The sequence below is a fragment of the Sus scrofa genome, chromosome 6, assembly GCF_000003025.6.
Source record: "Sus scrofa isolate TJ Tabasco breed Duroc chromosome 6, Sscrofa11.1, whole genome shotgun sequence".
Taxonomy (NCBI): domain Eukaryota; kingdom Metazoa; phylum Chordata; class Mammalia; order Artiodactyla; family Suidae; genus Sus; species Sus scrofa.
Genome location: NC_010448.4, coordinates 140,442,051 through 140,514,139, shown reverse-complemented (window position 1 = coordinate 140,514,139; position 72,089 = coordinate 140,442,051).

The window sequence follows — 72,089 nt, the reverse complement described above, 5'->3', positions numbered from 1 at the left end:
TCAGTTCATCAAAGTTCAGGATAGGATTCTAATCCCCAAATTCATGTCATGTTTCTCCCTCTGTGCCATTTCCTGTGTATGATCAGTGGGACTATGATTGACCCATTCTGGGTCAGATATCCAGACCTATTTCTGAGATGAGGGGCACTGTGATTGATAGTCTCAGCAGGACCATATGGAGGCACAGAGAAATTCTCCAAAGAAACAGACTGCTTCCACAAGACTAACGGGAAGGGAAGTGCCTGTGGAGTAGAATGGGGAGGCTTTAGCAGATAACAAAGAACTTCCTATCTACTTATAAATATACTAGCTTATTAAATATTCCAAATTAGTAAATCGTAAACATGATATTTTATTTTTTCTCTAGTCATTTAAACCATATTTTGTAAAACATTTTGTTATCCCTAAAAAAAAGTGTCAATTTCACTTCCTGTCACTTTTAATTAGTGAAATCTTTGTGGTTTTAGTCTTGAAACCTCATCTTCAATTCAACACTTTCCCCTTCCTCTGCCATGTGAATATGTTCTCTGCCCTCCAAATTCAGAGGTGAAAGAGAGGCTGTCTTTGATACACTTCCCTTCCCTATCTCCTCTAAATTCTGTGCCCTGCCATGTATCAGGAGGTACTGAAGAGAGAGGTAAAGTTAGAAGTGCTTTTTTATTAACATGTTCTGTTGTAGATTTCTTTCTTGGTTGGTTATGATAGCTCTTCTGGCCACCAGAGGTATTCTCTGTGTGGTAAGTGTGCCGATGATCTGGAGCACATGTATACATTCTTCTGGAGGTGCTGTGGATCCTCCCAAGGCACAGTTCCCTGATTTGTGAGATCTGGCTCAGGCATTCTGTCAGGATAAATTACTGCACCTGTTACTGTGGGATTTACATAGTGGGGCAATTTCCCATGAAGGTACCACAAAGTGGCTCAAATACAACTACTAATTTCCCTTGACTGATAGAAAATTCAGACATTCATATGGAATGAATGTAGTCAGTGTTACTGCTTCCTCTTCCCGCTATCCAAGTGGAGAAGACTTGGCCATACAATTCATTATCATGGTAAGAAGTTTGATGGTCAATCTTATGTCAGCTTGGCTGCCCAGATATATGGCCAAACACCCTATTGCATGTTTCTATGAGAGTAGTTTGGATGAGATTTAACATTTAAAGCCATAGATTGAGGAAGGCAAATTGCTCTCTATAATGTGGGTAGGCCTCCTCCAGTCAGTTAAGGGCCTGAAAGAATAAAAGATAAGCCTCTCATAGGAAGAAGGAATTCTGTAGCAGATGGCCTTTGGACTTGAACTACAGCATCAGCTCTGGCCTGGGTCTCCAGCTAGGTTGCCTGTCCTGCAGATTTTGGACGTACTGGCCTCCAAAAATCATATAATCTAACTCCTTAAAAAAAATCTCTCTTTCTCTCTCTGTATATATGCTATATATATTTGTTATACAGACTCTTCTATTGCCCTGGGGATCCTTGACTAGTACACAAATATTGATAAACTCAGATTACTCTTCTGCAACACTATAATAGTGGTCTTGGAGTGCCTCTTTTGCCCTTGTGGTCTACAATAGCAAATGTGTAAATCCTCTTGTTTCCTGGAGTTTGGCATAGCAATTTTTCTTTTCCCCTGCTCAGAGCAGATCAGCATATTTGGGGCTTGTTTAATATAAGAATTAAGTGTTAGTCATTGCGTTTGTTAGACAACCTTAATCTCTACAAGCTAGCATTTTGGACACTCTTCATTGGCTGAGACGTAGGTGAGCATGAACGCAGTCATCCCAAGGATCACATGCACACTCCTCCTGACCATGTCCAGGCTAGAAATCAGAACCCTGAGGAGGTTCCTGGTGTTCATGGCTGGTTATGCCCCCATTTTTGTAAGTTCTAAAGGAACAGCTGGCACTTTTCTTTCGAAAATGAGGGCATCTTCTATCTCTTTGATCTGGGTTTTGGGGATTTAGGCAACAGAGTGTTCCATTCACCTCCTTTTACCCACAACTGTTTTTGTCTTGTAGTCTTGTAGAGAGTAATTTCATTTTACTAGACCATCTTACTATTATGATGAAATTTTTATTGCCTATTCTTCTCCATTTGGATACCATACCTCTCATAATGGCTACCTGAATTCCTGCCAGTGGAAACATGCATGCATTTCCCTTATTGTGAAAGCAGAGCAGTAAAATGTGGGTAGCTTCTTGGCTAGAGCACTGGCTTGGCCTTTGATACAAGAGCAAATGTTAGCAGGATTATTGGCTTCACTGTGTCTCTGGGGGAAACTCAACCTGTGTAATTTCTTCCTTTGCTATGGGGGTAGCCACTAGGAAACAGAAGGTTGGCACAATGACTGATGTGGGCATAAGGGTGGGTACAGACCAAGAGTAGATGCTTTAGAAATACAAAATCCTCCATGGATTTTTTTTTTTAGCATATTTCTGCATTTGAATAACATACATATACAACAACCCTTAATAAACAACTATCAGAGAGATTGAGCAATCTATTCAGTGTTGTATTTCTTCTTTCATTTACTTTTTCTTTTTTTTTTTTTTCTGTTTAGGGCCTCTCCTGTGGCACATGGAAGTTCCCAACTAGGGGTCAAATTGGAGCTAAAGCTGCTGGCCTACACCATAGCCACAGCAATGCGGGATCCGAGCCACATCTGCAACCTACACCACAGCTCCAGATCCCCGATCCACTGAGCAAGGCAAGGGTCAAACCCTCATCCTCATGGATACTAGTCCGATTAGTTTCCACTGTGCCACAACCAGAACTCCCAGTGCTGTATTTCTTAATGTTTTTAACAAGTAAAAAGTGTTGATAAAATAATGAAAAAATTTTGAGGTAGCAAATTTGATCGTATGCTTCATTGTTTGGCAAATACGTTGTGGGGCATTCATAAGATAACCTCAAAATCATATCCTGCAAAAAGTTATATAAGGGCATGAAAGTTTTGGACTATGCAAAATTCTATAAAATAGGTATAATGATGGAAAATTAATTAAGATTATCCATAGTACTTTAAAAATCAGAAATGTATATATGTCCTCATTTAAAACCAAGAATGCATTTGGAACCATTATACTTACATGCCAAATGACCTAAGACGAGATATATCAATGCCAAAGAGTTTAGCAGTAGCGAAAATAACCTGTAGCAACTAACGATACTCTTCCTGTTAATGCTGTGTGTGTTGTGAAAAATGAAGTACAGCTCTCAAAACTTATTTCAAAACATGTATTATTTTTAGAAAAAAAAACACTAAGAAACATAAACATCAGAATCATATATTTTGAGGATATTTATTTAATGCTCCAGCTCTCTGTTAACTTCTATATTACATTGAATAAGACCTGTTTCAGAACATTTTAACTATAGGCATAATCAGATTAGGTGGCTGGATAAGGCGTCCTATAGAAAAGTAGGATAGTTAAAACATATAGCAATTACCAAGGGGGAAAAATATCTTGTGGATGTCCCAATTCTGTGAACTTTTAAGTGATACATGAATTGATGCTGGGTTGTAATAGGAAACAGATATTCAAATATAGATGTTGATATCATTTTATATTGCATTGCTATTTGAAAACAAATATTTTTAGATTAAATTAAATGATTTTTGTATGCTAGTAAACACAAGACAAATTTGAGTATAGTGAGGATCTAAAAAAATTAACAAAAATGACATAAATTATTAAGTGAGAAAATCTACAAAAACATTCAGCAATGCTATGCCTATTTAATAAGTTAGCAGTATGATACATGAGTGTGGACAATTTTTATTACAATTCTTAGAACTCTGTGTTCCCCAAAATTGAATAGAAAAATATTTGTTGGTAACTTACTATAATTAATATTTTGCATTATACATTGAAAGGGCCAGAATACTGTTGCAAATATCTTTAAAAAAAAAAAAAAAAAAAGGTCTGATGGAAAGTATACAACTTTAAGAATCAGAATCCTGATTTTGTTCTTTGCCTCTTGTCACCTTAAGCAGATGCCATATAATTTCTTGGAGACAAAATACAGGATTAGTTTCAACAAAGAATTTTAGGTTCTTTTCTGGAGTCCATGCCAAGCCAGGGAAATTTAATAAATATGGGGGGGGTATGCAAATATTAGGATATAACTTGGTTAGAAAGATAAAAGTGCCATATTTTTTAACAAAAAATTAGAGTGTAGATTTTATAGTCTCATAAAAGCACATGAGTTTAAATCCAGGAATATCATGGATTTAATATAAATGTTATATTCTATTTTTTAAAAAAATATACATTTATAGAGGAAAATTCATTCAATTAGGAGACATAAGGGAATCAACATATTATATTCTACACTAATGATAGTTTTCTATAGGTAAACATGTAGCATCAGAGAAAAGAACACTGAATATTTATCTGATAATTCAATGAATTCATTAACCTCCATCATCTAATATAATTAACTTATGTTATAATATGAGAACTCAGGACAGTGATCTTGGGCTATCTTCAGCTGTAACAAGATGGAGAAATGTGTTTAGCAGAATTTCAGGATTGGGCTGCTCTTCGTGAGAAGAGCTGTGACAGAGAGATAAGGACTGTATTTCAGAGGGCTGTGTTTGGCAGGGACAGTCATTTTCCAGAACCTGGGTTTTGGCATAAATGCCAGGAAAAGAGTGCTTGAACAGAAGTGCCAAGAGTTCAGGTGTACACAGGAGAGGAGCATTATAGTGAGTGACTGAAAGGAAAAAGAAAAATGAAGATTTTAGCAGATGCCATGACAGCCTGTTCTACTGAGAGTGACATCTCAAGAGAAATTTTAGGCAGGTTTACTAGAATATCCACTGCAAAATACCCGTCATATCTATATGAAATCTACTATGAAGATTTATACTATAGGTCTTAAAGGATTTTGGATTTAGATTTAGGGAAATGTATTTGTTTTAAAGCAGTAGAGATATCATACTGGCCCCAAAGTGATTGATATTATACGTAAAATCAAAAAAGAAAAAAGGTTGTATATTTTATAGCACCCTACTTAATTACAGGATAATATACATCTCTTCTGTAGTTAACACAGCTGAAAGGAGTTCTGTTAACTGTCCATTCCTACAGGACACTAAATATTGGGTTTAACACCCAAATTCATATATATATATATATGTACATGTATAAAATTTCCTTGTTGAATCATGTCTTCTTCTAAGTTATATCATATTTGAATATTTGTTGCATAGAAAATATATTTTATTAAAGTTTTCAATTTTTCATTTCAATTTATCTAGCAGTTATAAAATTTCAATAACTCAATTTTTGAAATTTTTATAATTTTATTAAGTTTATTTTTCTATAGGAATGATGTTTCATGTATTTGGATATATTTATATAAACTTAACTAGGATCATGATTAAAACTCCAACATGAATACAGGTAGTTTTGTTTTGAGCACATCTTTTGATCAACTAATCCATATTTTTTAAAACACTATGTCTATTTTTGGTATATTTAAAAATAAATTTCAACAATATTTAAATAATCAGTGGTATCTTATACAAGAAGATTAAGGTAAAAAAGCTTCTGTAGTAAACCTTAACAAAAGATCTATGAATTAATTTTTAATCTATATTATAATTACAAAATCATTTTTAAAGTTATATTTTTTGGTTTAATGGACTTTGGGGTTTTTTTACGCTTTTTAGGCCTGCATCTGTGGCATATGGAAGTTCCCAGGTTAGGGGTCGAATCAGAACTGTAATTGCCAGGGAGGTCCCGTCATGGCACAGTGGTTAACGAATCTGACTAAGAACCATGAGGTTGCAGGTTAGATCCCTGGCCTTGCTCAGTGGGTTAAGGATCCGGCATTGCCGTGAGCTGTGGTGTAGGTTGCAGATGCGGCTCAGTTCCTGCGTTGCTGTGGCTCTGGCGTAGGTTGGTGGCTACAGCTCCGATTTGACCCCTAGCCTGGGAACCTACATATGCCATGGATGCGGCCCAAAAAAAGGCAAAAAGACGAAAAAAAAAAAAAAAAAAAAAAAAAAACCCATAATTGCTGGCCTATGCCACAGCTGCGCAGCAATGCAGGATCTGGTCTACACCACAGTTCACAGCAAAGCCAGATCCTTAACCCACTGAGCGAGGCCAGGGATCGAACCCAAAACCTCATGGATCATAGTTAGGTTTGTTATCCCTGAGCCACAATGGGAACTCCCTAATGAACTTTATTTATCCCCACACATGCATTGCCTTCCCAGTTATCACTATTCCTCCACCAGAATGGTACATTTGTTACAATTGACGTACCTACATTGAAATATCATTATCACTCAAAGTTCATATTTTACAGTTCAATTTTGGTTGTGTACATTTTAAAGGTTTGAACAAATATATGACATGTCTCACACAGAGTAGAATCTGTCTCTTTCTGCCTCCCTCTCCTCAACCACTAGCAACCACTGATCTTTTCACTGTCTCCATAGTTTGCCTTTTCTAGAATGTCATGTAGTAGGAACAATGAATTATGTAGCCCTTTTGTATTGGCTTCCTTCATTTAGTAATATACATTTAAGTTTCCTCCATTTCCTTTCATGACTTTATAATTTTGGTTTCTTTTAAAAGCTGAATGATAATTCCGTTGTCAGGATATACTATAATTAATTTATCCATTGACATAATAAAGGAAATATTGGTTGACTTCAAGTTTTGGCAAATATGAATAAAGCTGTTGTCAAAATTTGATACTGTAATGTTCTGGATTTTAACCATCCTAATAAGCAAGTCGTGGGATCTCATTGCTATTATATCTTGAATTTCCCTGATGATATGCATGTTTGCAGCATCCTTTCTTTTGCTTATTTGCATTTGTATATCTGCTTTGGTGAGGGGTCAGTTAGGGCCTTTTCCCATTTTAAAATCATATTATTTTTTATTGTTAAGAGTACTTTGTATATTTTGGATAACCATTCTTTTTCGGATGTCTTTTGCAAATATTATCTCCAAGTCTCTGAGTTTTCTTTTCATTTTCTTGACAATGTCTTACAAAAGGCAGAAAGTTTTAATTTTAATAAGCTTCAGACTATCAATTCTTTCATACATTGTGCTTTTGGTGTATAATTCTTTTTATACATTGTAGGTTTTTTGTCTTTTTTTTTTTGCTGCCCTGCAGCATATGGAGATCCCAGGTCACGGATGACCCACAGCCTGAACCAAGCTGCAGCTGTGGCAACATTGGATCAACCCACTGTGCAAGGCTGGGCATTGAACTGATTCCCAGTGCTCCCAAGATGCTGCTGATCCTGTTGTGCCATGGTGGGAACTCCCACTGTTGAATTTTATTTGCTAATTTTTTTTGAGAGATATGTTTTGAGCCTGTGTTCACAAGAGATAATTGGTCTTCAATTTTCTTTTAATGTCATTGTCTAGCTTTGGTATTAGGATAAAGCTGGCTTCATAGAAAGAATTAGGGTAGGCCTCTGCTCCTATTTTCTGAAATAATTTTTTTAGTAAAATTTTACTTAGATGTTTGGTAGAATTCACCAGAGGACCTGTATGGGCCTGGAGCTTTCTATCTTGGAAGGTTATTAATTGTTGATTAAGTTTCTTTAATAGGCCCATTCAGATTGTGTACTTTTGTGTGACTTTTTGCAGATTGTGTCTTTCAAGGAATCAGTCTATTTCATCGAGGTTATCAAATCTGTGGGTATAGCATTCTTCATAGTATTCCTCTATTATCCTTTAGTAAATAGGATACTGTAAATGGAAATTGTGGTGCCCTCAATTTCATTCTGATATTAGTAGTTTTTCTCTTGTTTCCTTAGCCTGGCTAGAGGGTTATCAATTTTATTGATCTTTTTTAACTCAGATTTTGGCTTAATTGATTTTTTTAATATTGATTTTCTATTTTCAGTTTCATTAATTTCTGCTCTAATTCTTTTTTTTTCTCCCTTTTGTTTACTTTGCATTTAATTTTCTTGTCTTTTTCTGGCTTCTTAATATGGAAGTTTAGATAATTAATTTTAGATTTTTTCTTTTCTAATATGTTCAACAGTGCTATAAATTCTCTATAAATACCATTTTTGCTGCAGCTCATAATTTTTGATGTTGTTTTATTTTCATTTAATTTAATATTTTAAAGTTTTTCTTGAGAATGTTTTTGGGCCCATGGAATTCAGAAATTTCAGAAATTTCTTGTTTGCTTTCCAGGTATTTTGGAATTTTCCAGCTATCTCTCTATTGACTTCCGGTTTAATTCCATTGTAATCTGTGGCAGGTGTGTTTTTGACATGTTTTATGGCCCAGAATGTAGTCTGTCTTGGTGAAGTTGCATGTGAGCTTGAGAAGAATACATAGTCTGTTGTTCTTGGATAAAGTAGTCTATAAATATTTGTTGTATCTGGTTAATTAATGGTGGTTTTGAGGTCAACTCTGTCTTTACTGATTTTCTGTCCATTTCTGATAAAGATTGTATTGAGGTGTCCAGCAATATAAGATTCATCTGTTTCTCCTTTGTAGTTGTATCAGTTTTTACCTCACATATTTTAACAATCTGTTTTTAGGCACCTACACATTAAGGATTATTATGTCTTCTTGGAGAACTGATCTCCTTTTTTATGTTATCTATTGCCCTTCTTTGTCCTTGATAACTTTCCTTGCTGTGAAGCCCACTCTGTCCGAAATTAATATAGCTATTCCCACTAACTTTTGGTAAATATTAGCATGGGTATATAGGTATGTAGGCCTTTGCATAGAAGTATTAATTTTGTTGAAAAAAAGTAAACCATATGAAGAGGCAAAAGTTAAATTTCACTAAGGTATAAGTATGAGGAAATTTTACAATTCCCATGAGCACTGAGTATATTTTTTAATTAATAGAAATTAGCCCTTATAATAGATCCTATTTTCTTTTGTTAGAAGCTTAGCACCATAATCTGCTCCTCATATCTTGGATCGTAGAGCATCTTATGGCCTTTTCAAAAGATGAATCTATTAGCTTTCCTATTGTTTTTATATTTTTTCTGGTTTAATTATCCCTTTGTCCTGATAGCCTTTATTTTTAATTATGATATTCTTGGAACATCTCTGTAAACCACCTCAAAATATCTTTATATCAAAGAGTAGTGTAAGTAAATAAATAAACAATAAACTGTGTGAAAATAGTTATCTTTGTCTAGAAAATTAATTCCAAAATTAGTGCATAAGAAAGTAATTTGAAATATGAGAAAATATATTTAAACTTTTTACTTTAATTTTTAAATGTAAGCAAAAATTTAGAGTTTTTTTGTTTATTTGTTTTTTCTTTTTTATTTCTTGGCCTACTTGAGGCATATGGAAGTTCCCAGGCCATGATCAAATAGTAGCCACAGCTGTGACCTATGCCACAGTTGTGGATGCTGGATCCTTAACCCAATGTGTAGGGCCAGGGATCAAACCCATACCTCAGTGGCAATCCGAGCCACCACAGAGATAACACCAGATCCTTAACCCACTGTGCTGTAACAGGAACTCCTAGAAATATTTAATACACAAATTAAAGAAGTACATGTGTGCAATTTGAAAATACACATACACTCTGTGTGTGTTTCTCCCTCTTTCAGCACCAAAGGGCCTATACTATCACATGCTCAGACCATGACCACCTGACAGCAGAAGGCTCTCAGACTATAGTTGGAATTTCTCTTAGCTGAAGAACGTTACCTTGTTCATGCCTACTTCTTAACAGTAGCCTACATCCAATAATCAGTTGATATTTGGGGATTTAAAAACCTGGTCCCCTTGTTCCAACTCTGTACAACTCTGCAGTATCATCTCTGCTCTAGAGTTCCTTATGGAGTAAGTTGGTACTTTTCTGTGACTGCCTCAAAATCCACTTCTTTTCAGTCCTGTTTCTTCATATCTCTTATAGATGTGTATCCAGAGAACACGTCCTAGTAAACTTTTGCAAACTAATATCCATCTCAGAATCTACTTCTCAGGGAGGTCAAACTGTATAAATGGATAGATACACAGATGATAGATGAATCATAAATTAGATAGATAGATACAAAGATAGTAAATAGATCAATGACATAAATAGAATCAGATCAATTAATTGATACTAGATGAATAGTAGATACATAGACAGAAAGTAGGTACATATACACATGTATACATAGAATGGTAGAGTAGCCCACCGTCTGCCTGCAGTACAAGGTAAATAACTACAATTGAACAGTAGGCAAATCTCCATAACACTTGGAAATAACCTAAAAATCCCTAGTTCTAAGCTATTACTTCTTATTTCACAGGAACACATTTAATCTGTTCACGTTGCTTTATGGTTAAGGGCTAAATTTCATGTAGCTGATAAAAGAGCTGATCTTGCTAACTGGGAGGTGACATTTATGGCTCCCTAGAGCCAGCTTCTTGTGTTTGAATCTCAGTTACTCTACTTACTAAATGTGTGACCATGGGGCAGTTAACTATATACTTTCTAGGCCTCAGTTTCCTTATTTGTAACATGATCATAGTAAGAATAACTATGTTAGAGGGTTGTCAAGATATTACACTGACAAAGTTTAAAGTGCTTAGAAAAGTGTCTAGCAAATATACGTTAGCTATAATCATAATAAAAAAAGTTGAAATCTGAATCACTTAATTCTGTACATTAAGCTCTTTGAGGGGTATTATCTTAACTAGCTGTTCCATATGGCCTATATAGAGAACAATCTAGTGAAAAGTAACTTAGAACATGATATAATTAATGTCAGTGAAAAGATAGACATGTGAATTGCCTCTTTGACATTTAAGCATTATATAAAAATGATACTAAAATCTAAGGTACTTGAAATTATCAAAGACTATGTTTAGGCTATTAAGTTACAGTCATATTTCAAAGGATGTTCTGGGTAATTTGGCCCCCAAAGTAGATGGGGCTAGTCTGGTAGTTTTGTTTTTATTTTATTTATTTTATTTTATTTATTTTATTTTATTTTATTTTATTTTATTTTATTTTATTTTTTGTCTTTTTGCCTTTTCGAGGGCTGCTCCTGCAGCATATGGAGGTTCCCAGGCTAGGGGGCTAAACAGAGCTACAGCTGCTGGCCTACACCAGAGGCACAGCAACGTGGGATCCGAGCCGTGTCTGCAACCTACATCACAGCTCACGGCAATGCCGATCCTTAACCCACTGAGCACGGCCAGGGATTGAACCTACAACCTCATAGTTCCTAGTCGGATTCGTTAACCACTGCGCCACAACAGGAACTCCAAGTCTAGTAGTTTTAAAACAAGTCTGTAAATTCCTTTTTTCCAGCTTATTGAGATATAATTGACATATAACACCCCGTAAATTTAGGGTACATAATGTAATGATTTGATATATGTATACATTGTGAAATGATTACCAAAATAAGGTTGGTTAACTTCTCCATCATCTCATATGGTTACAATTTTGTGTATGTTTGTGTTGAGAACTTTTAAAGTCCACTCTCAGCAATTTTCAAATATGTAATACAATATTGCTAACAGTATTCACTATACTATACATCTCCAGAATTTACTAATAACTGTACTGTTTAACCACTTCACTCATTTTTCCCACCCCCCACTTCCTGTCCCTGGAAACCACCTACGTATTCTATGAAGTTAATTTTTTAAAGATTCCACATATAAGTGGTATCATACAGTGTCTTTTTCTGTCTGATTTATTTCACTTATAATAATACCTTTCTGATCCATACATGTTGTTGCAAGTGGCAGGATCACCTTTTTAAAGACTATTATTCCGTTGTGTGTTTGTGTGTGTGTGTGTGTGTGTGTGTGTGTGTGTGTGTGTGTTACAGCTTTTTTAAAATCTATCCATTCATCAATTCATCAATGGATATAGGTTGTTTCCAAGTTTTGGCTATTGTAAATAATGTTGCAGTGGACATGCAGTGCAGATACCTCTCTGAGACAGTGATTTTATTTATTCAGATATATACTCAAAAGTGGAATTGCTAGGTAACATGGTAGTCCTGTTATTAATTTTTTTGAGGAACAGTATGGTTGTACTGTTTTCCACAGAGACTGTACCACTTTATATTCTGATCAAAAGTGCACAAGTGTTCCCTTTCCTCCACTTCCTCACTAACAGTTATCTTTTGCCTTTTATAATAACTATTAACATTATAACAACTGTTTTTGCAGAAGATGTTCTGACTATTCTTGCTTATAATTGAACAATTGAAATAGGAATGGCATCAAATTACAACATTTTTTGGTCATGTGGGGTCATGAGCAACTCACCACCTACTCTCTAATAGAGTAGTAAATATGCATACTCTGTCAAGACAGAAAGAGGTATGAGAGTTTTCTAGTACAACCTGGACTTTCATGTTCTTCATTGCTGTAACTTGTGAAAATTATCTTTTTGGAATGAAACAGTCTTGTGATTCCATCGAAGCAGGAACACTGCTGACAATTTATGAAGGCTGTTCCTTCGCTGAGGGAAGAGGGGCAGACATATCGCTCATAGCCAAAAGGCTTAGTCTGCAAGCTAAGAATTTCCCAAGGGGTCCCTAGCTCAATCAATGTTTCTTTTTACTAATGGAAATGTGTATAGATTTTTAGATGCTAGGATAAGCATTTGAAATTATACATTGTATTGATACTTCCTATAGACATTTATAAAGCAGTTGGACCTATTTTCTCCTAGATAGGAAAGACTAAACTATTGGTGTATTTTTTTCCAAATTTTTTTTTTAACATTTATATTATCAAAGCATTTTAGAAAGAGGCTGTTTTAATGGATGTAGCATGCTTGATTGGTTGTTCTTTCAAACAATGGGGGGTGGAAAGTGAAGGAATTATTAATAGAATAGTATCTTAATTTTGGACTATAAAACTTATTTGCATTGCAGGTGAGCACATCTCTGTACATAAATTGAAGATTACAATTCTCTAAGGCATTTGGAAGCAGATACTAATGCTCTGAAGTCTCTGCTGAGACTTTGTCACCTGTGGAAAGCTAATTCTGAATAAGTGGTACTGAGATTAGGCAATCTGGTGTCTACTGAATTGTACTTGTTCAAGCTTCATTAGAACCTTCCCTGTCTTCTGGCACCTGAGTGTTGTACATCTCACCTGTGACCACAAACTGAAACTGAACCAATGGAATTGAGTTGCCCAGAGTGGAAACACTAACGTTGGCAGTTGAGGGGAAAAACTCTCAGAGGAGGCCCAAGTTACTATGACAGCTCCACTGAAGCGAATAACCACTAAAGGGAAGATTTTAGCATATCCAAGCTGTTTTTCATCATTATGAGGAATTTCTAGAAGGGAAAAATATCAAGAGATTCTTTATAACATAGAAAACTTTTTTTTTTTCTCAGCATTCCTTCTTGCAAGTTAGCTAAAACCAAACAAAACACATAACAAAACAAAAAAACATGTGAGTGTTCTGAAATGCCACTGGTTTTATGTGCACTCAGAAATCCTAGTGGACAGGGACGCTTGTCTTAAAAGCAGTAATAGCATTCTATCCAAAATTGTGACAAATATTAATATGTCTTCTGACCTAGATTCAAGGTAACAGCTACACACCCACACCCGCGTAGACAAATACAGAAGCTGTAGCTCTTTATCTATTTATTTATTTGTATAATGATTTTTATTTTTTTCCATTATACCTGGTTTATAGCATTCTGTATTTCTACTGTACAGCATGGTCATAGCTCTTTTCATATCAATATCTAGCTCAATTCTTTCCTCTCTAGGAACAGATTTTCTTGAAAAAACAAAATGGAATTTTCCATATCTTGCTCTCCTATTTTGAATTTTCCCTATTCATTTTCTAAGGCCTTGGACTAGGTAAATCAATTGTCAATTTAATTAATTCCTGATCTAAAATTAAATGAAAGTGTTATCTATTTGGGGGTGAAAAAGGTCTAAGTTTTCTTTGAAATGCAGCACCCATATTTATTGAGGTAAAAGATCCGTAAAAATATTTGTGTGCAAAAGAAAGTTAAATATCATTAGTCTTCATTCATCATCTCTCTGATTTCTGAATATATATATATATATATATATTTTATTTTTCTTCATAGGTAAGTGTGGCTCCAAGGTAGATGTTAAGACTAGTTTGTTTCCTCCACATGTAAATATGTGAAAACACATTGAACGCCTGGGAAGGACAGTATCATGCTTCAGTACTCACTTGCAGCAATAAAATACACCAAAAAGAAAGAGATGAACATACATAACATTTATACAAAAGTTTCAGAAATAGAACCAGATTCTTGAACTATTAACTTCTATTCCATTAGGTGACTTGATTTTCTAAAGCTGAGAAGACGACTCATAAAGAACTGTGTACACGTTTCTACCTAGATTCTTTTGTCTTTATGGTGACTGTAAAACTTCTCTAAAAGCATTCTGGAACACGTTTCTTATATTTCCCAGAGAATCTTCAGCTGCTCTAAAAAATATTGATTAACTCATTCTTCAGGCATTAACTAACACTATCAAAAAGTTATAAAAAATATAGTTAAACTCACAAAATTTTTGACTTTTCTGAATAGTGCATAATACTTGACAGTGCACCTATACTTTTACACCTCAGTGATTTTAATATAATGAATAATAGACATCTCATCATATTTATTTCTGCATATTAACCTTCTGAGTTAGACAGTAAAAACAAAGTGTTGCTTCTAATAAGAAAACTCAAAGTTTTGTCAAAGGTCTAGGTCACCCAGGTGGGATAGTATTAGAATTCGTCATTTTTCTTTGGGGCTTCATGTAGCATATGTTAAAATAAGACCCCCATGAAAATAGACTGATTAAATTATGGTACATTTTAATCATACTACATCAATAATATTTCTAATTTTTGTTATTATCATAAATTATATATTAAAATCTGTAAGATGAAAGATCTCTTATTAGAACTCTCATGATCTACATGGTATGATTTATTGAGAAAAAATTATCCTCCTATACAAATTAAAGTTCATCTATTGTATAGGTGAGGTATTATTGCAATATTTACAATAAAATACAGATATTTCAAGAATATTTTTGCCTTTAGGTTTCATTCTCAGACTAAAGCTCTGGTCAAGTTATCACTATTGTTCACACACGAGGCATTTTCGAATGCCTGCTTTATGGCATGTGCTTTTTTAGGCATTAGAAAAATAAATATATGCCATAAGTCTTACACTCCCAGAGATTCTTTTATTTAGAAATAAAATTTAGAAAAGGCTAAGCCACTATAACATGACCTAAAGTATAGCAATAACCTCAGCTTTTTCCCTGGATACTCTTTTCCTTGCTATAGTCAATAGGCAGTGAACCTACTCAAAATAAATGGTAATATGGCAGTTCTATGCCCCAAACTCTCTAGTGGCTTCTCATTACATTTCAAGTATAAAACCCTAAGTATTTTCTGTGAGGGACAAAGCCATTTATTATCTAATACCTACATTATCTGACCCTGTGTGTCCTGCTGATTTACTGTGCTCTTTCTTTTTATTGTTCCTTCAATATGATAAGTACATGCCCAATGTAGATCCTTTGAACCAGCTGGTCATTTGGTCTGGAACACTTTAGGGCAATTTTGCCCTAAAGATTTGCATGGCTCATTATTTCATTTCATTCTGATCTCTTTTCAATGTTACCTTCTTACCTCCTCCTCTGACTGATGATTCTATGTAAAATAGTCCCACACCCCCAATCTAGACACTTCTAAATCTCCTCATTTTTCCATATTTCTTGTCAAATTGTGATCACATTATATACCTAATATTATAATATATATTAAATATAAATTTTATGTTACCTTCTTAACATTTTATATTATAAAAATATACTAATAGATATTAATTATATTTTGTTTATAATGTCTTTTCCTATAGCACTCACACTGCATGAAGGTAGAGAGTTTTGTTATTTTGTTCACTACTAGATCCTTGACACTAAGTCCTAAAAGTTAGAAATATACAACAAACTATGCATTAATAATAATCAGGTCATTATAATGGAAAAATTTTTATCAACAAAGAAATTTTCTTTAATGATTTAAGACAAAGCACAACTATGTCTTCAAACTACTACCAAGTATCATATACAAGAGAAATATATAGATTTGAAGAAGGAAATAGACATTCAAAGATAGCAAGACAGTTCTACTATCCATTGTAAGATGCATACTGCTCTAGTAAATAAACATACTGAACATATGGGAGGTTTTGAAAATATGATAAATTTGGCAGAACTATTAGACTTTAAAAGAACAAAGTAGACAGTCTCATCTCACCCACTGAAATTTTTATACATTCATTACCTGGTAGGAAAAATAAAACTTTATGAGAAACAACAAATGTTCACGATTTTTTCATGTTATGTAAATAGATTTAAGCGACAAATTTTGTTAAACTATGTCCCAAAAGATGAGAACTTTCTATTTTTTACATAAAATCTGTGGTGGATATGTATACTACATTTGTGATTTCTCCCACAAAGTAGGGCTTCTTTTTTGTCATTAAATCTCCACAACATATAGTAAAATATTTTTAGCTAATAGATTCTTAATATATAAATGAAAACATAGGATGGATCTATACTTTTATTTCCAAATAACTTAGAGCTATTTTTCTCTTTATTACTTGAGTTCAGCTACTGGCTCTCCTTTTGCAGTGGCAAGGCATTTTTCACTTTAATTTAGTGTAAATCCTTACTTTCTGGTGCTGTCAGACTGTAGGTAATGTTTTCATTAATCATCAATCATTTTCCTCTTTCTAGTTACATAGGTCTAATATGTAACCTGCAAGATTCTGTACAAGAAAAATGCCCATTATAAGTAAGGTACCAATCTTCTGGATCTATTGCATTAGTGAATGATAGTCTTTGTAAAAAGGTAGGCAATTAGAAAATCTCCAAAATATATTTGGAAGCGAAAGCCATCTTCACTAAGTTCCTAAAATTAAACCTAAAATCTTGAAAACAAATAATGAGGCAATAGTTTCCAATATTCATTGTTCATGAATTGATGTGAGGAAATTTGGCTGATTTTTAAGCAACAAAGTGCTGTTTTTAATGTTTCTCTCTTGAGTGTAGATATAGATGAGAAGTAAATTTATACTATTTTTGGAAAGCCTACCTAATTGGGAAATATTAAGATCCAGCATCATTATGATTTATAATCAATAACAAAAAAATACAGGTTACTCCTGGCATATCTCAAAGGGAGCATAAGTGCACATATATTTGAAGAGGAATCAGGGAGTTGTAAATACTTTGAAGGAGAGGGAGGAGATATTGGCTCAATTAAATAGACTTGTTTCCTTTGTAGAGGGAGTTGAATAGATAGTATTTGCTTCTTTTCTGCTCTTAGTCACTTTAAGAAATATTATTTAAGGATTCAAAAGTTAAAGTGGTAAAAATGAAATACATATTAAAAAGTACAAAGTAATGATATAAGTACTGTTGATAGCATATTAGTCCAAAACTTTAATAGGTAATAGTAGTAGTTGTGTGGTAAACTTTATTTCCTGTAGGTGGATTTCAAATTCACATTTGTTGACATAACTTTAGCATTCCTACCATTGTGGAAATTTAGGTGTGGACTCTCTTTTTGATTTAAATTTCCTATTATGTAGTACATAAAATTATTTTTCTTCTCCCACCTCCATGGAGTTAACACATAATAAACCAAAGAAATGTAATTTGCAGCAGCAAAGAAATTTGAAAAGTCATAATAATTGTCTCTCAAAGAGACAAAGACATTATAATAGTTTTATCATCTACATGATATATAATTTTCTGTAAGAATTGTCAGATCATCTTTATGGTTTGTGGTATGTGAACATAATGACTTTGAAAGTGTTTGCTATGAACAATAATAATAGTCTCCATTATTGAATGCATAGAATGTATTTGCCATTGTACTAGGCTTTTTAGATATGTTATTTCATTATTCCTTAATATATTACTATGAGAGAATTAATAGCATTCCTGTTTTGCCAGTGCTGTTTTGTGTGTGTGTGTGTGTGTGTGTGTGTGTGTGTGTGTGTGTGTGTGTATTTTTAGTGCTGCACCTGCAGCATAGGGAAGTTGCCAGGCTAGGGGTTGAATCGGACCTGCGGCTGCTGGCCTGTATCACAGCCACAGCAACACCAGATTCGAACCATGTCTATGAGCTATACCACAGCTCATGGCAACACTGGATCCTTAACCCACTGAGTAAGGCCAGGGATGGAACCCATGTCCTCATGGATGCTAGTCAGGTTTGTTGAGCCATGATGGGAATTCCCTACCAGTGCTGTTTTTGGTGTTATGCTGATTTCACCAGAGCTCCAAAGGGTAAGTCAATATCCTAAAATGAGGTACTTAGAGAAAGGAGAAACAAATTTTAAACCTGATATATCTGACTCTAAATCCCTTGATTTTTCCACATTGTTAAACAGAAGGGCTATGTAAATGTTGTATATTGGGGTATTTTGCTATGCTCTCCATGTTTCATTGAGTCTTTAGCAGTACCTTAAAAATACAAGATTCTCCCTGCTCCTCATTGAAAATGATAAGGTGAGAGAGTGAAGCTATTGCTGTATGTAGTCATTTTGCAAGAGGGTGGGAGTAGGTAACAGCAGAACTCTATAGAACCAAGTGGACAATGACAGCTGAAAGAAAACTGGTGGAGCATCTTGTTCTTATAGAATTGATGGAGCTCATTTAGGGTTGAGCAAGAGCTGCCTGAATGAGAAATTAGCTCATGTTATTCCTAAACTCCACCATGGTCAACTGAGCTAGATTTTGCACTTAAAGCACTTAGGAATTTTGTTTCAGTTGGGTGTAAATCAAAGTTAACTATAAAAAAATGATGTATGTTTGCTGACTAGAGTTGTTGAAGCAAAAGTGTGAAACACTCAATTTTGATGAATAAAATATTTCAGCAATGTCTTGAAGCAGATGCTAGTAAAATTCCACCCTTTAACCCTTTGCCCACCTGAATTCCCTAACACTCCATTAGGTAGTTTCCTGCATTTTGAAAAGTTCTCATCTCGGGCACTTTCATCTCGCTTCTATCAGAGGATTTTAGGGAAATTGCTGAGCCACAAGCCAGATATAACCTGAAAGCAGAGGAAAATTTGTACCCCAGGTACAACTGTCATTCAGTAGAGAGTGGTAGTCAATGGACAAAATTATTTAGCTTTCCTATTGTCTGATTGTCTTGTGTAGTGGTTCTATTTCAGATTTTGAATGGTTTCTCAGAGTGTCCTTGGTAGAAACGAGGTACAGTTATTTATGGCAGTAACTCATTAGTGCACACCATTCATTGGCTTTTCTTGCTTTTCTATCTCATTTTCCAAGTTATTCCTATGTACCTTCTGGTATCATGTTCCAAATAGACTACGTGCACTGAAGTCCTTGTCTTAGGGTCTCTTTTTGGTGAACCCAATCTAGGAATATTATCTGAAGAATTTCCTTAAAAATATAGAGACAGCGTCTAGTAAATGTGTTTTTTTTTTTACATATCGCATTTGATGCTATAAATTGTTTAAACATTGTCCTTCCTAATAGACTACAAACTAGGTGTGGGTAGGTACTACATCTGTTTTATCTCTTCCCTATACCTCTCCATTTTCTAGTCACAGGTATTCCCCCTTGTACCAAGCACAGTAGCTGATCCATATTAGGTATTTCAAAAACTAAGTGAATTTCCCACCTTGTCAATTAACTGAAGTTCCCACCACAACTGTGTGTGCTTAATGTTATTGGATTATTTGATAAAAGGAGTTAATTTGCCCAGTGTTACACTGAAAATTGACACAGAAGATTCTAATGCAGGTGTACGAAATCCATGATCTTTCCACTATGGGTCCTTCTCCAACAGCCTAGATCAGGGAAAAAATTGTCATGTTCTGAGAGTTCTTTTTGAGATTCTAGTTTACTGGCTACCAAAAAGAAGAATGATCATGATTTTCTTACTTTCCTTCTGCACATTCTATGATTTTGAAGTCCTTTTTAACATCTTAATGTTTATCCTTTTGCTGTTCCTTGTGTTTATCATCACTTTTACAGTCAGGTTGTTTTTTTTTTTTTTTTTTTTTTTCCATTTAGATCAGTATGCTGGCTTATTTAAGTGATTGCTTTCCAATTGTGATTTCCTCCATCCTATTCCTTCTTACTTCTTTTTTTATTTAGAGAAGCTCTTTCAGTATTTCTTTTAGAATGAGTTTAGTATTGCTGTACTCTTTTAGCTTTTGTTTGTTGGAGAAATTCTTTATTTTCCCTTCTACTTTAAATAATATTCTTGCTGAATAGAATATTCTAGGTTGCAAATTTTTTTCCTTTCAGCACTTTAAATAAATCTTGCCACTCCCTTCTGGCCTGTAGTGTTTCTGAAGAGAAATCAGCTGATAGCCTTATGAGGGTTCCCTCATAATTAACACTTTGTTTTTCTCTTGCTGCCTTTAGAATCTCCTCTTTAACTTTTGCCATTTTTATTATAATATGTCTTGGTGTGGGCCTATTTGGGTTCAACTTGTTTGGGGCCTTCTGTGATTCCTGTATCTTGATATCAGTATCCTTTAGATTTGGAATATTTTCAGACATAATTTCTTCAAATATATTTTCAATCCCCTTTTGTTTTTCTTCTCCTTCTGGAATTCCTATTATGCATAGATTGGCCCACTTTATATTATCCCATAGATCTCTTATATTGCTTTCATGTTTTTTGATTTGGTTTTCTGTCTGCTGTCCTGATTGGGTGATTTCCATTATTCTATCTTCCAAGTCACTAATTCGTTCCTCTGCATTATTCATTATGCTCTTTGTGCTTTCACTCAGTTTGCATCTCTGCAAATGAATTTTATAATTTTTCTATGTTCCTCCTTATATTTTCTAGTTCCTTTCTAAAGGAATCTGCATTACTATTCATATCCTCTCTTAATTCCTTGATATTCAGCCTTAATTCCTTCAGTATCTTCATTATCTCCCTTTTGAACTCAGTGTCTATCAGACTGCAGAGGTCTCTTTCATTATTTGATGCTTTAAGTGAATTCTCCTGTTGTTTTGACTGGGAATGGTTCCTGAGCTTCTTCATCTTGCTTATATTTTTCTTTTTCCATGAATTTAGGGAAGCCAAACTATAGTCTTGGAGGACTACTTCTATGCAAGTGCACCCCTTTGTATTTTGTGGGGGGTTACTATTTATTTTTGGTATGGGAGTTTGAATATTTGCTGTCTCTTTCTTCAATGTGAGCAAACTTTTATCCCCAGGGTGCTGAGTGTGTTTCCAGGGAGAAGGAGGCATTGGGTAGGGCTAGTAGTCAGTGCCTAGTTGCTGGGCTCTTAACAGCAGCAAGGACTGCAGGAAGGTGGCACATACTACTTCTAGTTGAAGGGCCTTGGGAAGTGGTAATGAGCCTTAGGCAGATTTTTGAGGTGCCCAGAGCACTTGGCAATGGCTGTGGCAGGGTGTGTGAGTTCCCAGGAGAGTGAGAGCAACAACAGGTACTGTTCAGTTGCAATGCTCTCCTTTGCAGTGTCCTCTGAGGTGATTGGAAATGGAAATGCAAGTGGTGCTTGTTGATGGATGCCTAGTGGTGGCAGGCCATACCCACCTCTGGAGTCAGAGATAACTACAGTGGTTTGCCCCCACCACTTGTGGACCATGCAAGAAATACCCTGTTCCACTTAGCCTAAGCAGGAGGTGCTGCACAGGATGCTTCTAGTTGTAGGGTCTTGGAAGGGATAGTGATCAATCATGTGGGCACTTCCTAGAGTGTTTGCCAGTGGCAACAGCAGGGCAGATGTGTTCCCAGGGGTCTGAGAGCAGCAATAGGTATTGTTTGGTCACAATGCCCTCCTCTGTGGTGCTTTTTGAAGTGAATGGGGATGCAATTGGTGCCTGTTCATGGGCCCTTAGTGGTGGACCTCACACCATGCACAAAAATAAAATCAAAATGGCTTAAAGACTTAAACATAAGCCAAGAAACATCAAACCCCCAGAAAAGAACATAGGCAAAACATTCTCTGAAAGCAACCTTACAAATTTTTCTCAGGTCAATCTCCCAAGACAACAGAAATAAAAACAAAAATAAACCAATGGGACCTAATCAAACTAACAAGTTTTGCACAGCAAAGGAAACCACACAAAAAAAACCCCACAACTTACAGAATGAGAGAAAATAGTTTCAAACGATGAATGGAGAAGGGATTAATCTCTTTGTTGTTGTAAAATATACAAACAACTTTTACAACTCAACAGCAAAAAACAAAATAAAACAAACAAACAAAAAAAACAGCAACCCAATGGAAAAATGGGCAAAAGACCTGAATAGACATTTCTCCAAGGAAGATATACAGATGGCCAACAAGCACATGAAAAAATGCTCAACATCCCTGATTAGTAGAGAAACGCAAATCAAAACTACTATGAGGTACCACCTCACACCAGTCAGAATGGCCATCATTAATAAGTCCACAAATAACAAGTGCTGGAGAGGGTGTGGAGAAAAGGGAACCCTCCTGCACTGTTGGTGGGAATGTAAATTGGTTCAACCACTATGGAAAACACTATGGAGGTACCTTAGAAAACTAAATATAGAACTACCATATGACCCAGCAATCCCACTCTTGGGCATGTATCTGGACAAAACTTTCCTTGAAAAAGACAAATACACCCATATGTTCAATGCAGCACTATTCACAGCAGCCAAGACATGGAAACAACCTAAATGTCCATCAACAGATGAATAGATTAACAAGATGTATATATATGCAATGGAATAACACTCAGACATAAAAAGAACAAAATAATATCATTTGCAGCAACATGGGTGGAACTAGAGACTCTCGTAGTAAGTGAAGTAAGTCAGAAAGAGAAAGACAAATACCATATGATATCACTTATATCTGTAATCTAATATAAGGCACAAATGAACCTTTCCACAGAAAAGAAAATCACGGACGTGGAGAATAGACATGTGGTTGCCAAAGGGGAAAGGGAGGGCATGGGATAGACTGGGAATTTGGGGTTAATAGATGCAAACTATTGCCTTTGGAATGGATAAGCAATGAGCTCCTGCTGTGTAGCACTGGGAACTATATCTAGTCACTTATTATGGAGCAAGATAATGTGAGACAAAGAATGTATATGTGTATGTGTGACTGTGTCACCTTGCTGTACAGTAGAAAGTTGATAGAACACTGTAAACCAGCTACAAGGGAAAAAATAAAAATCATTTAAAGAAAAAAAAGAATGATCAAATTTGACAACATTGAAATCCTGTAGTAAACCTCAGTAGTATTTCATAAGTATATGGGTATGAGCATTATGGCCAAAAAAGGCTTTTATGGATTATACTTATGATATGTCACTCATATGTATGCCCTGGGGATTAAACTGTATCATGTATACAGTTTATTATGAATGATAACATAGCAGAAAAAAAATTATTCATATTTGGTCCATTTCTCACTCTCATTTACATCCCCTAGAATTACTTCTTTGTATTTGGAGAGAGTTACACATTCAGTATTTTTGTAGGAGATGTAGAATTGTATGAGATTTATATTCTACATCCATTTTACAAACTATGACAAATTTATCTATCCAAATAGTGAAAGAGCTAAGGATGTAAAATCTTTAGGGAACCAAACATTTGACTATGTCAAAAATATCAGGAGGATTTCAAGATATTCCTATTAAATATTTTATTTCACGTTAAGTTTAATTACATATGCTTTAAAGTATGTGTTCATTTATAACTTGATTTTCTGATAGTTACTAACCAACTAAACAAATTTTATCTAGGAAGAATATACGGATATATATTAAATAAATACATTTATCAATTTAAATATATATTTTTAATTTTGACTTAATTATATAAGCACTTAAAATTACATGAATAAAATACTAAATTTATTTAGAAACTTTACTTTGTTAATCTTACAATACACTAATAATTCTTTCTAGCCATTACACGTATTTTCAGCATCATCACCTTCATTACCTCTAGAAGCACAGAGTGGCCAAACTTCCAACTTCACCATTATTTCTAATATATTTGAGTTATAACACTTTTGATCCAATGGGAATTGTATCCCAAGTCATAAAATATCATTTTTTGGAATAATTTTGACCTTTCAATGTTGGTCACTGATTCCTCTATTTTTAAACTGCTCTCTAAAAAAAGGCCTTCTTTTCAAAGACATCTCAACTGTGAATTTCTTTACAAATAGCTATTCAATTTCTATGTTTATTTTCCTCTTTTTTATTGCATTACTTCTACAAGTTTAAAAATTAGTATTAATTGAGGTCATTTCTAACTGATGTGCCTTTCCTGAATAAAACATTGCTATTCAGAATACAGTGACTGAGATACTGGCCTTTTAAGTTCAGAATGTTTTAAGAACATAAAAAGGCAATTCTGCTTTTTATAAAGAAAAATTTTAGCAAAAATTATCCTCATATTTGAGTATGCTGACAAATTAGTTTCCTATCTAGAGCAGTCTCTTGGTCCAGTTTCCTGCATTCATAGTGAATAAGGCATTTTCCCCTTTCTAACAAAAAAATTTAAGTGCTGTCATTATCCTCAAATGTAAGAATTTCATACTTTTTAATTTTAAAAGATGAATCCTATAGCTATTTTCACTTTAAATATATATTTTTATGTGCATACATGTGTATATACCTGCAAAATATACGTGTTGTATACTTATGGATAGGTATTTATTTGTAGGAGCAGCAGGAGCCATTTTGAATAAATTTTTGAAAGATACTTCGCTCTGAAATGAAATGGTCTATGAAACTAGATAAAAACAGTAGTGATAATTAACTAACATGGTAGGCAAATATTTATTTAATGTTTACTTCATGATAGAAATTGCTTTTAGTACCATATATACATTATTTTACATATCACATGTTTTACTACAGGTGAGCTTAGCTGATAGAGAATAAAATCATATTTCTCTGACTTAATCCAATCTACCATGTTTTTATTCATTAATTATTCAGTTGTCCTCCTGGAGATAAGGCTTGATCCCTTTTTTGTTTTAATTGTGGCAACCCTCTTTGGGATAAAGTTGTTCCATGGATGAGGAGGTAAATGAATGGTGCCTGTCAAAAAAGTGTGCCATTGAGGTCTTCATTTATAATGTTCAGAAGCGTTAAGGTCATTTGGCCATTGATACCATGGATGTATGCTTATTCCCTATGTAGGTAGCTTTTTTTGTGATACCATAACTAATTATGCAGACAGATTAAAAAAAATATAAATCCTTTTATATATTGTAAATATTCATTTAACAGTAATTATTTGTTTTCGATTTTCTTTTTTTTTTTTTTTTGTTTTAATGAGTCACTTGTTCGGCCTACTCCTTCTAAAAATAAATGATTATACATAATCAACAAAACAGAGCCATATGAGTCAAACTTTTATAACTCTGGTTCCTGAAGCAAAACAGATTTCCAGATAGTATCATAGATAGCAAAGCCATTTTATGCTTTTCTTTCCTCCTGTTTCTCTGCCATCCCCCATCTAGATGAAGAAGAACTGATAAGAATGGTGTCCTTTCATGAAAAACCTATTGGATAATTTTTTTTATTAGTTATGCTTCACTTTTTTGGATTCGCTCAGTAAAAATTATGACAAAAATCTAATCAAAAGAATATTAGAAGGAAACTGTCACCCTCTTTTCCATAAGATGTAAAACAATTGCTAGTGTTTGTTCTGCAATGATTTACTCTATATGTAAGTGAATGGGCAAGCAGAAAAGCAGTTTTCTGATGGGTAGGGATGATAAATATTCATAAATATAGTTAATACTAACACATTTTCTTCTCTACTACTTATTCTACTTATTTCTATTTGCTGGAGTGGTAGATATATTAAAATATTAATTTTCCGCTTTACTGGAATGATTTCAGAGTCAAGTGCCATTAAAATTCTGAATGTAAATATGAAAAAAGAGGATATGGCTCACTCTACTCTTCATTGGGCTTTTAAACTATTTATTTGCTCGTTTTTTAAAACAAGCTACTATTTCAAAAATATATTGCTTTGCAGACATATGCATAGACCAGAAAATGTGCCACGATCTTGTGAAATATGATCTGTGACTCAGAAAGCATTGGATAGTCCCCTACCATAAGCTTATAAAATAAAGGACAGCTTTTTCAAGACAGGGCAATATGTGATGATGGTCAAGGCCACATTTCACTGCCCTTAAGAGGACTTCTGCACTCTTCTCTTTTTTAAGCTATTATGTATTTCAATTACAGGGATAGGTTGAAAAAAAACACCACACAGGGCAACTCTCTGTGTGTGAAGCAACTGTACAACCCTAGCAGGCTTAAAGCACTGGCCAAAGTAGGGTGAAAAGCTCTGATGAAAAGGTCTGTCGTTGTCACTGGCCAAAGCGTATTATAAATTATGGATTATGAATTTAACCTGACGTGAAGGAGATTTCATGATTCCCATCCCTTTTTGTTATCCTTTATGATTTTTCTTTTCTTCATTGTTATATCTATGAAGATATAAGATATCTTGTTGGATATAAGACCATGTAGAATCAATTTTCAACCCTACACCCCACTCCCTGATCAGAGGCACTTATGAGAGGTAAATGACCATATGAAGCTATTTTTTTTTTTTTTTTTTGGTCTTTTTTTGCTATTCTTGGGCCGCTCCTGCGGCATATGGAGGTTCCCAGGCTAGGGGCTGAATCGGAGCTGCAGCCACCGGCCTACGCCAGAGCCACAGCAACGCAGGATCTGAGCCACGTTTGCAACCTACACCACAGCTCACTGCAACGCTGGATCGTTAACCCACTGAGCAAGGGCAGGGACCAAACCCGCAACCTCATTGTTCCTAGTCGGACGCGTTAACCACTGCGCCACGACGGGAACTCCTGAAGCTATTTTAATAAATGGTCTTTTTAAAAATCTGCATCTTTCCCCAATATTCATTAAGTTATCAGCTCTAAGACTTGTTCCCATAGTGGCTATGCCACTTTAGGGCCCTTGTTAATTGTACAGGGTATACCACGGAATATTTACCTATTGACCACAAATGGCTTGTGAGGCTTCTGCAAGTGAGAAATAGCCATGTTCTGAACTAAGCCTGACTCTGAAGAAAATGCTAACAGGTTGACAGAGGAGTTCCCCCTCCATAAGATAACAGCTTCAAATTCTTTTGTTTCCCATCTACTTATCTCAATACCACTCATGTTCCAATGATAACGATCAATCACCAAACCTTGTTGAGCTAAGCACATTTCTAAGTGCTTTACAGACATTTACATAATTAATATCTACAACCAACTTGTGAGTTATTATTTTCATTTAACAGAGATTAAGTAATTTCCCAAGGTCGCATAGCTAATAAGAAACAAAGAAGGAATCCAAACCTAGTCAGCCTGCCTCCAGCATTCCTGCTTTTAACTCCAGTGAGGTACATCCTGGCCTTAGGTGTGGACTCAAGAAGAGATACTCCTTATTTTTTGTCTTTCTGATATCATGGACATTTATCTTAGATTTTCCTGCTTTCAAATATCACACTATATAAATTTAAATGATGTCATTTTAGAGGGCTTGAAATTCTGAAGATAAGAGATACGATTAGTTGGGAAAATAAAAGTATCAAAGGAACTTCAACTTGACAGTGTAAGGCTTGCAAAGTTATTTACCTGTTTGGGGATAATGGCAGTTTCCTGATCTAAACACAGGAGAAGGTGTTCAAACTTATTTAATTCATTCATTCATTCATTCGCCTCTTCTTGGATATTGTACTTTCTTGAGAATGGTAGACGATGTTGTGATTAATATTAGCTATCTATAGCACCACTTTACATATTTTATTTGTTCTTTTACATGTTATAATTTCAAAATTTCTCTACAGTAAGTTACCACTATACCATTAATTATTATAGTTAATGTTTGGAGTAAGAAATATCTTATGCTGTATAAATAAGCTTTCAAGGAATTAAAAACATTTTTTTCTTGGAAACATTAAAGCTACTTACTGCATAAGATAGTGATTTCAGCCACCAACATTTGTTCAGCAATACTCACTCTGGCATCAGTGATCTAGATCTCGTGAACTCAATATATAGTTCATCCTGGTTCTAGTTAAATCTATTTATATTGGGCTACCTACATTCACATTATGGGCATGCTTATCACAAATTGTACATCTTAGACATTTTATTTAGTAATTCTTACCTTTCTCCTTACATAACTTTTCATCTTCCTGAAATTCTTCTAATTCACCTACTTATTTAACAATTTACTACATATTCTTTAAAACTTAATCCAGGTATCAATTTACAATGACTTCCTCACCTGGCTGCTGAAATTATATAAACCTCTTTTGTGATCTCAATACACCTTTACTATTCCTGAGCCATAACATTTATCTGGTTAATTGTTGATTTAGTTTTTCTTCTTCATCACCGGAATATATGCTTTAGGAAGACATGAATCATATTTTATATCTCTTTATCGTGTGTGTATTTATTTATTCTCTAATGCCTGCCATTTTAAACACTAAAAGCCTCTATGTGGTCATAACATCTTTTAGTCAAGAGTTATTTCCAGCAGTAACGAAACTGACTGGTATCCATGAGGACACAAGCTCAATCTCTGACCTTGCTCAGTGGGTTAGGGATGGGGCATTGTCGTGAGCTTTGGTGTAGGTTGCAGATGTGGCTTGGACCTGGTGTTGCTATGGCTGTGGTGTAGGCAGCTCCATTTCGACCCCTAGCCTGGGAACTTCCATGTGCCATGGGTGTGGCCCTAAAAAGACACACACACAAAAAATTATTTCCTACTAACAAAAACTTATTATATATGAAAGAGTACTAAAAATTAATTAACGTTTTTTTCCCCCCAAGTTTAGAGTTAAAATATAAGCTATGGAAATAAAATAAGTGCAAGTAGATACAAAAATACATTTCTAATACAATCATTTTAATATTAAAATGGATTAGCAAGATTCATAACATTTCTCTTTCTGTAAATATTTAAAATAAAAGTGGTAAGAATTTTTTATCTGAAGAAAGGTGATTAACTGAACACTCTTCAATATCCCCTTAATGTCAGAGGTTTTTATGATACTGTAGAAGCACTGCAAACAACCTATTAATACGTTTTAATAATATAATAAATGGAATTAAAATTTTAGTAGTATCTGTAGTATTTTATATGCTTTATTTATATGATCTTATAAAAAGGTAGTATGAGAAATAATTTGCGGGTCTGAAATTCAAAAAAACTTTAGGAAATAGCGTAACAGTATTTATGAACATGTCATTGGCATAATAAGCAGTTGTGTTTAATCTCATTTCTACCAATCATTTGTATGATTTGGGTTAGATATTTCACTTCTCAAACCTTATGGTTCTCTGCAAAATGGGTGTAATTAATATCTATATAAGGGAGATCTACAAGTAAATTACTTATTAGAATAATTGCTTCACAAATGGCATCAATTATTTCATAAATATCATTCCTTTTTTACATTCTATCAAATAATCCTGTACTTTCTACATTTGTAAGAGAAAAATACAATCTGTAATATTTATTCCTAATTTATGATTATTGTATAATATTTGAAGGCAATTTAGAATCATGAGATAAATGCCTTCAGAGTGACAATTATTGTATGATTTCTTAGCTAAAAAATTTAAACATGTCTAAATACAGTACCTTAAGTTGTATATTTTTGTAATAAAGGAAAATTGAGAAGGAATACTAAGTATAACAAATGGGAATTTCAGTGGCTTTCAAAAATTTTTGAACTACTCACCAAAAGAAACATACAACTTAACCAAGTATATACTCATATATATATGCAACAGACACAAAAGTTTCATGAAATAATATTTAATATTTTTGGCAGACTAAAAATGCCCATTCACTTTTAGACATTTCTCTTGGAATTCTATTTATGCAAAGGTAAGCTCTATATACCTATTCTTGAATGGCTCTGTAACCGCTTTAACTGATAGGATATGGTAGAAGGGATATTGTGCTGCCTTTCTAGCCCAGGTTGAGAGACTTAACAACTTCTACTTCATGGCTCTTGGAATATTTGCCCTTGGAGCCTTAGGCTGACACATGAGAAAGCCAGCTATTACAAGCCACCAAGCTGTGAAGAAACCTGAACTATGTGAAAAATCCTTATGGGAAGTTGGGAGGGGAAAAAGAAGTGAAGAGAGAGACGTTACAAGTTCTCAGCTGTTCCAATCACCAATCTTTCAAAGCATCTCAGCTAATACCCTGGATACGTAGAGCGGGAACAATTCTTCCTGAAAGTTTTCTGTCTGAATTCTAGGCTCATAGAACCAGAAAAACACTAATGACTACTTTTCCTCATCACTAAATTTTAGGGTAGTGTGTTATATAACACTTGATGATGGAAAGTATTATTATTACATAATTTACATTCAATTAATCTCAAAAAAATGGCCTTGATTTCAAGACCTACTGATAGATTTTAACCTATAGTATGAAAAACACTGCTCTAGACTTTCTAATGAACAAAATGGAATATGTAGCAAAAAAATAATATCAAATTCCCTGCTTCTTTGTAGTATTTGTGCATGTTGTCAAATTAAAAAAGAAAAAAAAAATGGACTCAGCCCTGTCCCAGTTCTTGATAAAAGTCTTATACCTTCCTGAATTTTAATTTTCTTTTCTGTATTATAAAAAGTATAATTCTTACATAAAATTTGTTAAAAACATGACACGAAATAGAAAAGTATAGAACACTTCATACCATAATCAGTATGGTATTTATGTACATTATTTCCCATATGTATCTTTCCATTTAAAAATTAATGATAAAAACAAAACTAATACATTTTTACAGTTCTCTCTAAACAAAAACAACAACAGCAAAGGCCACAGCCTCAAAATATGCCTGCATTGTCTGAGATAACTAGTGATGGCTCTTCCTTTTTTGGTGAAAATCAAATGGTTGAGTGAAAATTACTTCACCATCTCTCTGATCTCTAAATGTGGACACAGTTTCAGGTAAATAAGATAAACTATACCAAGATTAGCTTGACTTTGGCTTCTGCAAATTGGATTTCTTTCTTTTTCCAAGTTAGAATTTCTGAAATTTAAGGTGACCTACCTGATTATCTCAGAGCCTCCAACTCTGTTCTTTCAAACTAGGAAAATACCTTAAATCAACCATTTGCACTTGTTAGGTAGCTGATTACACTTGGGTGTGAATAACATTACATAATATGTTGCCTCCAGGCTATTTCCTTTAGCTCTAAAAGTGGAGTGAACATTTGATTCTCTTAATGATTTTCACTATGAACGAGATAGAAAAAATACTTTAAGGCTTTTGATACAGACAAGGACTAACATTTTTACTTCATTTTCTCACAAAACTGTTAAGATGATGACTGTGGTTGATGGACAGAAGTGGAAGGCTTTAGATAATTCTGCTTCCCTAGGGAGGACAGGCTCCCTTGCTCCCTTGTGAAGGGCAGTTTATGAGCTCTCTTGTTGGGGGAAGATGCTCCATTTTTACTCTTTTCCTGGTTCTTCTAGGAATGGCACAATAGGACATCATCGAAATCTTTCCTGACGCCCACTTCAGCCTTGTGTAGAAAAATACATTGTTAAATTATGGGTATCAACTTTAAAGTCAGATACACCCACTTTCAGTATTATCCCCCATTCCCAATAATTTGCTGACTGACCTTGGACCTCACCTTTATGAGACTTGGATTTTTCATTTGTAAAATTGAGCTAATGATGCTAGTCATATGGAATCATATTTTTAAATTAAAATGAAAAATAGAATTTATAAAGCATCCCTCATATGACATACCAAAGATGTGTATTAAATCCTACCTATCATTATTCTTATAATTCAGTGCATAATTGAAACCCAGTTCTTTTACTTTATTCCCTAACCTCAGCAAGGGATTGGAAATAATATTAAATCCTACAAAGGGAAAGCATCATTTTTAGCAAATTTGGTAGGTCACATTATTCAAACTTCATAATAAACCTATAAAGTAAATTGTATTACTCTAAATTTTTATATGAGGAAATTGAGGTGCAAAGAAATCACATAGCTAAATAGGTAAATCAGGCCCTTTAAAATATGTGACTTTAAAACTCGTGCTCTTCCAGACCATACTGTCCTTTCCCCCATTTTCTCCTAAGATGCATTTTTTAAGACTAGATATATTTTGTGCTCTGGAGAACAATTTATATAATTCAGAACAGTATATATGGGACTTTTATCACCATCCTTTCTTCACTTATTTTGCCACGTAAGAAAGCATCCGTATTTCTCCAGCGATACTTTTACAACTGGTAAATATGTTTATTTACTTTTTAATGAAGAACTGAGGTGTCAAATGTATGTAGATATAATATCTATTACATATAGATTAATGTCTATATTTAATAAAGGAATTCAAGCGAATTAATATATGGTTGTTTTTAAACACTTTCAAAGAACATCTCGTCAATCATTTTATCTAATTCTCACATCCATCTTACAAAATAGGCCTAGCAGATGTTATTCTGTTTTTAAGAGTGGGATTCAGAAAAACATGAGACAATAAAATAGAGTAGACTAATTGGATCTGTATAATTCAAGGGGTAATAAGAATCAGTGTGAGAGCAAACATTTATTTCCATGCCGGTTGTTGCATGGGTTCACTTGTATGAGTGAATTAGAAGTGTTCTTCCTAAGGAAGGACATGCCGAGCAATAAACATTTTTTTCCACGCAGGCAGGTACATTGGGATATCCTAACAACAGTCTTCTCTTACTTCTCAGGTATCAGAGTTATCTAATGCATTAGTCTAGATTCTCTAAGAAACAGAAATTAAAAAGGAACTATTTGTGCAAAAGATGTATTGGTGGCTCTACTGAGAATAATAGGCGAGGAACTGGAGAAGCCTGGGAAAATCATGACTGCAATGCTGTTTGACCCCTATGAAGGAGAGTGGGAAGGCAGGAAGTTAGGAAAGTGGTAGATGCAGTACAGTTCTAAGAATGTTTGGACCAACCTTGGAAAGGAATCTGTAGAGTCAGTGTCATATTAGAAGAGCCTTTTGAGAGTTCTCTTGTTGCACAGTGGGTTAAGGATCCAGCATTGTCATTGTAGGAGCTTGGGTCATTGCTGTGGTGTGGGTTTAATCCCTGGCCCATTCACTTTCATGTGCCATGAGTGTGGCCAAAAAATTAAAAACAAAAACCAAAAAACCAAAAAACACACCTTCTATCTCCTAGCAACAGGCCTTAGTTTTTATAGCATCCTGTTCAGTCATTGACTGGGAGTAGGCCTTGTAAAGCATTGCCTTGGTTTAAATAAGTAGATGGATTTTAGAGCACAATGCATTGTACCAGCAATCACTTATGAACCCCAGGCTAGGGAATCTGTGAAGTAGATTCATGGTCATCATATTGAGAATGCCCTGAGTATTGGAAGTCACCCTGTTTTCCTTGCTTATAATAAAGAGCTTTTGGAATCAAACTGATATGAAATTTAATCCTAGTTGCCAGTTTTCTAACTTTGTGTTTTTGAGCAATTACCTAACCATTCTATGCCTGTTGATAACAATCTGGAGAGGATATTATGGTTTCTATCTTTACATCTTTTAAGCATGTGTAATAAAATGTACCCTGTAGGGTTGTGTCAACCAAAGAGATGATATGCATTAAGTAAATAATAAATAGCTATCATTATTATTACAGTAGAAGCTCTCATAACTGAATTCAAACTTGTTCATTAATTCTAAGATAAAAAAATACTGTTTTTATGAAAGTAATTGTTTTGGAAAGCATCTAAAAAGCTATCTCAAAAAATTGATTTTTGAATTAGACATGAGCAAGAAAAGTGAAAAGATTTGAGATAAATAAAGGCAACCAGGATTCTGAATTTTGAATGCTTCACAACTTCTTACTCTGGCATAGCCAAAAAAAAAAAAAAAAAAAAAAAAGTCATGAGAGAATTGTGTTTTAGTTGCCTCTGTGGAACTTAAGGAAATTAAAATCAGTAGACCCGTGCTCAAAAAAAAGAAAGAAAAACCTTTTTTTTTTCCCAATAATGAATGTATCCTAATATGTTTTCAGTTAAAACAAAGTGTTTAATGCGTGTATATGCTATTTATGCTATTTTCATGATCGTCTGCTTTTACTGACTTGTAAACAGTAATACCTTTATGATCTTCCTGATATAATATAAAGGGGCTTCTATTCTAGTACAGGTAGACTGAGTACTGTCATTTATGAAACAAGATTCATAACATCTGTGTAAATTAGATGGTTACAGTTAATTGAGATTGCTTATTTAAGAGCAGAAAATAGGCAAATACCTATTAGGCTTGGCTCTTCCTTTAATTCTCCCCTTACCCTTCCATTTTATTTCTTCTGTGCCTCTCTATTCCTTTTTAACTTTCATTCTTTCCTATGATCTCATACTGTTATGACCAGGAAACATTAATTTCAAAAGTTTAGTTTCTGCTTTAATTTAGTATCCTACCAGAATGGTTGCAGTCAGAAGACAGTTCTGATTGGATTAAATCAGATATGTGGTCTTTGATTTAAATTAAATATCACATAGAAGCATACCACTCATTCATTTTCTAATGGAGATTCAATGCCTTCAAAATAATCTATGAAACTTTTGGTGTTTCTTGATGGATTTAGGGGAGAGGGGTATATAACACCAATTAGCTTCACTATTTTCCTTTTAAAGTTATAAAATTTTCAAAGAACAATATATCCTTATAAATTGAATTATCTAGCTTAAAATATTTCTTTTGAGAAAGTATTCAAAATAAATAACAAGTTGAATTTATAAAGAAAAAATAGAGTTGCAGCACATTCACTGCACAATTCATTATCTAGGTTAAAAAAATTCAGATCCATTAATAATCTTGTGAGACAGGTGGGTAGGGGGAAGCTGACCTTTAACAAATTCAGTCTAATCAGTATTAAAGAATTTTGTAAATATCTTGTTAAAATTGAGGTGTCTAGGAAGAGCTCAAACATATGTATCAAATGCAAAAATGTTAATTTGTGCCATAGTCACATAACTGAAATTTATTTTGTCCTAAAATGCTTTGAATGTCATCAAAGATCATATTTCTAATGCACATAAAAGAGGTCTTTACTGAACCTTGATAGAATTAATTATGCTAAATATCTTAATATTTTATGTGGTAAGAGTATAATATGAATTTTATGAATGATTAAAATGTGTATATATAGCTTACTTGATGGCATTGAAACATTTCTTATAACTGTAACTTTAGTTCTTTTGAGGAGAAATTCCTGAACAATGATATTATCCAAGGAAGTGAGAGGTCATCAGTTTTAACTTCCAATGTGTTGGGTTTATATTGCATTGTGCCATTAAAAAGCCATTTTCTCTCTGTGATTCTGTGCCTCCTAATAGGCAGATATTAGGATATTTATCTACCTGGCAATATTCTCAGCCAATATTTGTCAGTCTTACACTGCACAATTACAGCAGAAAAGGATTGGAAAGGAAGGGAATAAAGAAGAATAGACCACTAAGAAAGTAAATATGTATACTGCAGAAGGGTTAATGTTTTCACTTTCCTATATATATATTTTTTTTTATCATTCCATGTATTTTTTTTTCCACAAAGTGAAACTTCTTAAAGACAAAATAAATAGTTTCTTTACCTACATACAGAATTGTATTATGAAGGGTAGCTTGCATTTCTCCTGGTGACAGGAAAATAGAAAAGAATATTTTAAAAACTCTATTTAAATGTATGATTTCTTTGATTTGAAAATTTATCTTCTCTCTTGCAAAGCTTCATGGACAGAAGGATACTTAGATGAGTGGAAGGGAGGTGAAATAAGTCAACTTGGGTATATATTTCAGAAATTTCTCCTATTGTTTTAAAAATTTAATACTGATTCCTCATATCCTAAGGCCATAGAAAGAGAAACATCCATGATGGTAACCAATGCCTGTGCTATTAGCCATAGGAAATCTCTTACTGTCATAAATATCACTGAATAGACTAGTACAAAAGCTTAGAGTGGATGTTACAGAGAACAATTGTAACCAAGATGACGGCATGCCAAAATCCATTCGTTTAAAGACATGATTCTTCTCAAATAGGAGAATCGTAATGTAAACAAAACAAAATAAAAATGAAAACACACACATAGGTATTTTCCACGCTGAAAGTTTTGCTAATATAAAGTAAAACTATTAAATGTGTAATAAATGTTTATTGAATTAGTAAATGAACATTTCAAGGGAAATTAAAAAATTATAGCAATCACATCAGCCAGATTGACTTCCTATTATACAGAACCATGAAAAAGTTCTAGACATTGATATAAAAGCTTATAATTTTCCTCAATGTAATTGATATTTTTGCTAAAGTTAATATATGACATTTTTTTTCTTTTTAATTTATTTTGGAAAATATAATTAGTTAAATACAATGACTTTTGGAAACGTAGCTTCATATTTAGAGTTGTTTATATTAGTTGAAGCCTAAGATATTAAGTAGTCTATACTAATATCACAAATAAATATACAACGTAATGCCTCAACAACATAGAAATGTAGTTGTCAGAAGCATAATAGGCATGGCCCATATCACAAAATGGGTTTATTGGAGGGCAATGTAGGTGGGCCATCGCATGTAGTCAATAGCTGACTTCAGGGCTGTTCTTGACATTTCTGTCTCAGCTACCCAGCAAAGAAAACAAGCATATAAGACAATTTTTATGATCAAGGTCTATAAGTAACTCATATTACTTCTGCTTACATCCATTGGTTGTATGCCATATAAATGAACTTTGAGGGAAGCAGAGAACAACATCCAGCTCCATATGCAGAATTTCTATGTTATGTACAGTCTTTTTAGGTCAAGGTGTAGTTAATTCTGATTTCAAGACCTGTAAACTCAAAAGATAAGTTACCTACACTTTCAAACATAATATATAGCAGTAGAATGAAGAAAATATATCTATACAAAACAAATTAAATTAGAAAAGTGGGAAATAGGAAAGCACTGAAATTGCAAGGGTAAGAAGAAAAGAATGATAATCTTTTGTAGGGAGACTTTACTAAGAATCCTACCTTAGAATTTCCATGGTTGCCTAGTGGTTAAGTATCTGGCATTGTCACTACTGATGTCCAGGTCACTAGTGTGGTACATTTTTGATCCCTAGCCCAGGTATTTCCATATACTATTCATGTGCCTGCCACCTCCCCCCGAAAAAAGAGGAATCTTACTCTGGCAATAAATTCTTTGATTAGAAACTGAATGTTCTCTCAAAGAAAAACCTCAGTGTTTTCACCGGCTCCAACTTTGCCCTCTGGGGAGTTATCCTTGCTTATTAGTTTCCATGCCCACTTCTTTTTTTTTTTTTTTTTTAATTTATTATTGTTATTTCCCCCAACACACTTTTTTTTTTCCCCCACTGTACAGCATGGGGACCCAGTTACACTTACATGTATACATAATTTTTTCTCCCATTGTCGTGCTGCATTGTAATTATCTAGACATAGTTCTCAGTGCTACACAGCAGGATCTCATTGTAAATCCATTCCATGAGCAATAGTTTGCATCCGTTGACCCCAAGCTCCTAATCCCTCCCACTCTCTCCCCCTCCCCCCGGGCAACCACAAGTCTATTCTCCAAGTCAGTGATTTTTTTCTCTGTGGAAAGGTTCATTTGTGCTGTATATTAGATACCAGATATGAGTGGTATCATAGAGAGTGTTGAGAATTTGCTTAGGGGTTAGTGCAGCTTTTTATTCCCTGCTTCCTGCTTTGTGTAACCTTGAAAACCTAAGATTTATTTACAGCTGAAACAAAGAAATTTGGGGGGCTACCTTCTCATTTCCTTAGCTGTATAATTTCCCTTAAATTCATGATAGGTTACTGATCTATTTCCTAGTAGTCATTTCCAGGTACAGTAAAGTACACCTAAAGTTCTCTCTTAGACATTGTTCTTAAGACTTCTTTTTTTTTTACTCTTTCTTGACTTCATCATTTCTTCATGCTCTCTTCTTAATGTTAATCACCATGAGACATTTAAAACAGTATTTAATAGAAAAATAAAACACTTTGTTTTATATTTGCCACAGAGCTAAATGGGTTCTTAATGGGAGTTCATTGTTCAAAGCTTTTTCATCCCTATCTTATATTCTTATATTTCTTGCCCACTAACCCAGGACAGTTCCAGGCAGTGGTGGTATGGGACCCCTTACCCACTAGAAGTTATTCAGAGGCTCAGTTTAACAGCATCTTTCTTATCTTAAATTTGATGTTTGGGTCATCATAATTAACACTAGTTCAATGAGCTGGAAGGGTTAAAAGCATGGAGGGATTCTTATGGAAATTTTTCCAGCCCATTCATATTTGCACTGAACCTGTTATCTTTTCCCTTAATGAAGAGATTTTTCTGCACATTATTCTCCTTACAAACATTCTCTCTTATTTGATCATCCCAACCATTTACAAACGCATCACAACAATGACTACCTTTCAAACATTAAAATTCTCTCTGGATATCCTATATCTCCCTCCAGCACTGGCCCCTCTCACAGAAAAAATTTCCGCAAAGAATTTTTATGATTATGTTTTTTAGTTTCTATTCACCTGTTCACCATTGAATCCACTCCAATCACTCTTCGTTTTATACCTCAACCACTCCTATAAAACTGCTTTGGCAAGATTTCCAATGACTCTCACATTGCCAAAGCTAGTGAATAATTCTAAATCATCCTCTTTCTCCATGCTCTTTCCTTCATTTGGCCTTCTGAACATTTAAGTCTCTTGTCTTCCAGGCTACCTCACTGCTTTTTCTCCATCCCCTTTGTGCCATCTTTGTCACCACTCAGACCTCTAGATTATTTAGTATTTCAAGGCTCAGTTTTTAAATCTTTTGTCAAACAGTATGAACTCTAGATAATCTCATCCAGCCCCATTGCTTGAAATAACATCTCCAGGTTTGTGGCTAACTTCTTCTTATCTTTAGCCCTAACCACTTTACTCAATTCCAGACTTGATCCTCCTGCTCTCTTGATCTCTTAGTTGGATATGTAATAGATATTCAAACTTAAAATATCCTAACTAAAATTCTTGAATTCTCTATGCTCCCAAAATATGTTTCCCTTAAGTATTTTCTGTTTCATTGTATGTCAACTTTATATCATTTGCTCAGGACTCTATTAGAAATCTCTAGGGAAACAACCAAATATATATTTTATACATGAATATTGTATTAACTATTAAAATAACTATTAAACTATTAGTAAAATAGGTTAACTATTAAACTATATTTATGTACTACATACTTATTATTTACATTAAATATAATATACTTTATTATATTATTACCTATAGTATATATATATATTATATATTTAATACCTATATAAAATAAGGAATTGGCTTACATGATTATGGAGGCTGAGAAGTTCCAAGATTGCAGTTGGCAAGCTGTAGACTTAAAGGAGCCAAGGATGTAAGTTGCAGCCTAAATGCTGTCAGACTTGATACCTAAGAACCACTTTTTCAGTTTGACCCTGAGGGTAAGAAAAAGACCCCAGATCAAGCAGCAAGGCAGGAAGAATTCCTCCTTACTCAACATTTTTATTCTCTTCAGTTCTTTAATTAATTGGATGAAACCCATCCACATTAGGGAGCCCTATCTTCTTTACTTAATCTACTGATTTGAATGTTAATCTCATCTGGAAATACCCTCACAGATTCCCAGAATAGTGTTTGACCAAAGACTGGCCAGCACTTGGCCCAGTGAGTAAACAGAGACAATTAATCATCAATTAATTATCACAAAGCCTTAGGCTTGGAGTCTTACCTGACTCCTTTTTTTAAAATCACATCCCATATATAGTCTTTTAATAAGTTTTCTGAGGATTACTTAATATGTTCCATATAGTCCTACTTCGTATAAATCCCACAGTTAGTGGCTTAATTCAAGCCATCCTCATTTTTCTTGATTATGGAAAGCGTCTCCTAGTTGATCTCTCCTCTTCCACTATTATTTCATAATTCCTTTCCATAATTGTCATGTGACTCTTCAAATATATAGGTGGATTCTTGGCTACCTCTCTGAACATATCTCCTAACACTACCCCCATTATTCCTTCCAGTACAGCCTCATTGGCCTCCTTGCTATATCTGAAAATCATATAAGAGATCAATGTGCCTCCTTTTCTTTCTGGCAAGGGTGCTGTTATGTCAGATAATACCATCTTTATTATCCTTATTTCACTCTGTTCTGCATAAATATCACCTTCCCAGAGAGAAGAGGCTCTTTCTTAATTCCATTTTCATTTTTCTTTGTCAATTTCATTATTACCTATTGCTTGCTATTTTACTGTTTTCTCTGCCTACGAAAAGGAAGCTCTTTGAGGGGCACAAACTTGGCCTCTTTTGCTTATGTCTACGTTCTCTATATGGAGTACAGTATTAATGTTGAATTTATTATTGAAAAGAAAATAATAGTACTTAAACTTCCTTAGTGTACCTCTCAATTTAAATTCTTACATATTTGTATTTTTACATTTTTAGATTTGTTGTGACTACATAGTAAAATTTTGTGCTATATAAGAATTGGTGGCGGAGTTCCTGTCGTGGCTCAGTCCGACTTGGAACCTTGAGGTTGCGGTTCTATCCCTGGTCTCACTCAGTGGGTTAAGGATCCAGCATTGCCATGAGCTGTGGTGTAGGTCACAGATGTGGTTCATATTCTGCATTGCTGTGGCTCTGGTGTAGGCCAGTGGCTACAGCTCTGATTCGACCCCTAGCCTGGGAACCTCCATATGCTGCAGGAGCGCTCAAGAAAAGGCAAAAAAAAGAATGGGTGGCATGTTTTATACATGTATTTGTGCCCTATATTTAACAGCCTATATGTATATTAGCTTCTAAATAATAAATAACTAAAATAATGATAAATAGAAACACTGAAGAGAAGTACTCTAAACAGTGACTACAGTTATGAAAAGATTGAATCGTTATTTTTAATTATAATCTTTGATTTATAAAATCACTTTTTGATTTTTTTGGTGAGAGTACTTGTCATAATCCCAACTACAATGTATATGAGGGTGTAAGTAACTGCATATATTTTTTTACTTGGCAATGTGTGACAGCTCAATAAATCTGGAGTAAATATGACATTGTTTAGGGAAAATGTCATTAATGGTATAAATGTTTGAAGAGAGTTGTAATTTTAATGAGGTAATGCATTAAATATGCTCAAATAGCTTACCAATTCCTAACTGGTATACCAGTGAGTAAATTTTGCTTATTTATTTATAAACTATTTCCACCAAGAAATTCTGTTTTCCTGTTTTATCAGACTCATTGGGGTTGAAATACAAGTCTTTAACTCTGACTTTAATATCTCAACCCTACTGTACCTTTTCCCAATTTATCTTAGCCACCTGAGGCTTTGAAAAGAGCTATTGCATCAAGGGCTGGGTGGATATGGATAGAGCTTTGGATAGAGATATTGCATAGGAGCCTTGTCCATGGTGAACTTTATTTATTTATTTATTTGCTTTACTTATTTTCTCAAATCAAATGTCTTCAGATGGAGCTTGAACTCTCTGATTTCCCACCAACCCCATTATATTTCTGCTATTCTTATATTACCTGACCTATTTGTGCATTTAGATTTTGATTCCCTCTAGAATAATCTTTAAATAAAAAGGCTTACCACAATCTGACTTTATGTCAAATGAAACCAATCTTAGATATTATGGTTTCTTGCAAATGTTTTCCTATTATAATGTGTTTTCTTACTTTTAAGAAATGTTTTACTACAAAACCCCCTAACAAATTAATAGAAACCCACTAAAAGCTAGACATTTAGTAATAATTATAACTTAGACAAGAATGTATAGCGAGTTGCACAGATATTTCAGAATTTGTAAGTGTATTTCTTATATAATCTTTTAAAAAAAGTCTTGTACACTTTTTTTTTATTGGAATGGAAGCCAGCAATCTAGAGATCGACTTTTCTCTTATTTTCCTCTAATTAGAGATTATTTTTCTCTCCTAGGAACTAAAACAATGAGATAAGCAATAATTACATAATGAAGCTATTTCTATAGCTATCTATTTTTAAATATGATAATGAAGTTTATTATTTAGCTCTTAAATGGAAAAAACTGAACAGATTTATATATATCTACAATATTATATTATTACTTATACTCATTATTAAGTTAATTTTATTCATAGCATTATGTCATGTATATTATTATATATTTGTTATTTATATTTACTGAGCATAAGGCAAAATAAAAATTGAGAAATATTTCTAAAGAAAATTTAAAGCTATAAAAATATTTCCCTAATTTTTTAGATGTTCTTAAGCAGAGTAAAAAACATGCTAGTTTATAGACAGTAACCGATATTTTAGTATTCCGTTCCTATCACATCTGTTTTTCATGCTTTAGTAGAGTAAAATTTTCTAATCAGAGTAAAGTGGCATGGTGAAGGTGTAGATAATATATTTGGATGAAGGTTTTTAATGAATGTGGTATTTATTAAGACACAATCCATTAAAAGAAGACTTGCATGGTTGTCTCATATTATTTCATTAATTTTTATTTCATGCATGATTCAAGGTAGGAATTATTCTTTATGGGAAGTACTCTCATTTCTAATCTTTAATTTGATAATGAAGTCTTTTTTGTTTGTGTATTTTGGAATATTTCGCATCTCTAAGGTTTACATGCCCTAATAACTGTAACTTTGAAATGGAGAATCATAATTAGCTTAATGGTAGACATTTAAGGGTTTCAGTATATAAATATTATTTTTTTCTTATAATTTACTCTTTTTTTCCCAAAATCTGGTTTTTCTAACAGAAAATACTAGATGAGGCTTTTTTTTTTAAATCAAAGATTTGAAGATATGTCAACATCAAGTGTGTTACTGGTAATGACAATACAAGGACTTAGAATATAAGATTAAACTCTTCCATGTCATCTGAAAATCATTTGACAAGCTTACTAAAAGTTTATGTCCCTATATTAGCAGAATTGTTTAAAGCACAGTATATATATACAACTTCTATGCTAATAACATGATTACACAAAAAAAGTAAAATAGAGAATTAAGCCAATTTTCTGGGTAATGCAACCCTAAATAACAACCTTAATTGTCTAGAGAATTGTTCAATTTTCCACTTCACTTTTTCTGTGAGCCTACATCTCAAATAACAGCCTTAGAAGTGAAACCTGTCACTGAGTTTGCAATTTTTGTAAGGTCAGACTATGAAAATCCCACCTTATCAGGTACATCACAAACACAAAGCAGTTGCCCTTTGGAATTATCTAACACTTAGTCCATTGTGTGCAAATGTGGATTGATGATTAATGAAAATGCCATATGTTCTGCCATACTAGTTTAAAAAGAAATAATTTCATACAACATATTGATTTGTAGTTATCTGGTATTTTTCTTTTCCCTTACTAGGGCATGAAATAACTTTTTTAATCTCTTCATCATCAGTTCCTTGAATAATTTGAATACAGACTAACTTTAAGAATAACAATTTTAAAGATGAACATATGAGAAAAAACAGTTATATGTAGAAAAAGCAGTTTTAAGGCATTGATACCACATAATTTTTTTGATGCTAGCTAAATTGTATTCCTGAGCCTATATAAGAAAGAATATTTTTCCTGTGAGGATTTTAGTAATGAAAATAGATATAGCCACATACTCAAATAGACTGAATTGATTAGTCATCATTTTGAAAGGAGGTTGTATTGTACTAACCGTTTCATTTCTAAAAATGAAAACCATGAACTGTATGTAAAATTAATAATAGAAATGAAAACAATAAAATAGGAAGCCAATATGCATCATTTACATTAATTAATCAGTATTGAAGAAGACAGATTATCTTTCTTGCTACTTTGATTTTAATTACTTTTAGTTTGTTAATTACTCTAGTCATATTTTAATATATACATGATATTTAAACATTTTGCAATAATGAATCAAGAGAACAAATGACAATAAGCAAAAAGTTAATCAGTTTACTTATCTTGAATCTACCTATTCAGACTATAAGACACACTAACTCTGCATTTTCCTATCTCGTCATCTATACATGGACAACAGAAACTACAAACAAGGATAGTAGATGCAAACTATTACATTTAGAATGGATAAGCGATGAAGTCCTACTGGATAGCACAGGGAACTATATCCAGTCTCTTGGGATAAACAATGATGAAAGACAATATAAGAAGGGAATGTGTATGTGTGTGTGTGTGTATATATATATATATATATATATATATATATATATATAGCTAGGTCACTTTATTATACAGCATAAATTGGCACAACATTTTAAATCAACTATAATTAAAAATAATTAAAAAAATGAAATTATTGATGAGATATTTAAACAAAAAAATGCAAACAAAAGGGTATAAACAGTGTCACAGTTCTAATTTCAAGTTAAACATAATATAGTTGTTTTCTAATCACAAAAAATGTACATGGCCATTGTAGAAAATTCTGAACATAAAAGATAACAAAGTAAATAAATATCATATGCTATCCAAAGATAAATAAACACTGCTAACAATAAAGTTATATATGCCCAGAAACATACTAACGCATACATTTATCTTAAATTAATATCATGATGCATGACTGATTTGAAAAATATATATAATTTTATCACTTGAAAATGTAGTTTGCTTCTAGTTAAGATGGAGTTAAAGAGACTGGTTTCACCCTCACATCTTAAACAACCGGAAAAACAGACAAAATAAATGAAACAATGACATTTAAGTTGTTGTCCATCAGGCAATAAACTGAGTGGCCCCTGAGAGAAAAAAAAAAACACGCAAGGCTCTAAGATTGATGCTACTTATTGTCTAGGAAAAATTCTGTATTGCAATGCAAGGAGCAGAAACCTGGTAGTCTTCATGAGTTGAGGAAATAGAACTGGGTATTGGACAAGACTAAGTTACTAGAATTCAAAGATCCGAGTAACAGTGAGGAGGGAGCTATACATGAGAGAACTCTGAGATCTGCTAGGAACCCCCCAACCCCAAGCTTGAATTTTTAGTTGAATACTAACCAGTTGATGCATGTGAAAAAACAAACAAACCAACAAAAAACTATCTAAGCCTGAAGAAAGAATCACTTGAAAAGATGAGAGGAAACAATGTCTGCAGTGCTACTGTATTCAAGGACGGAAAGCAATGCCTGTTTTTTTCTAGCCAAACTCGAAGACCTCTCATTTCATGGAGAGTTGGTTTAAAGTTCCCCCCAAAATGGCAAAAATTAGCCCCAGACTTTTCATCCTAACAAAAAATTGCAAAAGCAAGACCCAAAAGGAACAAACTATTTTCAAGAAGCCATTTCAACATACCAAAACTAAGCTGAAGATTATGGAATACAAAAATATCCAGGACACAAAATAAAATTCACAATGCTTGGCCTCTAATAAAAGTACCCAGTATAAAGAATACATATAATGAGGGGAAAGATCAATCAAAACTGACCCAGATTTGATACAGATACAATTTGTAGAAAGATTATCAAGTTCTTATGACGCTATTGCCTGTAGTCAAAAGACTAGAGGAAAAGTTGCACATATTAATTGGAGATAGGGAATGAAGAACATGACCAAATGAAAATTTAAGGGATGAAAACTTTAATGCCTGAGATAATAATCAGAGTGGATGGATGGTATTTTCAGCAGATTCAACAGTGCAGAAGAAAAGATTAGTGCACATGATACAGTAATGAAAACAATTCAAAATAAGAGTTCCCATCATGGCTCAGCAGTTAATGAACCTGACTGGCATCCATGAGGACGCAGGTTTGATCCCTGGCCTCCATCAATGGGTTAAGGATCTGGCGTAGCTGTGAGCTGTGGTGTAGGTTGCAGACACGGCTCAGATCCCACATTGTCCGCATTCTGTGGCCCTGGTGTAAGCTAGGGGCTACACCTCCGATTGGACCCCTAGCCTGGGAACCTCCATATACCATGAGTGTGGCCCTCAAAAGAGAGAAAGACCAAAAAAAAAAAAAAAAAAAAAGAAAAAAAAATCTATTGAAAATGAAACATAGAAATAAAAAAATTTCAGAAGCCAAATAAATGTGTATTTGTCTCTAAAGAAGAGGAGAAAAAGAGGACACTAAAAATACCTGAAAAATAATGGATGAAGACATTAATATTGGATGGAAACCATAACCCCACAGATTATGCAAAAAAAACCCAAGTACTAGAAATATGAGGAAAAAGCAAACAATCCCCCCCCACAAAACTACAGAAAGACACAGCAACATCATATTGCTAAAAACAAGTTATAAAGAGGAAAATCTTAAAAGATGCCAGAGAAAAGATACATTATGCTTGTAGAACCAAAGGATGACAGCACTTTTCTCATTGGAAGCCAATGCAAGTGAGAAGACAATAGAATAACATCTTCAAAGTACTGAAAGAAAAAAAAAAATCTGTCAACCTCCAATACTAAATCAGGTGAAAGTGTCTTTCAAAAAAATGAGAGAGAAATAAAAAATTTTTCAGACATACAGTAGCTGGAGTTCATCATCAGAAGCCTTGCAATACAAGAAATGTTAAAGGAAGTCCTTCAAGCAGAAGTACAGGAGTATTAAATGGAATCTACACAGAGGAATAAAGAGATGGTAACACCATTTGTAAGCATGAGACTATTTTTACTATTACCTAATTCACTTTAGAAGATAATTGAATGTGGAGTGCAAGAATAATAACAATGTATTGAGCAATTATAATATGTATAGAAGTAAAATGTACAACAGCAGTAGCTCAAAATCCAGAACAGGGAATTCAAAGTATATTGTTGCAAAGTTCTTATATAATGTGTGAAGTCATTTAATTTCATTTAAATTAGGCATCGGTAAATAGAAAAAAATATAAATCCTAAAACAGTCTCTAAAGAAAAACAAACAAAAAATCCCAGTGTATTAGCTAATAAGCCAACAAAAGAATTGTAACAAATTTATTTTAGATAGTCACTTAGTCGAAATATATGCAGAACAAGATAGATGTGACTCAATTATATTAAATACATTAAATGAAAATGGTCAAAGTACTCTGATTTCTCTAACCACCAATTATTGACTTATGTTAAATCCTCTTAATGTATTTGGTTTTTAAAAATTTGAAAATCTATGACATTTTTCTTTATATTTTACATTCTTTGTTATCTGATTGCATTACAATTTCATAATAGATACAGTGCTATTGATTGAACTATTCATTTTATTTTACCTTTTACATAAACATACAGGAGAGTACTTATTGATGGACATTATATGGATTTTAATACAGACATAGACTTATATACCCATAATCATTATCAAGATATTGAATAGTTTCATGATCCAAAAAATTCCTTTGAACGTTATCAACCTTTAATCAAAACCTCCCACCATGCTTAATCTTAGACAACTACTGATATATTGTCATTCTAAATAGAGAATATTTAGAAAACAAATAATAAATGAAGTGATTGTTTTTAATACCTGTTGTAACATAGTGTTGTGTTGTTTGTGTATGTGGGTGGAGTTTGGAATAATCTAGTATCGAGGGAAAAACTGGCAATACATAAGGGACAGAAAAGAGAAAAAGGGGAGCTATGCAGAGGGAGGAATGACAATTGTTGGAATAGCTGAAATGGGTTTGTATTTAGGGAGCAAACAGAGGGACAGACTTTAGATGTGTGCCTAGACAATTTATCCATGGTATTGGAAAATAGTAGACAGAATTCATGGACATAGTTTCAAGTCAGGGTTCAATGTCAATAAAGAAGTATAATGAAATAATCTTGGTGTAGTCTTGTTCTAAGTAGAGGAATATAGCAGAGTCTCCTATACCTAAATATCCCTCCCATTTCTCAACATCTGTTAAAAATAGGGAGCTTTATATGCAAACTATTAATACATTTTATCTGTTATATCATACACATTATACTTTCATCTGTTATACTTTAAATCTAGATGTTACTGGGCTTTTTTGTGCTCAACACATCAAAATTTATGTAACTGTTTATAAGCTTTTTGTTTCAGTATTCTCTCTTTCCTCACCCTATTATGCAGGAAATGAGCATTCCTGTCTATATTATTGACTTACATTTAATAAACTTTTTTCACAATAAATATATAGTAGTTGTATAAATGAACAGATTACTTACTATTAGATAATTTCATTGTTGAGAGATTAATTTCAGTTAATTTCTTAATTGGCTATATTATGTATTTGAGCAAATATCTTTCTGAAAATGTAATTTAGTAGTTTAGTGGCTGATTCCTTACATGTCTGTAAAGAACCTTGTCTTCTTTTTATTTTTTATTTTTTTGTCTTTTTGCCATTTCTTGGGCCGCTCCCGTGGCATATGGAGGTTCCCAGGCTCAGGGTTGAATCGGAGCTGTAGCCACCGGCCTACACCAGACCCACAGCAACAACACGTGAACCAAGCTGCGACTGCAACCTTTCGCCACAGCTCACTGCAACGCTGGATCCTTAACCCACTGAGCAAGGCCAGGGATCAAACCTGCAACCTCATGGTTCCTAGTTGGATTCGTTAACCACTGAGCCACAACGGGAACTCCAAGAACCTTGTCTTTTTAAATTATGGACAGCTTGTCTGTGTTTACACATGAGGATTTTCTACTGTACCCTTTATTACTAAGGTACAGTAAAAGAGATGTTGCTGCAAAGAAGGAAATAGATCGGACAGCACTGTATGTGACATGCAAAAGAAGTACAAGTTCTTCAAAAAAAAAAACAACCTTTAAAAAAAACAATTTTTTAATGATGGACAGCTTGTCTGTGTATATATAAACAATCTATTTTTAGATATGTAGTTATTTCAAAGGTCTAATCTATGTTATCTCTCAATATTAATATCTCTGTTTTCTAACTCTTGCATTTATTTAACAATTATCAGCGAGTTCCTGCCATGGCTCAGTGGTTAATGAACCCGACTAGTATCCATGAGGACATGGATTCCATCCCTGACCTTGCTCAGGGGGTTAAGGATCCTGCATTGCCATGAGCCGTGGTGTAGATCGGAAATGCAGCTTGGATCCCACTTGCTGTGGCTGTGGCAAAGGCTTGCAGCTATAGCTCCAACTCAACCTCCAGCCTGGGAACCTCCATACGCCAAGGGTGTGGCCCTAAAAAGACAAAAGACAAAAAAACAAAAAACAAAAAATGACAATTATCAGTTGAAGGGCAGTAATAATTGTAGCCCCTCTATCAGTTGTTTTCTCTGCCTCTTTATAGCGCTTAGCTCTAGGAAACAGTGTATCCATTGCTTGCCCCTCCCCTCTTTCCTCCCTGGGATCTACAGTTATTAAGTAGCAGTAGAAGGATGGAAGAAATATATTCCCATTTCAAAAGACACCATCTGTCATCTTTGCAAGAGAGTTCTTAGGTATAGTGCCTGGATCTCTGATATTACAGAAGTACTTCTGCAGGTAGCAATAGGATCATTCTATACATCTAGGAGGGTGAGATTCCTTTGTTTATTGAGGTGAAGTTTAGGTTGGCCACTGATGGTTTTTGTCAATTCAGTTAGATTGTCCTTTTCATCACTGAACATTTCTTCAATTTTGTTATTGTTTTTCTTGGTATTCTTACCCCCAGCTTCTTCATAGCTAGGTTTGTGTGGCTATTGAGAGAGGATTTGAAAGGATTCTGACTCTAGTTTTGGAGTAGGAAGCAAATAAGGAGCCTGGATATGTTGATTAAATTAAAATATTGGTGATGCATGTGAGCCTTAAAAAATATTAATTCAAATTATATTTTATTATGGAAAACAAAAGGAAATACATTTTGCGATTTTTTAAAAAATAGGGAACTGATGCCTAGAAGTTGATTCTAGTAATAGAGTGAAGAATGTATTGGAGAGATAGAAAAACTGTCACAAAAAATAATGTCCTTTATGACTCTGTTTTTATTGATTAAGGTTTATCTGCAAGCCATGTATCTGCACACCATGAATGCAATAACACAACATTAGCCTAGTCTATTTTATTTTTTCATCTTGACTAGCACCTAAAATCTCTGGCTTCAAAACCCTAAAATGGCAATTTGATTTAAACCATTGTCTTAATCTTCAAAGGTGGTATAGGATCCTACTTCACTGACTATCTTTCTTCACTGCTGGTTTAAAAATTTTAGTTTCACTAAACGCTTCCCAGGTGCTTATACCAGCATCACATTTGGTCTGACCTTCATGCCTCTCCATGTCAATATCATTTTCATGGGGTTGTGAAGGATAGCATAGAATATTTCAGACAAGATTTACCCAGAAATAAAACACAAGGATCTAGGCAAAATATTCCAAGGGATTCATAATATAAACCTGACATTCAATGATGCAACAATATAAGGTCAATAATACTGAATACTAGGTTATTATGAGTGAATTAGTTTATTGAACTTTGTGAAAGATCTACTAGGGCCAAAAAGTAAAATATTAGAAAATAAATTCAAGGATTCTTACTCAGAAATCACTGAAAAAAAATAATAATTACTTTAAATTTATTGAGGAGATAATGCATCATTCAAACAAAAATGCTTTAAATATAGTTGTAAATAAAGAATTGTATTAAAGTTGATAAGTTAGCACTAGAGATGCAGGTTAGAATTATATATATTTGACAGAACTGATTTGCACTTTTCACAGTAGTTATGTACTATAAAGCTGTTGTATATTTTCAACTAAATCCCAGATAGAAAAAGAAAAATGAAGAATAAACAGAAAAGAAGAAATAGTACATATTAAAAGACACACTGTGAAAAGTTCTAAAAATGAGAAATTGGAGTGCCAGAAAAGAAGAGCAAAAACAGATTCGAATCAGTATTTAAATATTATTAGGATTTCCTGTTGCAGCTCAGTGGTTAAAGAACCCAACTAGCATCCATGAGGACCTGGGTTCAATCCCTGGCCCCGCTCAGTGGGTTAAGGATCCGCGTTGCAGTAAGCTGCTATATAGGTCGCAGATGCAGCTCAGATTCCGCATTGCTGTGTCTGGCATAGGCTGGAGGCTAAAGCTCCAATTTGACCCCTAGCCTGGGAACCTCCATGTGCCGTGGATACAGCCCTAAAAAGACAAAAGACAAAAATATTGTTAGATAAAATATCATAAGTAGGTGAAAAATGTCAATTCACTATTAAAGTATGATGAAACAAAAGCAGAATAAATACAATGTGAATAACAGGCATATTTTTATACCTAATAGCAAGACTGCTGAAACCTAAAGATAAAGGAGCATCCTAAAGGCAGACAGAAAATAGACACAGTCATTCAACAACAGCAGTAATAGCTAATATTTCGAAAGAAACTGTGAAAGACATTAAACAATGGAATGGTATTCTTAAAATGTTGAGGGAGGAGGGAAAGTGCCAAAGTAGAATTATATACATAAAGAAGAAAGAATTAAGATAAAGAAGAGTAAATAAAGCTGTAGACAGAAAAACATATACGGAAGTTGTTAATAACGGGTCAGAACTAAAGAGATGCTAAATCATAGGCAGATAATGAGCTCAAATGGAAACATGGAATTTGGCGTTCTACTGTAGCATCGCCTGGCACAGTGGGGTAAGGATCCAGTGTTGCAGCAGCTGTAGCTCAGGTCCCAACTGCTGCTCGGATTCAATCCCTGGCCCAGGAACTTCCATAAGCAGTGGTGCAATTTAAAAAAAAGGAACATGGAATTTAAATAAAGATGAAGAGTGACATGTTTCCCATGTAAGAGAACATTCGCACACTCCAGAGACTAGGACGTGGACATGTTTTGGGTTCCCCTTTTCACTTTACCACAGCATCCTTCTTTCATTGTTGACCTTAAGGGAATGGCTTTCAAGTAGTTAGAATTTTGTATGATATTTGCTGTATATATTCTTTTTATAATTAGAAGGTTTCCTTCTATTTCTAGTTTGCAAAAAGGTTTTATCTGAATGTATTTTGAATTTGTCAAATAATTTTCCCCATTTGGATAATCCCATAGTTTTTCTCCTTTTTTGTACTGTATAGCACTGATTAACTTTTATTTTTTTATTTTTGTCTTTTTTTTTGCTATTTCTTGGGCCACTCCCACGGCATATGGAGGTTCCTAGGCTAGGGGTCGAATCGGAGCTGTAGCCACCGGCCTACGCCAGAGCCACGGCAACGCGGGATCCGAGCCGCGTCTGCAACCTACACCACAGCTCACGGCAACGCCAGATCGTTAACCCACTGAGCAAGGGCAGGGACCGAACCCACAACCTCATGGTTCCTAGTCGGATTCGTTAACCACTGCGCCACGACGGGAACTCCTGATTAACTTTTAAACATTAAACCACCCTCACATTCCTGAAATGAATACTAGTGAATTGTGATGTATTTCATTTTATATATTTCTAAATTTGATATGCTAATATTTTTAGTTGGAGTTCTTAATTTTTATTTATGGGAGAAATTGATTTCCAATTTTCCTTACTTATAATGTCTGTAAAATTTGATATCAATATCTTGCTGTTCATATTAAAAAAAATTACAAAGTGTAGAGTTCCCTTGGTGGTGCAGCAGGTTAATTAAAGATCTGGCTATTGTCACTGCTGTGGTTCACCGCGGCTGTGGTACAGGTTCCATCCCTGGCTCTAGAACTTCTGCATGTCATGGGCAGAGCCAAAAAAAAAAAGTGTTTTCACTTTGTCTGTCTTTTGGAAGAATTTGTGTGAGATTGGCATAATTTTTTTTCTCAAATATTTGTAAAATTTCCTTGTAAAACTGATATGAAGAATTTTTTTCTGTAAAAATTATGTATGGCAAACTTAATAACAGCAATAGACAAAGAATTTTCAAATTTTATATTTTTTTCCTATTTTGGTAAATCTAACTTTTCAAAAAATATTTTTATGTAAAATGTCAAGTTTACTAAGCACATATTTGTTATAAGATGGTCTAATTATCTTAAGTCCATACTTGCAATTTATATGTTTTCTCATTCTTTAATTTTTTCTCTTTCAAATAATCAAGTTAAATATATTGATCTTAAAGCATGTTTTCCATTTCTTTGATTTTTTAGCCTTATCTTTATTATTACTCCTATTTTGTTTGAAGTGGGTTTTGCTTTTTTTGTTTGTTTTTTTCTATCACATTAAGCTAGAAGCTTAGGTCGTTCGGTCTCTAACTTTATTTTATTTTGTTTTTATTTTTTATTTTTATTTTTTGTCTTTTGGCCATTTCTAGGGCCGCTCCTGTGGCATATGGAGGTTCCCAGGCTAGGGGTCAAATCGGAGCTGTAGCCACCAGCCTACACCAGAGCCACAGCAATGCGGTTCTGATCCACTTCTGCAACCTACACCGCAGCTCATGGCAACACGGGATCCTCAACCCACTGAGCAAGGCCAGGGATCAAACCAGCAACCTCATGGTTCCTAGTCGGCTTTGTTAACCACTGAGCCATGATGGGAACTCCTAACTTTTTTTTTTTTTTAATAAATGCATGCTCTTAAAGATAAACATTTCCCTTAAAGCACTGCTCTAGCTGCACCCCGGAAGTCTGTCCTTACATTACCTCATCATTCTCTCAAAAGTTCATGTAGGTAGAGAATGCTTAAGGTGATATGATTGAACATAGAGCAAGTAGAGGCTGTGTAGCAATATCAACTGATAACCTGTTAAGAGTATTTTATAAATAGAAGACAGACAATATAACTCTAAAGAATACTTAACTCACAGGAGGATAACAGTGTACAAAGGAGAAAAAAACAAAGAGATACTATTCTTTCCCATATTTTTACCTCCCCTAAGATTTTGTAGAGCAGTGTCTTTACAGAAATAGGCAATATACTAGTTTTATTACAGTATGTGCCAAGTCTGTAACTTCTGATATAGTTAATCATTTCCTTTTAATTTTACTCTGTGCTTTATACTTTATTATTAAGATTACTTCCAGGAGTTCCTGTTGTGGCTCAGTGGTTAATGAATCTGACTAGGATCCATGAGGATGTGGGTTTGATCCCTGGCCTTGCCCAGTGGGTTAAGGATCTGGTGTTGCCGTGAGCTGTGATATAGGTCGCAGATGCAGCTGGGATCCCGTGTTGCTGTGGCTGTGGCATAGACTGGTGAATACAGCTCCAATTAGACCCATAGCCTGGGAACCTCCATATGCAGTAGGTGCGGCCCTAGAAAAGACAAAAAAAAAAAAAAAAAAATACTTTCAATTTCATGTATGACATACATAAATTTTTGATATTTCTTTTAATATCAGACACAAATTGATTCACTGGGTTTTCTTAAACCCAGGAATAAGCCATATATTATTTTTTATAAAATGTTTGTTCATGAATTTTTGTGTTATACTGAAGTTTTCTTTTGATATCAGTTGCAAGAGAATTAAATTTATGGACAATTATGTTGTGTACTATGAAAGCAAAGTAATTATTTTTATATTCCATTTCCATTACCCAGTATCTCATGGACCTAGTCAAATGGAACTGGGTGAAATTTGTTTATGTAGAAATGAATAAACTTAATCTGTATACTGTAATATTGCAAATCCTAATTACAATAATTAAAATACAAGGAGAGAAATCCAAAAGGAAAATGTCCATATTTTTAGAATTTGTGGCCAATATGTTGCATATATCGGTTGAAAATTCTAATTTGTATAATTTTATTCAAGATATAGAAAACTCCAGATAGAGAAAAAAAGCTTAAATTATTATATAAACAATAATTCATTTAAATATCACTAAGAAGGGATCTGGATTTCACAGGAGATATAGAACTTTGGGTTGAACTGCATTACACACACTAATTACTAAAATTCAATGAAAATTTATTGTTATCTTCCATAGACTAGTTATTCTCTTCTAATAACAGAATTAAAACAACCATGTAACTGACCCCAAAGAACGTCAAAACATCTTTGCCTATATATAACTTGAAATCTTGCCTGGATCAAGATCTAATTTTAAATTAATGAGTAAATAGGAACAATGTTATGATTAACAAAATTATTATAGAGGTAGTTATGACTTCTTGTAGCATATACTGAGATTTTGTGTGAATTAAAATTAGATTTTTACTATCCTAAAGAGTTCGTGACCTGAGTGCAAGCTAGATTTTAGTTTTATCTTCCTACCCCCAAACCCACACTTCATCACTACATCTGGGTGTCATAGGGTGTAATTGATAAACTTGGATGTTGTAGTCCAGGAGCTGGTTAACTTGAGTTCTGTGGACCCAGATTCGTACTCCTGAAATTATGTTAACATTCAGTGTACATCATGCATAGATTTTTCTTATGGAAAAGAAGCAGAGCATTAATCAGATATTCATGATAGTGTATTCTCTTCAAAAAATGTTGGAAACAGATTATAGGGTCAAGCAATTCAATTTTCAAAAATGAAACATTATTTTACTAATTTAGCTATACTCAGATTGTTTTGTCCTGGCAATAAGGCCTAATTAAGGCAATAAATGCATAAAGACACATCACACTGTGGTGTCCATTATAGGGAACTTTACAAATTGCAGATTTTACAAAGAACTTGCAAATACAGATGACAAAACTTGGAGGGAGGACACTTCCTTTAGGACTCATAAATAGAAATTTTATTTGTCAAACTCAAATGAGACAAGAAGATTGAAAGGAAAATTGCTTATTAATGGAATTAAAAAATGCAGCTTATGAACTTGCTGATTTGTCTAGGTTCTACCTATTTAAAATCATTTTGAAAAACATAGATATTAACCACTTATATAATGTTTCATTAAAAAGTAGCAGTGATGGTTGTTTCAACAAATTTCAAAACTTGTAGTTACAAAATTACATTTGTGTATCTCTTCATATAATGCTCATTTAAATGCTATAAATGTAAAAACAACTAACCTTTTAAATGATGTTTTACATATAAATGACAACACCAGATGTCTGTCTTTGTCAGTAATTGTTTCACTTAATACATATATAGGAGTTCCTGTTGTGGCTCAGCAGAAACGAATCTGACTAGTATCCATGAGGATGCAGGTTAGATGCCTGGCCTTGTTCAGTGGGTTAAGGATCTGGCGTTACTGGAGCTGTGGCCATAGGCCAGCTGCTGCAGCTCCAATTTGACCTCTAGCCTGGGAATCTCCATATGCTATGGGTGCAGCCCTAAATAGCAAAAACCAAAACCAAAAAAATTCAGATATACATAGTATTAAATGCTGTTATAGAAAAAGCTTCTCATTTGTAGGTGTTAAATCTTTATCTTCAAATCTTTTCCTATAAGCTATAAAAAAAAAAAAAAATGAGGTATTTTGTCCACTCCTAAACATGACAGTTTGGGAGTGAGCTGCCAGCTTTCCTCCCTCTCAGACCTACTTGGCTTTGCATGTTCAAAAAGGAGTTTAATAAAGGACAGTGCAAGTGATTTTGAATGATTTTGACCTTAACTAGAGTCTTTTCTAAAATGTGCAGTCCTGTTTTTTTCTTGTTCTTTTGACAGATGTAAGGGATACAGCGTTGTGGACTGCATGATTCCCTGTGATTGACTTAGGCAGGGTGTGAATAGTGCTGCAAAGCAGGGGAGCAGGCATTGAGGTTTCAAAGTGACAGGCTGGTTGCAGAGTGATTGAAGAGGTATATGTCCTAGCATGTATGTGAGGGGCTTGGGGAGAAAAAAGGAGTGGGGGGAAGAAGTACTTCACTAGTATTGACACTAGTTTCTTCTTTTTCGTGTGTAATTGCCACAGTGTAAGAAGAAACATATAGTTTAGTTAATCTGATTCATACAAGGAATAAAATAAAATTTGTATGAATATGTGTATATGTATTTCAATTTTAAGACAGATGAATATATATATGTATATATATAAATAAGCACATAAAATACGCTCAAGATCATTAATCACTAAGGATGGGCAAAATAAATTCAAAATTAGATTCCATTCCAAAATTAGAATGCAGAAAACCGAAACCTCACTATACAGATGCCTTAGTTTGGGCTGCTATAACAAAATGCCATAGACTAGATTGCACATAAAAAAAAAAAAAAGAATGATTTTTCTCACAGTTCTGGATGCTGAGATCAGGATGCCAGCATAGTCAGGTTCTGATGAAGCCCTCTTCTGAGTTGCAGACTGCTGACTTCTTGTATCTTCACATGGTAGAAAGAGGGCAAGAGCTCCCTAGGGTCCTTTTTATTAGGGAACTAATCTCATTCATGATGGTGGAGACTTCCAAAGTCCCAACCTCCCAATACCATGTCATTGGCAGGGAGCTTTCCAACGTGTTAATTTTGGGTGGACCTGAACATGCAGTCCATACCACAGGCACTTGTGAATATTTTAAGAACTGGACCTCTCCTACATTCTTGATGGGAATATGAATGGTGCAGTCATTTATATAATTACCACTTATATAATGGTACAGACACTGTGTGGCAGTTTCTTAAACAGTTAAAGATAAACCTACCATATGACCCATTCTACTCTTAGGTATTTCAAATTAAAGGAATCATGTTCAAACAAAGACTTGTACATGATGTTTGTAGCAGCTCTCTTTGTGTTAGAATTTTGGGAAAAAGATAAACAGATAAAAAGAAATTGTGGCATATCTAATCAATGAAATCTACTGAGCCATAAAACGAAATGATCCATCAATACTCACAATAGCATAAATGAATCTATTAATTTTGATAACTGAAATACATCAGACTGAAAAGAGAAGACACTCTATCATGCCATTTACATTAAATAAAACATACATATATATACACACACACACACACACACAAACTAATAGGACAGAAAATAAATAAATGGTTTCCTGGGAAGCTGGGGCGTGGAGGGAGGAGAAGGGGATTGCAAAAGACCATGAGAGAACATTGGGAGTGATGGATATGTTAATTATTATAGTTGTACTCATGACTTTATGGGAATATACACATGGAAAAACATCAAATTATGTATTATAAATATGTAAAACTTGTTAGTATGTCAATTATACATCTAAAATATAAAATTTGTAAAATTTTTTACAAGATGTTGTAAAGTTGTATTGTGTTTTCAGAAATAGTGGTAGCCCATATAAAATGGTACACATAAAAAGAGATAACACAGATTCTTAGAGTCAGATTCTTACTTCCTAGACCCTATATATATATAAGCAACTATAGCTTTCAGTGGTAAAGTACACAAGAATGTCCTAGAATATGGTTCTTTGTCAAATTGAATTCCCATTTCAAAAAAGCACAACTGAAAAGAAAATTGTGAGGTGTAAATGAAAGAGGATTTATTCAGTCAAATAACGTGCATTTGTTGAGTGTCATCAACCATATTGCAGACCTAAGTGTTGTGGTTTGAAATACCAAACAGAGCAACATAAACAGCCTCCTATAAGAGGGGAAGTTTTAGGCGGATCAGATGAATATGGACTTGAAGTAGGCACCTCAGGCGATTCTGATCCAGAGATAAACAGATGATATGGAAAAAAAGTTAATTTAGAGCATTTAGAACCAACAGTCTTTCACACAGGATTCCTTGACATGTCAAGAAATTCTCTCAGAAAACTTGACCTCCATAAAATCATATTCATCATCACAAAATATTCATCTTGTATAAATGGGAAATACTCTGGCTTGCAAATAAGTTAAAACTTTTTGAACTCATACTGTGTATATACCATAGAGATTTTTCAATTTATTAGAAGTATTTTAACAATTTTACTTGTTTATCTAAAACATAATTTTCATTTGATTTCATTTCTACAACAGATTTTTCTCATACATTTTCTTTGGAGCCTAATACTATAGTACTTTGATGTCAAGTATATACCTTTCTAAAACTTTTGTTTCAAACCTCAATGTTTTCCTCCAGACAAGAAGTCTCTTTGGTGAAGTCTCTAGTCAAATATTTTGTTCCATTTTTCCATAATCAGTCTGCTCATTTACTTATTATTGAATTTTAAGGGTTCTTTACATATTCTGGGTATAAATTCCTTATCAGATATATAATATACAAATATTTCCTCCAAGTCTGTGGCTGTTAATTCTCTAAATAGCATTTCTAGCAGAGCAAAAAATTTATAATTTTATGAAGTCCAATTTTTCAGATATTCCTTTTAAATATCATGCTTTGGTATTATATCTAAAACATCTTTGCTTAACAACAACAAAAGTCCTATTGAAGTTTTGCAGTTTGGAGTTTGAAATTCAGAACAATGATTTATTTTGAATTATTTTTTCTTGGCTGTTTAAGGAAAAAGCAAATCACGCCAAAGAATGAAAATAAAAGTTCTTTCTTACCTTTGCATGTTTGTTAAAAATCAGATGTCAGTGTATAAGATGGTCTGTTTCTGAACTATTTTTTCCCTTGATCTATTTGTCAGTTTTGATTCCTGTTCCATGCTATTGGTAATCATAGCTTTAAAATGTCTTAAAATCAAGTTTTGTTTTGCAACCAATTTTGTTCTTTTAGAAATTGTTTTGGCAATTCTTTGTATTATAAGATTAATTTTAGAATCAGCCTTGCCAATTTCTACAAAAGGGCTTGTGGAAATTTTGACTTAAGTGGATGGAAGCTAAACATCAGTTTGGGGATAATTGACATTTTAACTATATTGAGTTTCCTAGCCAATGAACAAGTTATATATCTTTATTTATGTAGATCTTCTTTCATTTCTCTAAGCAATGTTTTATAGTTTTCAGTACATATTTTTGGTCAGATTTATCCCCAAGTATTTTGTATTATTTTATGCCATTGAAACATATACTGCTTTGTTAAATTTTAATTTCCAGTTTTTAATTGCTGATACGTAGAAATAAAATTCACTTTTGTATATTGATCTTATATCCTGCAACCTTGATAAACTTAAATGGTAGTTGCCATTCTCATAGCTATATTTTTACACCCACCATTAAATTTTCTGTAAGGAAAAAACATACTATCTATGAAAAGGAATGGTTTAGATCTTCTTTTCAAACTAGGTAACATTTGCTTCCTTTTTCTTTATTAATGACATTGGCTGAACCTTCCAGCATAATGTTAAAAATAATTGGTAAGACATCTTTGTCTTGTTCCTAATTTTAGGGTAAAACTGGGTAGTTTTTCAGATTCCCTTCATCAGGTTAAGGATATTTCTTTATATTCCTCATTTGCTGAGTTTTTTTTTTTATTTTTTTTATTTTATTTTTTTTATTTTCCCACTGTACAGCAAGGGGGTCAGGTTATCCTTACATGTATACATTGCAATTACAGTTTTTCCCCCACTCTTTCTTCTGTTGCAACATGAGTATCTAGACATAGTTCTCAATGCTATTCAGCAGGATCTCCTTGTAAATCTATTCTAGGTTGTGTCTGATAAGCCCAAGCTCCCGATCCCTCCCACTCCCTCCCCCTCCCATCAGGCAACCACAAGTCTCTTCTCCAAGTCCATGTTTTTCTTTTCTGAGGAGATGTTCATTTGTGCTGGATATTAGATTCCAGTTATAAGTGATATCATATGGTATTTGCCTTTGTCTTTCTGGCTCATTTCACTCAGTATGAGATTCTCTAGTTCCATCCATGTTGCTGCAAATGGCATTATGTTATCCTTTTTTATGGCTGAGTAGTATTCCATTGTGTATATATACCACATCTTCCGAATCCAATCATCTGTCGATGGACATTTGGATTGTTTCCATGTCCTGGCTATTGTGAATAGTGCTGCTATGAACATGCGGGTGCATGTGTCTCTTTTAAGTAGAGCTTTGTCCGGATAGATGCCCAAGAGTGGGATTGCAGGGTCATATGGAAGTTCTATGTATAGATTTCTAAGGTATCTCCAAACTGTTCTTCATAGTGGCTGTACCAGTTTACATTCCCACCAGCAGTGCAGGAGGGTTCCCTATCATCAACATATATGCCCCAAATATAGGAGCACCCAGATACATACAACAAATATTAACAGACATAAAGGGAGATATTGATGAGAATACAATCATAGTAGGAGACCTAAATACCCCCCTCACATCAATGGACAGATCCTCTAGACAGAAAACCAATAAAGCAACAGAGATCCTAAAGGAAACAATAGAAAAGTTAGACTTAATTGATATCTTCAGGACACTACATCCAAAAAAATCAGAATACACATTCTTCTCAAATGCTCATGGAACATTCTCAAGAATTGACCACATATTGGGACACAAAGCGAATCTCAATAAATTTAGGAGCATAGAAATTATCTCAAGTATCTTCTCTGACCACAATGCCATGAAATTAGAAATCAACCATGGGAAAAGCAAAGAGAAAAAACCTACTACACGGAGACTAAACAACATGCTACTAAAAAACCAATGGGTCAATGAGGAAATCAAGAAGGAAATTAAAAATTACCTTGAAACAAATGATAATGAAGACACAACCTCTCAAAATCTATGGGATGCTGCGAAAGCCGTGCTCAGAGGGAAATTTATAGCAATACAGGCCTTTCTCAAAAAAGAAGAAAGATCCCAAATTGACAACTTAACCCTCCACCTAAACGAATTAGAAAAAAGAACAAAAAAGTCCTAAAGTCAGCAGAAGGAAGGAAATTATAAAGATCAAAGAAGAAATCAATAAAATAGAGACTCAAAAAACAATAGAGAAAATTAATAAAACTAAGAGCTGGTTCTTTGAAAATGTAAACAAAATTGACAAACCCCTGGCCAGACTCACTAAAAAGAGGAGAGAAAGAACCCACATAACCAAAATTATAAATGAAAAAGGAGAAATCACAACGGATACAGCAGAAATACAAAAAACCATAAGAGAATACTATGCTGAGTTTTTAATAGGAATAATCACTGGAGTTTGTCAAATGATCCTTCTCTTTCCATTGAGATGATTCTATGGTCGTTTTTTTAATTGGTGAGTGTGGAGAATAGGTTGGTTTATTTTTGAATGTGAGATTATTTTTTGTTTAAATCCTTCTCAGTCATCATGTATTATTCTTTTTATGTATTCTTGACTTTGATTTTGTTAAAAATCTATGTCCATTATAGATGTTGGCCTGAACTTTTCTTATATCCTTTTTTATTTTATTATTTATTTTTTATATATAATGATTTTTATTTTTTTTCCGTTATAGCTGGTTGTCCTTTTCTTGTTCAACTCCATATAATGTGTTTGGAAGAATTTCCTCCTGTTTAATTTTCTGGGAAAGATTATATAGATTGGTATCATTTACCCTTCAAATATTTGGTAGAATTTACCAATGAAGTTATCTAGGTCTGGAGTTTTCATTGCGGAAAAGTTTTACTTTACAGACTTATTTTTTTCAATGCATAAAAGGCTATTCTTATTACCTTGTTTTTTTTGGGGGGGGGAATGGGAGTGAACTTTGGTTGTGTTTTTCAGAGAATTTTCCCATTTCATCTGAGCTTTTGAGTATTGGCATAATAGTCACAACATTTTCTGCTCTCATAGCTCAAAGTCATCTTTTTAAAATCTTCTTTGTAATTCTCGATGTGAGGTGGGCAAACCTTATTTCTATTTGCCAGCTATTTTTCCCATTAGGCTCTGCCAGTATAGGGCACCAGAAAGATTGCACAGCTGTGGGATCTTTGCTTTGCTCTGATTATGAGCATGCTCTTTGCTTTCTATTCCTGTGAGTAACACCAACCAACAGTTCTTCACAGTGGCAGTTGACTCTAACTTACATTCTCCCTGATAGTACTTACCAAACTAGCCTTGAAGCTCTTAGTGACATTAAAATTAACTGGCTAATGCATGCTCCTCCAAGGTCTGTGTGTCAGACCCACAGGGCACCTCTCTGATCTCAGAGGCACCAATTCCAGGCTCTTTCTCAAATGTCTGAATTTCAACTCTGGGGAACCCTCCTCTAAACCTGTGAGTCTGCAAAATTAACTCTTCTTTTTGTTTTCCCACCCATGGATGTAGTGCCACTTCCCATCGTTCATATCTTGTGACACTTCAGGATTATTCTCAGCTTGTCTTTCCAGTTTTCAATACCTAATTCACACTGATTTCTATTAAAACATATTTCTTAAAATAACTAGAATGATTTCTGCTTTCTACTTAACCCTGACTAATCTAGTAAGTATATGTTTATTTTCACCTTATTCAAATTCTTGTATCACTTTTAATTTCTTTATAGTTGAATAATTACAAAACAAATTCATATATATCTGATCTTTAAATTCGAGTGAAGGGAAAGAAATGACAATTTTCAAATTTCTTCTAATATGATATATGATGCAATATGTAAAGGGGATTAAGCCCCCTTGTTTTATTAGTCTGGGAAAAATGCAGACTGGACAACAGACATACTTTATGATATCCTAAACATTAGAAATCAGGATTGTATTAAATTAAACTTTCAAATTATTCATGAGATTTAATTTGAGGAATAAGGCATGAAGACAGGAAAGAAGCACAATTGAGATATAGTCTGATTATTTCAAATTTCCTGTTAATGCCCATGAATTTGCTCATATTTGTGGGATTATTGCAAAAGTTTTGGCATTTATTATTTCTTAGCAATTTAGTTGCATTAGGCTTTATGATAATTTCCTGCTCAATTAGTGCATAATTCTTTGCATGTGTTTCCAAGTGTGGAATTTTTTGGTATGACATATTTATAGCTAGAGACTTTTTTTTTAACTTCTAGATGTCATAATCCTCTCTTGATTTTCCCTACATCTTTGAGTACACTTGGATAAGTCATGTTACATTACATCCAGTGCTACCAGATAATTTCATTTTCATTAAGGGGCTGTTTTCAAAAGTTGCTTTGAAAGTTATATCCTCAAAAGTATGTGCAGCTGCCTCTTGACAAGAGATAAACTGGCTGAACGTGGAAGATTAACTCTGGGGGATCACCACTGCTATTTGAAAGGCATTTTACACAAGTATAAAATTGGATTGGAGACTGCTTTAACTTAGCCTCAAATCCTGAGCTAAAACTTAGGGCTGAATATTTTACTGTGCTGATTCATCACCTCAGCAGAGAAGAAACCATAAATATTTACATTTTATATCTCATAATTCTTTGATTTCATTACCTCCCATTTATAGACTGGTGATGTCCTCCTGGCTATGAGAAAGGTATAAACTTGTTGAAAAATACTTTATAAAATCCTGCAGTAATGCTAGTAGTATTGCTTCTGCTCTGCATTTAGAAGTTCTATAACAAGACAACCTAAGTTATGGAAAGAGTGTCCATCTTTTCATATAATTTTACTTGTTTCATTTTCTAATGTTTAATGTGGATGCATGGGGAGGAAAAATAAAACCTAAATTTATTTTTCCTATGAATTGGAATGTTAAAAATATCCAGTCACGTAATTCTAGTCAAAGATTTGTTCAAATAGTGCAAACAAATTCAAAACCAAAAGTTAGATTTATGGTGAAAAAATACACCTGTTCTTGGCTTCAGGAATACATTCTTCATTTTATGTAAGACAAACCATGTAATATAGTCATAGATAAAAATGAATAAATAGTATATTATATTGAAAGCCTATCATTCCTAGGGGAAAATATATTTGTAGCCCTCACAACAAAATTAGTGCTATCAGTTTCTTTCTCTTGACAGTGAATGCTCTTCAAAATAGGCATCAAATCTTTATAATTCCTATGCAGTTAATTTTAGCAGAGTTAATTAGAATGAGAGAGTAGCTAAATAGAATTGAAAGAGAATTGTTGAGATCATTAATGTGTACCAAGATATGATTCCTCCTTGCCCATACATAAAATAACATGGAACAATCATGCTACTTACCATTAAAAGCATGCATAGAATCCTCCAAGGTTGACAGCTCCAAATCTATTAATACTCAAGAGTATCTGTTCCTACATATCACCATGACGCTAAAACAATTTGTTAATTTCCTAATAATTAGAACACATTACAAATCTTGCCCTAGAAAACATTGCTAAATTCCTTAGCCAGAGTGGTAAGACTGGTATTTATTCTATTTCTGTCAAGAACTAATTCTTCTAACATCATTTTAATTATTTGGATCACTGTACCTGTTCTACATTTATCTGTTATGATTCAATAGATCTCTTCATAGATACTCATACTTCAGCCTTTAAAATCTACCTTCACTATAGAATGAATAAACTATATATTTGTCCTTGTTTACATTTGAGCCATTGCTCAAATCCATACAAAATGGAAGATTCAAACATTGTAACACTCCTTGAATATTTAAATATCTACAATCCCTTTTGCACAATATTTTTTGCTTGTGAATTTTCTCCAAAATACTGTTCACAACTCTGGTAAGAACTTTATGTAATTCTGTTGAAATTATATTTAAAAAAATAACACATTGAACTGAATTCTGATGAAAGACTCACAATTACAAAGTCTTTTTCTCCAGTTTTGCACTCTATTCTCGTGAGACCAACTGGTAGAAAACTTGGGAATAGAATATCTCTGTTTGCCTCAGTATTTTGTTTTATATTTCAGTATCACTAAATATAGAAACCATAAAAATAGTACATTCAAGAATAACAACTATTTGTAAGATTCACTTCTCCACATTATTTAGGCATATCAAAGTCTAAGGAATCCTACAATGATAATGTTTTGAAATCCTATCTAACTCCTTAAAGAAAACAAATACATTATTTTGTATTGTGTTTTTAAACTGTAGACAAAAATACTTCTATATTCATTTCCTTGGGGGGGGTTGTTTTTGTTTTTTGGTGGTGGTGGTGTTTGTTTTTTTTTAATGGCTACATCTGCAGCATATGGAAGTTCCTGGGCCAGAGGTTAAATCCAAGGGCATCTGTGAGCTATGCCTCAGCTGTGCCAATGCCAGATCATTTAACCAACTGTGCCAGAGAGGGAATTGAACCCACGTCTCCACAGCAGCCTGAAACACTGCAGTTGGATTCTTAACCCACTGCACCTCAGTGGGAACTCTTGGTTTTCTTTTTTGAGACCTTGATCTGTTTTCTTTTTTTGGTCAGAGATTCTGGGAGTTTGATTAGTACATCTATTTTTAATAAGTTATTTTAATTTTAAGACAATATTAGTTTTGGATAGCTTCTTGAAGTGGCTTAAACCTGAAGCTTAGACTATTGCTTCAAGATAGAGAATCACATATATAATATTTTTGTGAACTCTTTCTCAGAAATGTCCTTTACTTGCTACTCTTAATAGAACACTGGCAGTTTTACTTATATCTATATTTTAACACAACGCCTTGTTCAGCTAAAATTAATTTGATAGTCATTTTAAATATCTTAGGAATTTAACATATTCTTTTTTTTTTCTCATTTTCTTTTTACTGAGTAAAATTGCATAATCAGCCAATAGAAAGTCACTTTCTATAGATCCTAAAACTATAAAACAATCTAGGCTTTTATTTTTAGTAAAGATTTGCCTCACTCTTGGTAGAATTGTGTATCTCCCCAAAGCATACAGCCCTAAGGTAATTGCAATTAAATTTGATTAAAATGTATTAAGTTCCCATCAAATTTTCTTCCTATGTTTTCTTATCTAATCCTTTTTATTTCATAGAAATGTGGGTATTTTTATCCCCATTTGCAAATAGAAAACAAGTTTATGGAGAATGAAGAGGGTTAGTGCTGACTTTCATACATGGTAATACAGGTCTTAATTGGAAAGCTATATCTATGAGCATTAAAGCCAATGAATGGTTCTATATAAGAGGGTTTTAAAATCGCTCACTGATTAATCAAAAACGTCACATCATAGGGCACCTCAATCCATACTGACTGAGTCTGTCAGTGTGAGGATGCTTTACTTTGAGCTTTCATAAAAGGGATAATTTGCAATTCAAAATTGGTTTCACCTTTTCTAATTAGACGAAATTACAGTTGCCATATTATAATTAAAGGTTATGTGACAGACAGGAGTGTTTATTTGGATTATATCAGATTATTTTTCTGGTTTTCTGAAAATTGTAGCTTTTAATGAACATGGATTTTTAAACCTTCCAACAAATACCTATTTTTATTTAGGAGTAGAACTGTTCCTTCTTTCTGAACTTGAAATGCAGCTATGATTGTCTATTTTACAGGACTCATATTCAAATGCATTTTTCTCTACTAAACTGCCTAAAGGTATTGATGTCAGAATATTCCCCTTCTAATGAGCACATGATGTCTCCCAGAGATGCTCTGAAAAATATCACCATGCCTCAAACTGAATTATAGTAATACCACTTAATAATGCTTTTTAAAATGCCTCAAATTGTACATCATAGGAATATTGAAATATAGAGGTATTAGGCAGGAATTGCATTGCCAAAAAGTAGCTTGTCATTTTTGCCCATTGAAAAGCTTAAAATGTATGGAAAAAAAAAATCTCTGCCAAAAATATAAGAGCTTGGACCTTGATGTCCCTCTTTCCCCAAATAAACTTGAATAACCAGGGGCAGTTTAGAGTAGTTGCATAGAATCTGAAATCAGATTGCCTGGGGATCAATATGGAGATTTTTTTTGGTACCCTCTCAATAAAATGGGGTAAATACCTAAGATTGTTGTAAGAATTAATAAAGTGCCCAAATCTCATTACTCATTTGCTCTCCAGACATGTTAATTATCTCTATTTTGGAAAGGGAATGTATAATAGGTGTTTTGATTATGATCCTCTTTTGAAGTTGAGAGAATCATTTTTTATTATTTTTTTTTTCTTATTTTGGCTGTGCCTTGGCATGTGGAAGTTCCCAGACCAGGGATAGAAGCTGCACCACAACAGCGCCAGGAGCCACTATAGAGACAATGCCATATTCTTAACCTCATCTTTTAATTTACCGAAATTCCTCATCTATCAAGTTTCTTTAAAAAGTATGCTTTTTGGTGCCACATGATTTATGAGTAACAAAATTAATTTCAACATTACATAATTTGTATCCCTATAGCTCTTCTTGGAGTTTCCATCAATATTTTGCCTTTAGTTAATAAAATAGATTTAGTACAGGATTGAACTTCAGTGACCTCAAAAAACTTTAAATCCATGATATGTTGGTTACATTCCTTACAGATTTTTCATTTAAAAATTTATCTACTTCATAGAGTTCCCTCTGTGGCACAGAGGTTAAAGGATCTGGTGTTGTCTCTCGGGCACAGGTTTAATCCCTGGCCTAGCACCGTGGTTAAGGATCCTGCTGCAGCTGTGGTGTAGGTCACAGTTGTGCCTCAGATTCAGTCCCTGGCCTGGGAACTTCCATATGCTGTGGGTGCAATCAAAAAAAAATTATTTACTTCAATATGTTTAATTATTAAAAGAAATAAGAACATATATCTAACTTCTATCAAATTATATGGAAATATAGCAAAAATGCATTCTGAAACTCATAGGCAATAAGAGAACAAATATATATTCAAGATTTATTAGCATTCAAATGGGCATTTTTTTTTCTTCTATTAAGTCAATGGAGATTTAATGAGTATAACCATATATGATACTCTATACATTTAGAATAATTTAGGACTAAACTAAAATACCATAAATAATTGCAAATAACATTGCAGTTTCCCTTATTTTGGCATTTTGCATTTTAAGTCTTACAAGATTTTAAAGATTTTATTCCACTATAAATATCAGGTAGGTGATTATTAGGTTTTTTTCTTGGAATTGTTTATAGAGGATTTCATTTTTCATACTAAGATATTATAGCAACCATTTGATTCAATCAAAATATTTTACATCTATGTGATTCCCCCACAAGTTTTTTATAAAAGTGACCAGCTACTCTCTCTTATAACTTTGCCACCATGGCAACTGAAGCTATCAATAAGGATACGATTCAAACAACAAGATTGAATTGTTAATAGAATTTTTAAAGTAATTAGATTATGAAGATGCTTTGTCTTTTCTAGTTCAGAGATTTGTATAACATTCCTAAACAAATTATTCTGAAAATATTAACTTGTTTACTTTAATCTGTTATTGTCATCTGACTCTATTATCACTGTCTTACAATCTTCCATCATATATGAGTCAGAGAATTGCCTAGCTTGATCTTACTAATTCACTTATTCTGTTTTGAATTGGATTTGATGTCTCTTTCTGGCATTTTTTGAATTTGGAATGCGTTTTAGTACATGGAACAACAATTGACTATTGTTAATAGAAATCGTCTTATTTAGCTCAGACGAAGCGACACAGCAGGAGTATGATCTGGGTGAGTTACCCTTTATTTCTTGCTTTTTTTTTTTCTATCATGTGTGTTTTCTTAGGACATTTGTGTCATTTTGATTTTCAGAAAATGTGTTTAAAGTTGGGTCTATGTCTATATGTAGAGGATGCCATCAGCAAATTCTTTGGTCTGAGTTGCTGAGTGATGTTGGGGCTGGGGAAACTGACCTGCTAGGAATCTGTCACTTACAGATCTATACTGTGTCACTATTTCCATCACTGTGTATGGGCAAGTATAAACAAGTGTCAGAAAATAGATTGCTTAGACCATGTTTTCCTTAGGATATTGAAGTTGCCTAGAGAACATTTTGGTTTGTTATTGAAACAGAGCTATTAATCCAGACACAGCAAATAAAAGGTTATACTATCCAAAGCATAGGGAGGAACTACCAAGTGAGGCCATAGATACAGCTGTCCACTGGCTCGTCCACATTTTAAAAGTCTGCACACAAAATGTAGAGATAATAGCAACTAACTGGGAAAGCAAAGCTAACCAATCACCTTTGTCTGAAATCTTTGGATAAATTTTAGCAAAGGCTTTTGCTTTCATGAAACAAAAGTAATATGCCCAGTTTTATGACAGATAAATCAACAGAGATATGTATGTATACATAGAGAGGGTGACAAATTAATCTTTGACATATAAAAAGTGCCTATTTTTAATAAAACAGATATCTGTATTGCTCTCAGAAAAAGTGTTTATCTACCATTCAATATCTGTTTGCTTCTGATGATTGATTCAAAGTGACTAATGTTTTAAAAGCTCAGTGGACTTGACCACATAAAACTGCTTATTTTACTAAATTTATAAATTTGGTTCATTAATCACATGCCTAATATGTGCAAATAAAGTGATTTACTTTTATTGATTATGTTAGAAATTGTCTGTCATTTTAACCCAACTCATATTAAAAGAAGTAACTATATGAAGTCAAATCTCTACACATATACAACCTCTTCAAAAATATATTTCTGAATGTCAAATTGAATTTCATTTACAATTTTGAATTTATATTTTTGTTAGGCTTATTTCTTCATGGTTTTTGAACTTTCTTCTTATAGCTTAAAATTATCTGCTACCCAAGGTAAATCAATTACTTACCTGTACTCAGTGATATGCAGAAATATTTCAAACATCATAGATCTTGTAAATTTAGTGATATATTTTCTGACTGTTGAAATAAGGACTATATTAGTTAAACCTACTAATTTCATTAGGTTGAAAAGACAAGAATGCCTCATAGTATAAGAAGTTAAAAAGGTGACTAATGCTTACTATCAAAATAATTTTATAAAACCAAGGCCCAAGATATCAAGTTGTTTATCAAGAAGAAAAGTAATTGAACACTTAAGTTTGAAATTAACTGACATTTTTATGTGATTGCCAAAGAATCAATAAACTGAAAATTTACTTTGGGCAATGGAATATTTGCTAGAGATTGTGAGCTGAGAAAATCACCAACATTGGCCTCAAACAACTTACCATTTAAGTGAAAGGGGTCAATACTATTAGTCAAAAACTGATTATGAATAAGTTTTGTTAGAATTTATAAACTGTTTGAACTGATCAACAAATTCAGCAAAGTAGCAGGATAGAAGATTAACATTCAGAAATAAATCACATTTCAGTATACTAACAATGAAATATTAGAAAAGGAATACAAAAATATAACTTTTAAAATTGCACCCCAAAAAATCAGATACCTGGCTATACACCTGACCAAGGAGGTGAAAGACATATCCTGAGAACTATAAAACATTAATCAAGGAAATTAAAGAAGACGCAAAGAAATGGAAAGATATTCCATGCTCCTGGGTTGGAAAAATTAATATTGTAAAAATGGCCATAACCAAAAGCGATCTACAGATTCAAATGCAATCCCTATCAAATTACCTATGACATTTTTCACAGTACTAGAACTAGCAATCCAAAAATTTATATGGAACCACAGAATACCCAGAATTGCCAAAGCAATTACGAGGAACGAAAACCAAGCAGGAGGCATAATTCTCCCAGAGTCAGGCAGTATTACAAAGCAACAATCATCAAGACAGTGTGGTACTAGTACCAAAACAGACATACAGACCAATGGAACAGAATAGAGAACCCAGAAATAAACCCAGACACCTATACACCTATGGTCAATTAATCTTTGACAAAGGAGGCAAGAACATAAAATGGGAAAAAGTCTTTTCAGCAAGTATTGCTGGGAAACCTGGACAGCTGCATGGAAATTAATGAAACTAGAACACATCCTCACACCATGCACAAAGGTAAACTCAAAATGGCTTACACACATAAACAGAAGACAAGACACCATCAAATTCCTGGAAGACAACATAGGCAACACATTCTCTGACATCAACCTTACAAATGTTTTCTCAGGTCAGTCTCCCAAAGTGAAAGAAATAAAAGCAAAAATAAACCAATGGGACCTAATCAAACTTTTGCACAGCAAGGAAACCAAAAAGAAAACAACAAGACAACTTACAGGATGGGAGAAAATCATTTCAAATGATGCAACAGACAAGGGCTTCATCTCAGCAATATACAAACAACTTATACAACTCAACAGCAAAAAAACCAACAACCTAATGGAAAAATGGGCAAAAGACTTGAAAAGACATTTCTCCAAGGAAGATGTACAGATGGCCAACAAGCACATGCAAAAATGCTCAACATCCCTGATTATTAGAGAAATGCAAATCAAAACCACTATGAGATACCACCTCACACCAGTCAGAATGGCCATCATTAATAAGTCCACAAATAACAATTGCTGGTGAGAATGTAAGCTGGTACAACCACTACAGAGAACAGCATGGAGATACCTTAGAAAACTATACATAGAACTACCATATGACCCAGCAACCCCACTTTTGGGCATATATCTAGACAAAATTTTCCTTGAAAAAGACACATGCACCCGCATGTTCATTGCAGCA